The sequence below is a fragment of the Acartia tonsa genome, chromosome 1 (assembly GCF_053477335.1).
Source record: "Acartia tonsa isolate MP-2025a chromosome 1, ASM5347733v1, whole genome shotgun sequence".
NCBI classification, from domain to species: Eukaryota; Metazoa; Arthropoda; class Copepoda; order Calanoida; family Acartiidae; genus Acartia; species Acartia tonsa.
In genome coordinates, this window is record NC_137260.1 from 33,699,558 (window position 1) to 33,771,646 (window position 72,089).

A 72,089-nucleotide genomic window follows, 5' to 3' on the forward strand; every position below is an offset into this window, starting at 1 on the left:
ATATTTATATAACAGGAAAGGAAAATCTTAAAGCTTAGATAGATAAAACAAAATAAACCCATTATTTGAACTAATCCTTTGTGCTTTTTGTTCAGTTTATGATCGATTTAATATACTACAGTAACAGTTTTTCCGCCCTTCCTTAAGGAATTCCTTGACCGTAATTCTAATTAATCTATTTAGAATATTGCATGATGATTCCTGTATCGATACTATATTATCATATCATTTGTTATTTTTAAATAAGGAATGAGATACAAAGTGTATAAAAAGTTATTCTATCTACTGTTCAGAGTATTGGTATTGGCTATTGGTTTCTCATAGTATTCGTCTGGAAACATTACATATGTATGTATTTTAATAACCTAATATGAAAGGTTTTCCGTATTATCTAACATATAAATCTGTTTGGTTTGAAGCTAAATATCGCTATTGTTTGATGCAGGGAAGCTTTATAAATGGCACCCCCTCCTCTAGAGCTTTGGAACAAAGCAGGTGTAACATATATTGCTTACAACTTGGTTAATAGGATTAGTCTAAAAAAGTGATCTGTCTGTCTATGTGTATCAAAAAATCTCGCTAACCACTGAACCGATATGGTTCTTCATTACAATGTAGCTTCCCATAGGTCCTGGAAAGGGTTATGACTGGAGAGGGGTACCATAACCCTCCCAAGATAAAGAAACCCTCAGAAACAAATTTACTTTAAAAATAAAAAAGGGGAGGGGGTCGACTTACCTCCTCTCACCTTAAGTGCCCCTAGAGGTCTTCAGAGGCGAAGCTGCTAGTTACTTCATATTATAGGTCAATAAAATATTGAATCCGGCCAAATAAAGCAGTTTTTTAGATATTTTACTTCATAAAACGAGAACATAATTAATTACAAAGTTTATGCATCCTCTATAGACAATTGTTTTCAACTGTGTTACTATTCAATGATGTTGTCATCCTTGTTCTGGACAATATGGCACAATCAACCATACTATATAATGATGCTTTGCTCAACCATTTATATTTATTCAATATTAGAGTTTATGCAACAGTAGACACATACATAACATTGAGAAGAGTTTCTATAGTTACTTTTCTAAGAAATAACTCTTAAGATACACAATGTTTTAGGTTCATTTTCTACTGTAATAGTTCAAAATTGTTTAGATAGCCACCACTTTTAGATTGATGTAGTAAAGTATACACACATCAATATGAAAGCTTTTGAAAAAACGCAAATTTATTGAGTTCAGAAAACAGCTACCTAGCAGATGAATAATTTTCTTTTATCTTAAAAATTTAAGGAAGAACTTAGTGTTTAGAAAATATGAAAAATAAAGGGGAGGGGGGTGTTTGGCTTTTCTTTCTTTTTGCCTTACCCCTGTGGGGCCTAAGCGTACCGGCTACCCTCTGTATAATATAAACTGACCAACAAATACACCAAAAAATCCTCACCTGCTCATTTTTTAATTTCTTCATATAAGATAGGAGGGCTGTTTTATGCTAATTTTTTTATATATGAGTTGCTTGTTCCAGGATTATTCAAATGTTTAGAATACCTACCCCATTTTAATTTTGTTATAAAAAGGCATTTTTTATCGTATTTTATAAGTAGTTGGTTACACTTTGGCAAAAATACTTCACATATATTTGCTTTTTGTACATAAATGTATTTACACCCTTCAATCTACTATATTATATCTTAAACAATTTCTATATACTAATGTATGTTTGTATTCCTTTGCTTATATGTAGTTGCGTCCTAAGTATACAGTAGTAGAGTATAAAGTTGTAGTATATTCTGTTCAGTCGGAGCTAAACATTCATATGTGTAGTAATAAAATATAGATCATTTCTGTTGGATAACATTTTACTTCTTACTTCAGAGGATATGTTTAAATATCTTTATCATGGCTTCAAAACCGATTACTATCAGTTGGGGTTTAAGTTGTTTTGAGCCATAATAAAAGAAAAATGCATCGTATCATATAACAGATAATTTTCTACGGATAATTAGAAAAATGTGATTAATAACTATTATACATTTTAGTTGTTCGTAATTTCTTATGGGTATACCTTTAGTCCTTTATTGAAATAAAAAATCATTTACTGTCAAACCACTTCTCTTAAAGTTAATTTCTAAAACACATTTATACCATTCCCTTTTTTCATATCATTGAAGATTGAATTGTATTATTAATAACTTTCATTAATAAATATAAATAATAATGTTTCAATTACTAAAAAGCTACTTTTTGTATTTTAATATCTGTAGGAAATGAAACAGTGACGCCCTTTTTATTTTTTTAATGTCCTTAAACGTATTAGATTTGTTATAAGAATCATAAGGGTTTTAGGAATTGGACAATATGATGATAGTTTATCTTTCCTTCGAAGTGCTATGTGTGAAAAGCTGCCTTTGATAGCTGGTACATTTTTGTGGTAAAGGAGGAATGTGGTTTTATTGAACTAGTACTGATCTTCTCCTCCCTGTATTTTATGAAACCATGATATGAATAAGAGAATATAAGAATAACCTCTAGAGCAAATAAATAGCTAAGTATTTTACGTACTTTTAGATTGTCAAACACATGAAAACAATTTTGTTTCACTATTATATATTACAACTCTTCATGTACTTTTTGTAAAGATAACGAAAGTTAAATTTTCAATTTAATAACTATTAATGAATTGAAAAGGATTAAAATCGTTTTGTCCTTTAAGTTAAGTTTGTATACTTTCTTCTGTTAATTATTTGGTTATATTTACATTAACGGTTTAACTGCCTTTTAACTGCATAAAAAGTATAAAAATAAGACTGACAACACACATAATTTATAATACTATGTATGTACTAGCCGCTACTGAGGGAAGTCGACCCCATTTTTAATTTTAGTTTTAAGAAGTTAAAGTAAAAATAAAATTAAATTTTTAATAATTCATTTTTCTAGGGAGGGTGGTGGTACCCTTCCCCAAAATAGTTATAATTCTTTCTTGTACCTACTAGAAGAAACTACATTGTTAAGGAGAACCATATTGGTTCAGCAGATAGCGAAATACCCTGGTATAGACAGACAAAAATGTTTTCAGCATAATATTTATATCGAAAAATAAAAAATTTAAAGTTCTACAAATGATATTATCAAACATTAATGATTTTTTTTTTGACATCTTGTATATTTTCAGTGTTGCAAAAAGAATTGACCAAGTTAAATAAACAAATGTTAAACATAAGAGTATATGATAGATATTTTTTTTCTGGTGATTTTATTAAGTGTATAGTCGTAATTCTAGATTTATTTCAAAAGCATGTATTTATTTTTAAAAACCAACTGATTCTGTTAATTAAGCATATTATTAATAGCACCTAAAAATATCTATAATGTGTATGATAATTTCCAGAGCATCAGTATTCAGTATTGTTTATCCTTTTTACAATTGTTTTTTTTTCAGAATAAAAATAAAAATGTTCTGGTATAGGTTGGGAGATTTACCCTCCAGAGGGATTGTCTGTTTGATTGGAGGATTTATTTTGCTACTCAGGTAAATAAAAAATGGTAATATTAAATTTTACTGGCCAAAAAAGACATAAATTGTTCTTTTACGTTTAATTGATTTTCTGTGCTTCTTACGAACATATTTAAAATCATATTTCGGATAGTATAATTATAAATTTAGGAATAACTCCAGTATTGTTGATCTCAAGGAGTCAATTGCCAACGAAACAGAGAATAATATATATTTTTTTCATGGAAAATTATTTATAATTAGATTCGATACATGATTTTTCGGTATGGATCACAAAAGGTTTTCATGCAGCGGAAATATATTGATTCTTAGGCATGCTAGAATAATACTAATTACATACAGAATCTTTAGAAATATGTACTTTTCACTAAAGAAAGTTTTTTTATTTATTTAAAATTTTGAAAACAATTGTAATGCTTGTTGCCGAAAACGATGGCCTTATTTTTGTACAACTTGTAAAGAGAATTTTTCATGGACTTACAGGTTACATTTACAAATGAAATAGCCAGCTCTTTAAAGTTTATTTCGTTTACTTTAATTTTATTTACACAACTATTCCTATTCTTTTTTATTAGTGTGGTTTCCTTCAAACTTCTTAGCGACCCCCTCCTCCCTATTTTTGAAATATATTAATAGTAATGGTTCTATGCTCGCCAGGCACTTTGTTAGTAAAGCCACCTTAATTATGAATAGTATTTATAAGGTTCTTACGCTTTTGTTATACAATTCTTTGCCTTTAAAAGTTTAACATAATGTTGGCACGTTTGTTACATTTTGTAAAAAATATTTGTTTTTATCTATAACAAAACTATTGCCTATTACTTTATTTCTTGTTTTGTTTTAGTAATTCAGCTACTCCTTAACTAGGTTCTGTCCGTAATTGCTAACCCCAGCTACGCCAAAAACAAATACATCCCGTTTGTTTACTTAATAATTGAAAGTTATAAATCAATCATATAATACTCGAACCTGTTATTATTTTTATTTTGATCTTACACCAGGTTATCATGTATTCTAATAAAGTGAAACCATGTAGCTGGCTAAAATAACGATCCCTCCATCGACCTCCTTTAACCCCCCCCCCTCCCCCCCAACTAGATGAACTAACTGACCAATTAGAACCTATATTGACTACAATTTTTCCCTGTTATAATATCAAAGATAATTTTAATTTTGATCTGAAATATTGTCAGCTTGAAATTGCTGCTTTACTCATGGATATTATTGTTCTTGTTTGCTTTAGTAAATAATAATTTGTTATTGTACCCTTTAGCTTTACACTTAAGTCTGGAAAATTTATGTTAATGACTTCAAATTTAGAGTGTTAATATGGAAAGGAAAATAGTTTTTAGCAATTTTATTGTCTTAACCCCTATCTGAGATATTATTGAACAATGCTGGTTCCCAAAGACCTGTCAAGCACTGTAAAACCTTTCACCCCTCCCTTATTGTTTATTAGGGGTCTAAACCTGAAGGGTCTATACCTGGCGTGCCTTAATCCTGTGAGACTAATCAATACCCAATAAAAACATAATCTGACCTAATAACAACAACAAACAAACGAAAAACTAATCTTTATCCATCTTAGATTTATGTCAATAAATTGGAAGTCTTTGCTCAATAAGGCACTCCAAGGGAAAGAGCCTGTCGATGAACATGACAAAAATACAAACACTAAATGTTCTCTCACATATTGCTACAAATTTAGCAAGCAGTTATAGCAGCAGTACGACGCTGCAATATTGGTCTAAAGTCTAAAGTCGTTTATGCACTTAATTGCTAATTTAATTTTTAATTTTAGCAACATTTGAAAAACATATCCTGTATTGTTTACAAAATGGATATTATGTAAAGTTAAGACATTTATAAGAAAAAAACTTTCTCTCAAAAGTGAACTTTTAAAAAATTGCTTGAGGATGGATAATAATGAATGATACGTCTATACATCATAAATGATACAAACTTAACCCTTAACAGTCGGGCCCCTTGCCGCACCTTAATCAGTCGGGGGGGGGGGGGGGGCGTTCAACGCCCCCCCATATTATCTCAGTTCCTATTAGAGCTAGAGGGCTAAATTTTTTTTGTACAAGTCCCCTGTGTTATGATGAATTTCCGACCTTAAGGAAGTCAAAGTCAATTTTCGCTTCCTTCACCCTTTTATTTAACAACCTTTGTTTTTAGGTCCTTTTTTACTTAAAAATTTCAAACGGCTGTAATTTTCTTATTTTTGAAGCTAGAAGAACAATTTTTTTGCAGAAAATGTTTATCTTTATGTAAATTTTATATTTGAAATGTCAAAATATAAATTTCAGCGGCCGCAGCTGTACTTGGCAGCTGCCAGCCGCTGCAGTCGGCGGTCGGCGGGAAAACGGCAGTGGATCTTTATGAAATTTTAATACGTTATGTAGACATGTAAGAAAAGCTTAAGTTTAAAATTTGAAGTCTTTAAGTCAAAAATTGAGGCCACAGAAGCCTTTTAAAGATTTCTGGAGACCTGGAGGATCAGGACCTGCAGGATCATACCTGGAACCTGAAATTGACTTAAACACCTGTATTTCATATAAGGATGTACTACTAGAGGATATTTTAGTATTTTGGCAAGATAAAATACTTTGTTTAAGTCAAAAAAAAATATTTTTGCTCTTTACCTGGATGACCCTGCCAGGTTTGCTGGCATCCTGTGCCCGCCAGGATGGAGATATTCAAAAAATTCCAACTCTCAGTTATGTGTCATACCCAAACTTAATAAGTCACGCAGTTTGGGCTCTTTATCTTTCACACACAGAAAATGAGATAGAAGAAACCGGATGGGGGGGCGTTCAACGCCCCCCCCCCCGACCGTTAAGGGTTAAGAAAGGTTTGCAGAAAAATTATTGTGTTGAATTAGATCTTTGTTGCTTACTAAGTGTTTGTTTCCCTCCTTGACTCCGTAACTCACGTTTTGTTTGTTTGTTTAGCCCGTTTCTACTCATCCGTTATCGTCGTTGTCACGTGTGGCAAGGGTAAGAAATCTGGCAGCTTCCATTGGTCGGTTCCATAGATCATAGACAGTGAGGTCAGTCCTGTTATTTGGGCAATCAAACAGGTGTGTCGTTGAGTGTGAAGGGTTTAAACAGAGTGGGCATTTGTCCTGTATAGTTGGATTGATCCGGGCCTTGTAACTGTACAGGTAGTTGCTGTATCCAGAGCGCAGCTGGGCTAATGTGGCTCTGGTGCATCTGGAGAGCTCCTTTTCAGATGCATGGATGGGTGGGTATGCTGTTTAGGACTTTATTAGGCAGCATTTCATTAATTGATTGTTGGACAGACTTGGTGTGAATTAGTTTGAGCTTCCCTTTATACTCTTCCGCAGGGATATCAGGTCGGGACATCTGCCTGATTTCAGGTCCAAATCTGGAGGACAGAGTCTGCTTCATCTGACGGGGAGGAGGGGGGGGGGGGAGCAGAGAGGTCGACTTCCGTACAATCTCCCATCTATCGTAACTCACGTCATCTGTATCACTGGAAATATTGTATGCAACCCAAGCATATACGGTTGTTTGCATTATTATGGATGGTGGTATACCCCCTCCCCCCTCCACAATAAATGGACTTCTTTTTTTACTGTTTCTATATATATTCTTAAAATTCATATCTGAATCAAAGTCTTAGAATCAAATTAGATTTCCCCTCGAATTGTTTTGTTAGAATTATTGCAGTAAATAACAAAACAACATTATAAACGCATTTTTATTTCAGTTTTGCCTCAGATTTCAGCTATGGAAATATCAACACATATATGATTTCTTATATGAAAACAACGGGGTAACAATTTTATTATCTTATTTTTGTACAAAAGTAACAGGATGTCTATGTATCTCTCTGTCAGAAGCGAAATATGTCGCTAGTTAATGAACAGATATTTGCCTTTTTTGCCATGAATTTTCTTATAGGCCTAGGGAAGGTTTATATCAGTTTTCTATTCGACTTTGGAAGAAAATTACTAATAACTTTTGTTTGATAAAATTAAGATTGAAACCATCCATCGACCGTAGTATATAGTTCTTAGTTTCGTTGTTATTCAATAATTAAGATATTCCGTTCGAATGCATCTTAATTTACATAGTATAAAAATGGTCCGGAATGTCCCAATCGTTGAATAAGTTATATATTTTATATCTTGCTGAGTTTATGTTTGCATTTAAAGATAAGATAGCATATTATTTTTAAGTAGCAAAGAGTGTTCTACACAGCTCATCTTGCCTCACTGTGTCAGTATGTCTGTAACACATAATCTATATTATAAACATCTATGTTGCTATTAATAGACAAAATAAGATTTTGGAAATGTAATTATCAAACTTCATTTATAAGCAGTATATTGTAGATTTGAATCTTACAAAAGTATTTTTTCAACTTTAGTAGCTTTTCTTCAATTTGGCCGTAATGCTATAGGAAGTTATATTTCTATAATGTATAATATTAATTTATTGGTTTTTAGTTTTGGTTTTAACTAATCATTCATTTTGAATGTTGTGGCCGTACGTTGTATTGGTTCTATAATATAATGCATATACATTATACATAAATTCATTGATTGAGAATAAAATAAATGAAAAATACTTTAATTGTAAAATGTTTTACTAATAAAAGATTAGGTAGACAATTCTGAAATATTTTTTTGAAAAGATATAAAACATTTAATGCTTTTAAAAAATGGCCATAGTTTGTGCGCAAAGCACGCATAAAATGTGAATTGATGGTTAAAACTATATAATTGTAGTAGGGGCTAGAGTACACACTCCTTAAATTCAATTTGGTACCTTATTCTTGAACGCCCCTAATTTGAATGTTATTGATAAAAAAAAAGTATTCAAGGTTTAAATTTTTTAAAATTATGAATTTCTTTGTCTTTGGATAGATAAAATTGAAATTTGATATAATTGCGTTGCATTAGAAATTTAATAATATAAAAGAATTTTATCAATTTATCTACATTAAATAATAAAACAAACAAAATTCATTACAACTGCGCATTAATTATTATTTAACAGTAAGCAATCATTTCAATTATCAGGAGCCTTATTACCGTCAAATTCAGTCATACAAAACTAAAAGGGGTGGTTGCACGAAATGCATTTGAACCACATATTTTTCATGTTTAATGGTTTAAACTGTCTTTATATGGCATATATTTGAAAGAATCTCAATTTTCTACCACGTAGTTTTAAAAACATCAAGACTTTTACTGGCGCATATTAGACATTATTGGTCGTAACCCAAAAAAAACTGCCAAGTAAAAGTAAATTTGGGTATAGTCCCATTCGTAACATCGCACCTTATGGGGCGATTCTTCGTATTTTTCACAATAGCTTTTCTCCTATTTCTAGCCCCTGTGGGGGGCTCTAACCCTGCGGGGCCAATTACCTAACCCTGTGGGTATCACCTAACCCAATATAATCTAACCTAACCTAAAATAACCTATAAAAAGCCATTTTAATAATACGACGAATCGCCACTTATGGGGCGATGTTACGAAATGGACTATTCCCGTAAATTTTTATTTCAAATATCCTTATTATATATATCTCATTCTATAAAAACATTTCAAGTTTAAAGACTATCTAAGGTACCCACAACTCATTAAATGCACTTCGTGCAACTATCCATTCAACATAATTGTTATATAAAAGTAACAAGATATCTGTATGCAGTAAAAGATTTCTCCTGTGCTTTGAAGCTACCTATGGGTCAAGAGAAAGTTTACAAACATTTTTTTGAAGATGCCTTCAACTCGCCCGAAAAATCTCCTCTAAAAAATACTCCTCCTCCCAACAAAAAATTTATTTTTCTTTTTAAAGCTAAAAGGTTTTCTCCTGACTCCATCCTCTTAAATGCTTCTAGAGACTTCTAAATTTAATTTGTAAATATTTTTGAATGGTGACCTTTTCCCATTTTTGCAATCAATTGCTACTTTGAGTGCTGATCTTTGGCAGATATGATGGCATGATTTTTAGGACAATCTACATTAAAAAATACGAAGCCTATCTTTCAAATTAGCTTATAAAATATATCTTACATAAAGAAGGAATTGTAAAATTGTTAAACTTTTTGATTGAGAATGAATTATATACTTAAATACTTACATCAAATCGCACATTTTAACCTTCAGCTTTCCAACTTATTAGTTACTGACGTTTGCTTAGACAATCATGATCTAACTATACAAATCTTTGATTGAAACTTGCATAAGTCAATTACAATTGTATTTTGTTTATTACGCATTCTATTAACTAAAATATTGTGTAAGTAGTGTAAAAAAAGTTTTAGGTAATGCTTGCATTATTTGATACATTCTAGAATTAGAAGACGAAGAAAGTCCCCCCAAAAAATCTGACGACATAAAAATGATGGATGAAGAGAGGTGGAGTGGGAAAGAAAACCCCTAAAAAAGAGATGATTAATCCCTCGTATTTATGACGTAACATGCTGATTTTTTGAGGGACCTTCTTCGTCTTCTAGAATTACCTCACCATTACAGAAACTAACCAACCACATTCTTTTCGTGAACATCATTGCATAGACGTCCAGGGGGGGGGGGGGGAAGGATTTTTTTTGCAAATGTCTGTGAATGCAATTTTATCATTGCATCCTTGAATTGACAAAAATGAGAAATTCAGACAAAAAATCTTCAAATTATGTAGGTACTTTTCTGACAAAGATAAAAACAAATCATCTAGGTTAAAGATTTTGATAAGGCACAGATATTTCATCTAAAGATTAACTTTTTCGCCTTAAACTTTTCTGCATGCGGATATTTATGCTACAGAAAATACAAAGTTACATTTTTTCAGATATGAAGAAGATGGGGAATTCATATTGTACAATCCCCACCTCAGTTATGCGGATTTTCTGTTTGTTTCTGTCTCAAAGGTAAAATCTTTTTTTTGTACAATATAAAGCAAAGTTCGTCTGTTTGAAGATGAGAGTACATAAGACAAAAATGCAGGGGCATTGTTTTGATGTTTTGAAAATTTGATAATTATGGCTGGTTGCTGTTGAAAGCTAGCTTCAAGATCTACATTCTACATAGCCTACATTGTATAGTACAATATACATATCCTCTTGATTTTGCAACTAATAACTTAAACTGTTTTTAAACTATTTTTAAAAGGTATATTAAAAATATACTTTGACATCTGTAGAATCATACTGCAAAGCCAAAAATGAGAACAATTGCCCACATCAATTTTTATTAGGATTTTAAAGTTTATTTTTTACTATGGATTAAATAATTTTTACTGAATCGTGATGTTTCTTCCCTTTGTAGGTAAAATACTCAACTTTTAGAGTGTCTTGCTTCGTAAATATTGTATGCTAGTATACAGTAAAGTTAGGTCTTTTGATTTTATCTATCAATACTAATTAAAAATTAATTCTTTACAATATATCAATGAATTAACATAAAAATGTTTCATGACTATTATACATTAAAACACATAAAAATTTGCTGTAAAGGGTTAAATAAATTAAGATGACAACAAATGTTTATGCAATACAACAAATTTATTTTTGTCACATATACAAATATGATATAAAATAAGATTATTCAAACATATTTTTAAAAATATTTTTTAAAAGTATGTATCTTTTATGAGTAGGGTTTTCATTCTTTTCATTTTTATTAAATAAAATTATTTAACTACGTTTGAAATAAGTCACTTTGTGAAAACACTCTTTCGGAAATTCTAATTTCTAATTGGTTTAAATTCAGCATTATGTTTTTTATTGTATTATGTCAGATTTTTCAATGAAATTAATTGTTTTAGAAAAAAAAATATTTCCATTGAACAGAGTAATGTTTTTTTTATTGTATCAGTATAAAGTGAATTATATAAAATTGTTCACTAAGTTACAATATTACACGAAGTAAAAAAAGACCTTTTGATCTGGTAAAAATGACCAGAGCAACAGTAAAAATTAATTTTTAAATCCCCCCAAAAAAGTTTATTGGGGACTTAATTCAAATTTGGGCTCTGCAGTCTGATTCTATAGGTGTCCTAGTATATTTTTGACCCCCCATTCAAAAATAGTTTAAAAACAGTTTAAGAAATTGAAAGTGTTATTCTTAATTTAAGAGATAAATATAACCTTTAAGTTATTGCTATAATAAAGTTAGCTTATAAATAAAAATTTTATTATATTTTATTCTCGCTCATAGGGATAAGTAAATAGCATATTTTTTTAATGATATTTTTTTCTTTGACTTGCTCATAGTATTTTATTGTACGTGTTCGTAGTATTTTATTGGGCTATAATGCTATTTTTGTAGGATTTGTGTTTTAGATTTGCACTTTTTATTAAAAGTTTGTTTTCTATAACGAGCTATTCGCCTCTACTATTATGTAAGATTTTAATGCTTTTACGGTAAGCTAGATTCATATCTTTGTTTTAACTATGGTAAATTTACCATTCATTTCCGTAACCCTGCAACCCTGAGGTGGATTCTTAAAAAAAACTTTTTAACTCACTGCCTGACTAAAATCAGTGAGGCTCACTAAAAAAAATTGTGAAAAATCCTCCAATAGCATTAAAAATCTACAAAAATTAAACAAAACCTCAGTTTAATAACTCATTTATGATTTTATTAAATTTTTGTAAATTTTTATGCGATTATGGAGGATTTTTCAAAAAAAATATTTTCTGAGCCTTACTAATATTAGTGAGGCAGTGAGCCAAAAATTTTTTTTTTAAGAATCCACCTCTGGTTTTGTTGCAGTTAAAATTTTGTTTGTTTTCATTTTCAAAATTTATCAAGGTTAATTGCTAAAATTATTATATAAAAATTATGAATTTTATAGATTTAGTCGTTCTTGTTCAAATAGACGATGTAAACTTTTCTTTATTTTTGGTAGTAATTAGAGTCAATATAAATAAGTAAAAGATTCGCCTAAATTTGCAAGAAATTGACAGATTGACACATATTTTGTGTTCAAGTTCATTTTAATTTTCTATTTGTTTTCTGAGTAGAACGAAAAATCTTAAAATTTAAAAAAAAGCTCATTACAAACGTAATGTTAGTTTGCTAAATTCACAAATGAGCAAATTGTCAATTAATTTTTTTTACACGGAATTTGGCAAAAATTTAGTGCGAATAAGGATAGTGCAGTCCACAATTAGCGCAGCAACAACAAGATTATTTAATGCTTGTTTTGAAACCGTAAAGTGTTATGAAAAGCATAACATGATAGTGGAATACATATTTTGGTATTTGGCAATTAGGTATTGTCGAAAAATTAAAATCTCTAACTTAAACAGTTCAATCAATATTTGAATTTTTTAAATAATAGTCAATACAATATATCTGTAAGACCTAGTATGGGTGTATAGAGTGGACAAACGTACAGACAGACTAATAATAAAGTTACTACTAGTGCTACTATAAATATTTGCATTCTTTGGCTAATGGAAAAGAAACATTATTGTCACAAAGAGAAGTTTTTTTGAGGTGCTACTGAAATTTATTTTGTTTTGTCTCTGTACTTTTAATAGTACATTTGCTTAATCAAGGGCGTCTAGTGTACAGTATATGCATAGTGGGTTAGGGGGTAACCCCCCTTAGGTATTATGAATATAGGAAATTGCGACGCATAGTTTCAAACTTACGGATCATTTGTGGTTTAGTAGGTTGTTGGGTCGAATATAGGCTCATACAGATTTATTAATGAATAAAACACATAAAGTTTTTTACTATCAAGACATTGCAAAACTAGTACAATCAGGGAATGCACATTAGTTTTAGTCTACATATATTTCAAAGATTTGGCTCTTATTTAAAAATGTTTTTACGTGTCAAATCTCTGTGTACGCCCCAGCTTGTAGCGGTTGTATCTAATACAATTTCAAGTTAAATTCTTAATAGATCTTTAGAGATACTCCTTAAGTCACAACGTCCGTCAAAGCCAAACAATTTTACCAATAGCTAAAAGTGTATCGCAACCGTTAGTTGTCATGAGATGTCTTTCTGTCTAACAACTAGAAATATTAGTAATTCAAAAACTTTAGACTGTGACAAGTAAGGTATGTAGACTTAAAAACAGAATTAATAATAAGGATATTTACGTTCTTGTTCTCAAATATTTGAATTCAGCACTGTACTGTGATAAATCTTTATAGACGGGACAAAACTAGATAAAACGTTTAAATGACTACAAATAAACGTGAAATTAAATGGCCAAACTTTTAGATAAAGGGACATGTCAATACTTCATAGACATTATGCCAAAAAAACACACTCCGATATAAATAATTTTCACAAAAACAAAAATAATTATGTAATTTTAAAACGGACGTTCAATCAGACAATTTACTAGCTTTACAGAATTATAAAAGAATTTGTGAACAATATTATGCAATTTGAATTTAACAAAACATTTGATTTATTCATCATACTTTAAGTGTAGTAGCTTCGTACCAACTTTGGGATTAGGTAACTCCCATTAATTCTTATTTAAATAAAATGAAATAAGCACAAAATTGTTTTGCAGCCATTAATTTTTTTGAAGGGGGTGTGGATTGTCTTTTTGTCGGGGCAATATCTCTTATTTGGACCATTTGCTAAAATTTTCATACATATACAACATACACACCCGTAGGTACACACATAGATATACATACAAATACTACTTTATAGTATAGAATAAAAATTATGTAAAGAAGTAATTTTCTTTTTCACATGTACTTCCATTATTTACTCACTTATTATGGATTACCATTGAACATTCTTTTTATTGATGGGTTTATTGGCTAAGAGAAAATGTTAGGATATTACATCAATATTATGCTTTTATCTTCTTAAAGCACAACTACTATACAACCAGGGTCTATTTTGTTAAAACATTAGAGTAAAAGACTAGACAGAGAAAGAGTTAAATAACTGTATTTCCCTATCTCAATGACCTTGTGCCGACTCTCAATTTGATCTTTGAAAATCAACCAAATGTAACGGGAATATTAAAACAGCCAAGTAACAGAAAACAATATGCTAGTAGACGAAAAAGTTAATTATTTTTACAGCATAATATAGTTTTTCATTAAGATAATGTAATACGTTTTTACACAAGACTTTTTTTAGACCCTGATACAAGGAGCATCAATGCCTTTTCTTGGAGCACTTGCAAGACAGATGGGAACTAGAATATCAATATTTATAGGTAAAGATATTTACTAGTTATTCATATTTGAACCTATCTGCGTGTGATAAGATCCATAAGCCAGCTGAAAAGACATAGCCAGTATATAAACAAGTTCATCAATATTCATAGAAAATCATATGTACTAGGTGACCTGGAGGATATATATATATATATTGCTTCTTGTTTTTACATTTTCCTATAAAACTTTGATTTTCAATATTTGGACGGAAAAAAAATCTTGTACAGACATCAAACAATGTTTGTGTATTTTATGTATTTGTTCTGGTAAGCCAAGACAATTATATGTCAAATTCTTATCATTTAATATTGCTTTTAAAGATTGAATTGTCAAAATAAACAGATTATTTACTTTTAAGTATACATTTAATTATAATGATAACAGAAAATGTACTATTTTACTTACAAAATTTAATATTACAAAAGTTAAAATTGTTATCTTGTTTTAAACATTTTTTAAACAAATAAACAGATGTTAATACCTAACAGTAGCGCAGCAATCTACACTTTATCTATAATACAAAGTAGAACGATGTCTGTCTGTCCGTCTGTCCGTCTGACCGTCTGTCCGTCTGTCTGTCTGTCCCTTAAGATCTCGGTAACCACTGAACCGATCGGATTCTACTCTTCAGGGTATCTACCTATTGGTCCTGTGGTGGTTTTAAGCTATTTTCTTGGGGGGTGGGACACCCCCAACCCCCCCAAAAACCATAAAATCCCCCCCCATTTTTTTTTTTTTTTTTTTTTTTTGAAGGAGATTTCCATGGTCCTTTACGATTTTCGCAATAATTTTTTTTTATTACCTCTTGGGGCAAAGCCCCTAGAGGCTAGGGGCGAAGCCGCTAGTTAGATTATATAGAAACATAACATGAAAATCTATAATCAGTTATTCAGGTTGAGCTTGTGAAGGGTGTTATGTATGAATTAACTCCCCCTGAAAACTCAAATCGGAGAAAAAAGGCTGCTTTTTGGCAAATTTCTATAGCCCGCCATTGAACAATTCCTGATTCCTAAAGAGAGTTTATATGTCTGCATGTAGAGTATTTCCGCTACTTTATAGGAAAAAGGTTAAATGAGGCCTGCAGAAAAATATCCAATTTTTCCTAATAAATAGTCCTTTATGTAAGCATTTAAATCATACTGCCCCAAATTATTTAGTTAAACATTATCATGCTATGTGTTAAATCTTTGTTCTTAACTTTCCAACTTTATAGCATGGTCTGCTAGTGAAAAATGGTGATTAACTGCAGGCTTCCATCTACAAAAATTTTCTCAATAAAAGAAAATTATTTATATTTTTCTAGGTTCTATGATCTACAGTGCTGGATTTTTATTAACTGGTTACACCTCACAATATTATTTTCCTTGGGGTACGTATATTGTTTTTATTTTAATTGACAGTAGTGATTTGTCTGACTATTATAAAAATATAGTTTTGGTATTATCCTCTTAGAATTTTTTTTCAATTTTGAAAATTTGAGTACCCTGCGGCCTAGAAAATAAAACAAAAAGCAAGAGCTTGCGCACTTTTTCTTTATTCAAAGTTAGCCAAACAGGCTATGTTAATAATTCTGCGTTTTTATTTTTATTTAAGTACACTCCTCCCCCCCTGCTGTGAATTTTTAAATGGTCAAGATAATCAGCCTTAAGAGGTGGAGGTTATTATGTCAGGTGGAGGTTTATAAAATTTGCTGTCTACACATGTATCTAGATTTTCGACAGTTGAAAATTAAGTAAAAATTTGTATTTTAGCTGTTGTAACACTCTCCATGCATGGAGTTGGATTCTCACTTGTGTACGCCACATCCATTGGTGCAGCTCAGAACTGGTTTCCATCACATATGAAGGTATTTGTAGTAGCAAAGGTACTTTATAATTAACTTTGTCTGTCCGTCCGTCAGTCAGCCCGTAACGCTACACAGTCAGTCCTTAACATTATGCTTCAAAAGACATCAATTTTTGTAAAGGTTGTCATTCTTTTTATAACACTAGCGGCTACGACCCTAGAGGCCTCTTGGGACACGTAAAATTGTTTCAGCTTATTACCAAAGCTATTTTTTCACCCGAAGGGCGAGTTTTTTCATTTATGGCGATTTCTCTGGGGTGGGTGGTGGTACCCTCTCACAAAATAGTTATACACCTTCCCGCGACCCATGAGAAGCTTCCCTGTAAACCATAACGGTTCAGCGGTTAATGGTTAGCGAAACAAACAGACATCCTGTTACTTTACTATAAGGATTGATCTGAAATATAATAATTTTATAAATAAAGTTTTTTGTAAAATAAATATAAAGTCTGATTTTAAAGAATTTCTAAATGTGAAATCAATCATATAATTCAATAATTATTTACTTAGAGAACACATTATTTTGTACAGTACAATTTTAACCGAGTCAATTTCAAATGATACTAAAAAGCACAGAAGGCGAAATTTATCTCAATTCTCAATTCCCTTTTTTAGTTTTCTTTATAGAAAGGGCAAAAAACAATGTTTCGTAAAAAATGTATAAGCTAGGTGGGGGCTATTTATGTTCTGGACAACTGACATTATAAGTAAATACACAATACAAGGAGTAATTCTGTGTAAATAAACATTTTTAAAACAAACAAACTTGTACAGGGGATTTATTCTCCTAATCTCATCAAATTTTGTTTTATCGTGTAAACTTAAAAGATGATATACATTGAACCTTGACACATACATTTTATATTGTTTTTGACTGAAGGATATTTTGGTCAATCTAAATACTTTGGTAACCCTAAACTGTCTATCTCACTTCTGTGTGAAAAAGGGCTATGATTAAGTGACTGTTTTAATATGGGTATGACACTATCCATCCTCACAGGATGCCAGCAAACATGAATGGGCAAAAGTATTTTTATTGACTTAAGCAAAGCAATTTGTTAAATAGATTAAAAGATTAATAATAAGTTTATCCTAATATAAAATATAGGTATTAATTTCAGGTTCCAGTTATTATCTCTTTATAAAAAAGGAGCTTTGAACGCCCCAACCGACTGATTACGGTGCGAGAAAAGGCCCGACATATAAGGGTTAAATTTATAAAGTTTTGTTGTTTACCAGGCTCTTTACTTCTAAGCATATTGAAAATAATTTCTGTTATACTAAAGATTTTTAAAGATTATAAGCATTTCAAGAACATCCTGTACATATTTGAAATAACAATTCAATTCAATTGTTATCATTTATCTGAAGGTTTGTGTAATTACTTTTGTTTCAAGAAGATATGCAAATCAGGCATTTTACTTTCAATTTTAATTGTTGAACAAATGTAGTAGTAGTAAAAACATAAACAAGAATGACAACATCCATAAAAGCGAAGCACTGAAACGGTAGAACAAACGGACATTAATACTTGTACAGTGTCAGAACTGAATAATCATAATATAAATGTCATAAATGTAATAAGAGTCAAAGCAAAATTGTAAGTAAATTTGTTGAAAAACTGCTTGATTCAGGATAATGTTTATGGACATACTAACATTTTTAGGACTTGATTATAGAGTTGCTTCGCTGATTACATTATACTTTGTTGTCTCAGGTATCAATAAAATGTTTAAAATGGACGTACGGACATTTTGGTGGTGATTATAGAGTTGCTACGCTTTCTAAATCGTACCTAACTGCTAAAGGAATCACCATGTAAAATTTGAAATCGATAGGACAATTCTAACATGCCTAAATTAACGAAAAAAAACTATCCGTTAAGGACGTACGGACGGACGTACTAACATTTTTAGGACTTGATTATAGAGTTGCTTCGCTGATTACATTATACTTTGTTGTCTCAGGAATCAATATACCAAAAATCAGATCAATCGGATGATTAGATCACTTAAAAATTTGTTGTTAAAAAAGTAAAAAAATCAACATGTTTAAAATGGACGTACGGACATTTTGGTGATGATTATAGAGTTGCTACGCTAAGCATTTCAAGAACACCCTGTACATATTTGAAATAAAAACAATTCAATTCAATTGTTATCATTTATCTGAAGGTTTGTGTAATTACTTTTGTTTCAAGAAGATATGCAAATCAGGCATTTTACTTTCAATTTTAATTGTTGAACAAATGTAGTAGTAGTAAAAACATAAACAAGAATGACAACATCCATAAAAGCGAAGCACTGAAACGGTAGAACAAACGGACATTAACACTTGTATAGTATCTGAAACGAATAATCAGAATTTAAAAGTATAAGAGTCGAAGCAAAATTGTAAGTAAATATGTTGAAAAACTGCTTGAAGCAGGATAATGTTTATGGACATACTTACATTTTTGGACTTGATTATAGAGTTGCTTCGCTTATAATATTGTTCTTTGTTGTCCCAGGAATCAATATACCAAAAATCAGATCAAACGGATAATTAGAACACATGAAAATTTGTTGTTAAAAAAGTAAAAAAATCAACATGTTTAAAATGGACGTACGGACATTCTGGTAATGATTATACAGTTGCTACGCTTTCTAAATCGTACCCAACTACTACAGGAATCATCATGCAAAGTTTGAAATCGATAGGACAATTCTAACATGCCTAAATTAACGAAAAAAGCTATCCGTTACGGACGTACGGACGGACCGACCCTAATTATAGAAAAGCTTCGCTTTTAAGAAAACAATTACAGAAAACTTAATTTTATAACAGAAAAAATATCAATATGTCTTTAAATAGCAAAAGCCAAATATAGCTTAATAATTTACTGAATAAAAGTCCTTAGGAAAATAATAGTTATTTCTCGCATCGTATTATAAACGGTTTTCCGCGGATATAGAATGTACAATTATGAGATTAAAACTAGTTTTTTAGCCCCGAGGTGCCGAAGGCTAGACATAGTTTTTTTCGTGTGGATGAGAACCGGTTCCTATCCACCGGATTCGAATGAATATGAGAATAGTTATTTCTCGCATCGTATTATAAACGGCTTTCCGCGGATATAGAATGTACAATTATAAGATTAAAACCAGTTTTTTAGCCCTGAGGTGCCGTAGTCACGGGCTAAAAAAACTGGTTTTAATCTTATTATTGTACATTCTATATCCGCGGAAAGCCGTTTATAATACGATGCTAGATATAGTTTTTTTTGTATGAATGAGAACCGGTTCCTATCCACCAGATTCGAATGAATACGAGAAAGAAAATTATTTGATTTTGTTATTGCTCTATTAAAAGTATATCTGATATTTAGGTTAGGTTGGGTAAAAAGGTAAAACTTGTCCATTAGGTATAGTACCCAATACTGAAAAAGCTCCACAGGTCATTGCTATTTATCTCTTCTTTCCAGAGCATAGGCCACGCACAATGGTTCTCCATTTATCTTTGAATTGGGCCTCAGTAGAGGCTTCACTGAAAGATGAAAAATTCTTCTTTCTCAGTTCCTCAAGGAATTCCCTCCTCCAGGTTGTTTTAGGTCTGCCTGGTTTCCTTTTTCCTGTGAAGGGGTCCCAAGTCAAGGCTTGATTGGTTAAATCATCATGCCCTTTCCTTAGAGTGTGCCCCAACCATCTCCATTTTCTCTGTTTTATTGTCAGTTTGATGTCTGACATATCACTGCGCTCTAAAAGCTCAGCATTTGTGATCTTGTTTGGCCAAAAGATCTTGTGGATTCTCCTAAGACATTTGTTGACATATGTCTGTAGCTTGGAGACCACTGCTGTGTTTAGGAACCAAGTTTCGGCCCATACAGCAAAACAGAGAGAACATTTGACTTGAAAAGTCTTAACTTTGTCTTTATGGAGATGTTGTTAGAATTACAAATTTTGTTCAAGCTGGCAAAGGCTGTTCTAGATTTGTTAATTCTAGCTTTGACGTCTGTCTAAGTGTCTCCAGCTTCATCAATTTTACTTCCAAGATACTCAAAGCAGTTAACATCCTCAAGAATTTGGTTTCCAATAGTTATTGGTTCTTGGGAGTTTGCATTTAATATGAGTATTTTAGTTTTTGGAACATTTATTTCAAGTCCAACTTTCTTGGAAGTTTCAGCTATCATGTTAGTCCTTTTTTGCATTTGACTTCTATTGCTTGTTAACATAGCAATATCATCAGCAAAGTCCAGATCTCCCAAATATTTGGGATTGCCAAGTAACTGCCAGCGAATGCCATCATTGCTTTCACAGTTCTTCATGATCCAGTCAATGGCAAGGAGGAAAAGGAAGGGAGAGAGAAGGCATCCTTGTCTGACACCTGTTACAATCTCAAAAAGGTTGATAGTTTACCTTTATACATAACATTTCCACCTCCTTTATGATAGATAGCTTTAATGATATTGATTATCTTTTCTGGAATGCCATAGTGTCGGCAGATTTTCCAGAGAGATTTCCTGTCTAAAGAATCAAATGCTTTTTTGTAGTCAATAAAGTTTACAAAAAGCTCAGAGTTCCATTCCTTGGATTGCTCTATGATGATTCTTAGAGAGGTTATCTGATCAATAGTGGAACGGTTTGGTCTAAATCCAGCCTGATTAGGTCTTAGCTTTTCATTAACCTTCTTCTTTATTCTATTAAGAAGAATCTTACTAAGGATACGGCCAGGTACTGAAAGAAGCATTATCCCTAGTAGTTTCCACATTGGGTCAAGTCTCCTTTTTTGGCCAGTATTGAGATATGTCCATTTTTCCAGTCCTCTTGGCATAACTCATAATTCCATATCTTAGTGATCAAAGGTAGGAATGCCTTAGCAGATGTGTCTAGGTCTGCTTTCATGACCTCAGCTGGGAAGTTATCAGGTCCAGCGGCCTTGTTATTTTTCAAACTTTTAATGGCCTCTTTGATTTCCAATAGATTTGGCGCTCGACAGTCAAGTGCATCTGAGGGTGGAATATCAGTTTCTTCCTCTGGAACTGGAAGATTCAGCAGTTCAGTGAAATGCTCTGCCCATCTATTTAGAATATCCTCATCAGTTTTAAGGAGTGAACCATCCTTGTCCCTGATGTGTGATCCTGATTTGTGTACTTTACCTGCAATGCTCTTAGTAATCTCATAGACATCTTTCATTCTATTTTGATTAGCAGCATTTTCTGCTTGCAAGGCAAGGTTTTCCAAGTGTTCTTTTTTGTCTATTCTATTTTGTTCTTTTTTGGATTTCCCTGCTTAGCCTCTTATACAGGTCTTTATCTTCTGGAGAGTTTCTAGAGAGTTCCGCAGGTGCAAGAAATAAAAGTCTAAAATAAAAATAAGGATAGAAAGGGGTTTCAAAGATCAGAAAATTTGTTTGAATGAAAGCACTTATCTTGTGTGAATATGGACAGATAGTAACTTCACAACACAATAGTATTTTATATTTTGTATATATTATCCTTAAGTAATCAATGATTTGGATTTTGACATGCATTTTTTTATGTGTTTAGGGTCTGGTTGGTTCGTTGGTACTGTGTGGCTATGGGTTTGGTTCTCTCATTTGGATTCCGGTACAGACAAGCTTTGTTAATCCTGAAAATAAAAATGCAACTATGGATCCCAGTTGTGATGAAACTAAGGTATAATTATTAATAAAATCTGCCAGGAGTTAGGAAAAGTTAATTTGCCACTGAAACAAAATTTATTGAAGGGCAAATAGATACAGAAATATCCCTGAAAAATATAATAAATGCATCCTAAATACACCCTCCTCATAATAGAATTATAAAAAAAATATTATCTACAAAGTTTTTTTTATCTTTAACTTGTTTTGCAAGTTTAAAGTTTAGAATTACACGTAATGTTAAGCAAAAATGTATAAAAATAACTTTCAATATAAGAAAATGTTCTTCCTTATATACCCACTCCCAACTGACAGATTTTCTCTTGTGGGGAGCGGTTCATCTTCCCCAAAATGGTATAACTCCCCAATGTAAATGCCTATAATTCTACCTTCTTTGTTGAGCACAGTTTAATTACTTTATAAATTTTAGAACCTTATTTATTAAGATTTTATTTATAGACTTCTTGTGACTTCTACTTCACTGATGAATCTGTCATTGATCAGGTTCCTAACATGTTCTATCTTCTTGGTGGCATATTTGCAGGTGTGTTCCACTAATGTTGTTAACTATACCTACAATGTGTATAAAATAATTGAAATTGTTATGAAAAAAGCAAGCCTATGTGAAAATCTAAAGAGAGTTGAGCTTTCTGCCAGTCAATTTTCATTATTAAGACAAAATATACTTTTTTGAATCTCATTTAACAATACACATGGGGTAAAGACACGACAAAAAATATTGTGCCGCTTATAAATGCCTCGCCTATAAGGTCAATTTTAATTTTTAGGTTCAGCCAACAATTAACACAATAAAATTTTGTCAGGTATGGGTCTTGTGTCAACCCTACTTATATCTGATGCTAAGGAGAGGGCTGAAGATAACCTAGAGATGGTTCCTGGAAATATGGATATGGTTAGTAATACAAATATGTCTTGTACTCTTTTTAAAAGCGAAGATTTTCTATAATTAGGGTCTGTCCGTCCATACGTCCGTCCGTCCGTCACAGAGAGTTAGCTCTTTTCGTTAATTTAAACAGGTTAGAATTGTCCTATCGATTCCAAACTTTGCATGATGATTCCTATAGTAGTTAGGTACAATTAAGAAAGCGTAGCAACTCTATAAACAATACCAAAATGTCCGTACGTCCATTTTAAACATGTCGATTTTTAACTTTTTTGACAACAAACTTTTGTATGTTAAAATTATCCGATTCTTCCGATTTTTTGAAAACTGATTCCTATTACAACAAGGTACAATGTTATAAGCGAAGCATCTCTGTAAACAAGTCCCAAAATGTAAGTATGTCCTTAAACAGTATCATCTATTTATGCAGTTTTGCAACAAATTTTCTTAAATATTGTTTGTACTGATGCATTAATATTCTGCTAATTCAGTTCTGACAATCTACAAGTGTTAATGTTCGTTTGTCCTTCCATTTTAGAGCTTCGCTTTTATGGATGTTGTCATCCTTGTTCAAGTAAAAATAAGATAATAAATAGCATGTATATCTTAAAATATCAGATACTCTAGAGAAAAGTATAAAAGAAACAAAACTCAATAACTAAGTTGGGTCAATATATTAATGTGAAGCCTACAACCACACAAGCTAAAACAACATCAATAAAACACATTTATTAAACTGCAAGTGCTATTTTTTTTACAAATATAAATAATATTCTTTGTCATTCAGACTGAAGTTAATTTATCTTGCCATTGTTTAGTTTTGATTTTATCACAGAACAACTTTTTTATATAAACTGTAATTTTGATACTAAAAATTAAAATTTAGGAGAAGAAAGATAAATGTCTGGATAAAAGGGAAAGTCTGACACCTATTCAAGTTATCAAAACATGGGAATTTTATAAGGTAAGGTAACATGAAATTGATAGATTAATATTATAGCTAGTATCTAGGGTCTTTATAATCAAAGGGAACTGGAAAGACTAAAAAATAACTTAAAACCATACCTAGACTTAATTATTGAATAAAAACTATCCAAAGACCTAAGAAGTTTCATTGTAAAAGAGAACCATATCGGTTAAACAGTTAGCGAGATCCATTGGTACAGAGTAAAAGCTTATTACTTTATATTGTAAGATTAATTTTATAAAAACTTTTTAAAAAATCTAGACATGAATGCTACTTATGTACGGCTTTTTTGTTTAATTCAATGTAAGGAAATTTATTTATAATTGCAACATAAAAGTACAGATATGATAGGTGTGAAATAAATGTATAAAACAAGGAAAATATTAAGTTTATATCTATGCAAATGTTTATCAATCATCAATATTAAATATGCAACATCTATATAGATGCTTCATTTTGTCAAAGTACGAAAGGAAAAAATTAAATATTGATTTAAGAGTTATCATAATATCAAACGTATTTTAGAGTCTGTCATTAGAACCAATGAAAAGTTGAATTTACATGAATGAAAAATGTACTTTATTCTTAAAATATTAGAGTTGCTTTCAACACCATAAAAGAGCTTAATAGTTATTTCTCGTATCGTATTATAAACGGCTTTCCGCGGATATAGAATGTACAATTTTAAGATTAAAACCAGTTTTTTAGCCCCGCGGTGCCGAAGGCACCGGCTAAAAACTGGATATAATACGATGCTAGACATAGTTTTTTCGTATGGATGAGAACCGGTTCCTATCCACCGGATTCGAATGAATACGAGAAAATATTTTACCAAATATATAATTAAAATAATGATAAATTAAGAACCTAGTAAAAGTGTCTGACTCTGATTATAGTAAAAAAAAATAGCCAATGAGAGGCCAGTATACACTGTAATTGACCAATGGTAAAATTTACAGTGGCCTCTCATTGGCTAATTTTTTTACGTCATAATCAGAGTCAGACACTTTTACTAGGTTCATATATTAATCTTCCCTCATAAAAAAGTTATAGAAATTTTCTTGTACTCAAAGTTGTATTTTAGAATAAGTTTGTTCTGACTAACCTTAAATTAATTTTCTGATTATTTTAACATAATTTAACACGTTTCAATACATGTTTTTATAATGCTCACTTATTTAAAAGTTTTAAAAAATGCACCGACACGCTAAAAACGAGGAACGCATTTTCGATTACATAAAAATACATTTAGGTAATGCGTGTTTTTACATGTGTCATACCAATAGCAAAGTTTTTCTATCATTAGGGTATCACTTTCCGTACATCCGTAACGGGTAGCTCTTATCGTTAATTAAGATATGTTAGAATTGTCCTATAGACTTCAAACTTTGCTTGACGTTTCCTTTAAGAGTTAGGTAAGGTTCAGAAAACAACTCTATAATCGTTACCAGGAAGACCGAAGATCCTTTTAAAGCAAGTTGATTTTTTCACCTTTTTTATTAAACATGATTTCAACAAAAGTTACATACATTTTGTTTAGACTTATAAATTCATATTCTGCTTTTTAAGTTCTGACAATCTACAAGTTTTAATGTTCATTTGTCCTATCGTCTGATTTTAGATCTTTGCATTTGTAGATGTTCTCATCTTAGTTAAACTGTTTTTAAACTATTTTTGAATGGGGGGTCAAAATTATACTAGGACACCTATAGAATCAGACTGCAGAGCCCAAATTTGAATTAAGTCCCCAATAAGCTAGAAATAGGCCTAGGCTTGAAATAGGCCTGAAATAATATTTTCCTACGTTTCCCATCCCTTATCCCTGAATAAATGTAATGCAAAAAAGGAGAAAAAATAATTTTACAAAATATCATTTATAACTAGATTTGGATGGGTTTCTTCAGTGTCTCCTTGACCTGGGGTATCCTGCAGAACTTCTCTAAGACCTATGGCCTCACCATCATCAATGATGACCACTTCTATGCCAAGATTGGTATTGTCAGCAATGTATTCAATGGTCTCTGTCGTGTCTGTTGGGGAGCTCTTTATGACAAGTAAGATTGATTAATTCTAATGCAGAAAATACTTGAATTCAACTAATAATTGAATTTGGTTTTACAGGATTTAGAAACAATTTATCTGTTAAAAAGCTGAAATTAATATAATTGCAATTCATAGTTTAATGAAAAATTGTTGAGATTTTTACTCGAGATACTTTTGTTTTACTTAATAAATGGTGTGTATGTCAACATATGATTTAAAAAAAAACTTAGGAAAAGGTATTACATTTCTAAAATATAAATTTTGTGGTTATATTTTAGTTCTATTTTCTATTAAAGTAATTATATGCTTACTTTTATTATATTACCTTTCTATATTGTTGGGCCAAATTCTTTAAAAATTTCCTAGGCTAGCCTAGTATTAAGGGTTTTACACATATTTAAATGATACATTTTGTAGGATTTCGCTTAAATTCCCCAAAACCGTTCATTAATTTGTTTTAGATTAAGTTTCCGTGGTTGCTTCTTTATTCTTGGTATTATATCCACAGCTATCATTGCTGGCCTTCCCCTTCTACAATTACTTGGTAAATACAAAGGACACTCTACAATTTTATATTCTGAAACCGGGTTGTAGAGTGCCCTTTACATTCTTTTTTGCATGTTCTAATAAATTTAAATTCAGATTAAATTTCCGTGGCTGCTATTTTATACTTGGAACAGTGGTGACAGCCATTATTGCAATTCTACCACTTTTACAGTACATAGGTAGGTAAATGAGGATTGGAAACTTTTGGATGGGTTTTTACTCAATATCATTCTTAATTCATGGTATGTATTGTCTTTAGTATGGCTTTTTGGAAAGTAATTGTTAAAATTCAATGAACTAAAATTGATCGAAACAAAACCCTTTTCATTACGTTGTTAGATTTTATTTTATGACAGATATATTTTCACCTTATAAATTCGGTAAATAAAATTACATAACCTTATATATATGAAATTATTAGTGAAAATAATAATCTTATTGTGCTTTTAAACATATATCTCAAAAAAAAGATTTTTCTTCAAATTTAAATATTTTATTGTTTTAGAGAAAGAAAGTCTGACAGCTAAGGTGTGTTATGGTCTGCTGATGTCCGTGCTGTACATTACCTTCCCTGGTATTTACGCCATCATTGCTGCCACTATTAATGATGCTTTTGGTCCTGACCATTATCAGGTAATAAGAATATTTAAGGAATTGTGTGTGTGTTTAACAATGGATCTCGCTGAACTGCTGAAACACCTTCACAAGAGAAATCGAACCTAGGGAAAAAAATGTTCAATCTGCAAGCAATTTATGTTACGCTGCTTCGCTCCTAGTCTCTAGGGGGAGAGTGTGACATTTGTATATCTTCATGGAAGAATAGCTTATGAATATAGGGCTAGATTGAGGCAATATAATTCAATGTTAGGGAAAAATTTTTCTTTATTTGTCCGGAACAGGGGTTAACATATTTTAGGGAGATGCTATGAAACCGACTTTTCGATGTGTCTGAAAGAAAACAATCTCTACATGCCCCCCCTCCCCACCCTCATAAAGAATATTGGAGGGTACCCTCGTCTTTTAAAGAAAGAATTCCTGGTTTGAATCTAAAAGTTATTTGAAATAATATGATCACTATAAAATTGTTTTTTTTTTAAGGCTAACTTTGGATTGTTGTTTACCCAGAGTATTGCTTATGCTGGTGCAATTTTCATTATTACAAAAGTAAGTTTTTTTTCTTTAGTTGTTGGCAAACAAAGCTTGTTTTGTGGAGCTTAAATTGATATGCTATTTCTGTATTTTTAATTTTTCTTCTCAGTGCTAATGTAAACGAGAAATTGAAAAAATTGAGAAATGAATGAATGTATACCATGAAATAAATAATTCATAGCTTTTGATATTTGTCTACTGATCTGTTTAAATAAAAAATACAATATATAGCGACTTTAACCAAAGAAATAATTGTATTTTTATGCGGAAATCACATCAGAAATATTCTAATTTTCAGATTCTCCTTTCGAGAGGACGACATTTAAAACACTTACAAATATTTGTTTCCTATTATATAGTCCAGAATATTTTTCAATGAGGATAATCCATGATCTATTCGTATGGACAAAAGATAGAGACAGGCAAATGTAATATCAGGCATATTTATATTTAAGAATGTAAAATAGACCTATTTACTATTGGAATTAAAGAGTATAGTATTTATATGAAATGTAAAATTAATTCTACTTTAAAGTGACATTTTTTTAGATACCTCAAGTGTACGCATTCCTTGGTTACACTGGCATGTTTGAAGTAGCCGCAGCCGTAGGTGTCTTCGGGGTTATCACTGTGGCTTTTCTACCAAAGAAACTTAACTCTAATGAAATAAAGAAGAAAAATAATTTATAAAATTACATTCTTAATATTACTTTACATGATAGAAGTACAATAATAGTTATTTCTCGTATAGTATTATAGACAGCTTTCCACGGATATATACATTTTTATATTCGTAGAAAGCTGGATATAAAACGATGCTAGACATAGTTTTTTCGTATGAATAAGAACCGGTTCCTATCAACCAGATTCGAATGAATACGAGAAATAATATATATTAAAAGTTTGCTTTTCAAGACAAGGGTGTTCGTTTTACAACTGACTCTTAAAAGTAAACCACAAAAATACATACAAACCATTTTGTTATCTGGATAAACGAATTAGGCATTTTAATTATATTACTCTTTACTTTATATATTTTCAAATATTATTTTAGATATTTTAAATAATTAAGTATTCTAATAGAGTATATCTCAAAGGTGATTGTAAACAAAAATATGTGTTTTTTTTTAATATGAAACTTATTAGTGTTCTAGAATTTATCTATGAAAATTATAGGATTAATTTCTTGTTTGTTAGCTCCGAATGTAAGGGCTAACAAAATAGTGTAATTCTTTGATTTTTATTGACATTTCCATGGGCAATTGTAGAATCGGTATTATTTCAGCTGAAATGAATCTGATTTTAAGCCGTGATGATTTTTATTTTGATTAAATGTAAAACCTCATATCAAATCTATTAGGATTAAAAAGACTGAAAAAGATGCAATTTTATTTTCAATTCAGTAACTTATTAGTTGTTAAGATATCTTATAATTTATATATTACAATTACCAATAACATGTATAAAGTTAATGAAAATAGTCATGTTTTATTGTATTGATTTTCAAAAGCTGTTTTATTAACTATTATCTAATATAATATATAACTTTTTGTATCACATAATCCTATGCTGTGCATAGAATTTCTATAGAAAAGCTTTGTACAATTAGTGTCGGTCCGTCCGTCCATAACGGCTAGCTCTAAATATGACCGTCAACTAAGAATTTTCTTTTTGATTTTAAACTTTGCATAATGGTTCCAAAAACATTCAGGTACAATTAAAAAAGCGTAACTATTAAATCTTTACCGTAAAGCCCGTGTGTTCATTATAAAACATGATTTTTATTATTACTTAATTTTTGCTTGATATAGTAGTCCTATTACTATAATTCTTGAAATTGTGATTCCTTGAGAGATTAGGCTCACGAAAAAAGCAAAACATCGTCAACGTAGTATATGTCATTAAAATATTGTTTTCTCCCACTCATGTTCGTTAACGTTCGTTTGTCCGTCTCATATGTTAAGCTGTTATGGATGTTATAATCCTTGTTATTAATATTATATAAATTTCTTTATCTTAAGAATCTAGCTATGAAAAAAGTATCTCTGAAAAATATGTATATATTATATATTAAATATTTTAAAAATAAAGATTTTTATAGAACTTTATTGTAAAATGTGTTGGCAAATCAATGTTATAAGAATAACTAAACTTGTAAAGGTTCAACAACACTTCTTGCATCATATTTTGAAAAGTTATTCTTTATTAGATTCCAGCTCTGATTATCCTAGGCTTAAGTTGATATAATAACATCCCCTTAGTTTACTATGTTTGTCAGTTATTTTATAACTAAAATATATACTAAGACTTTATCTACTTACCAATTAAAAAATGCTGCTGTTTTACAACAAAATTACAATTAATAAAATTAGGATTAGTAAGCTGGGTCGATTATGTGTTTAAAAATTTCCCAATTTAGCTAAAATAATTACGTATTCTCTGCTAAAGTAAAATAAAATACACAAATAATACCTTCTATTTCTATATCAACATATAAATCAACCTATATTTAAGTAATGGTTTGAAAATCGTAATGTAGAATAATATCTTTTATTTTTATAACAGCGTTTTTGCCTGTCTTATTTAATAAATTAATTAAAAGGAGAGAGTCGTGCAGACGGGAAAAATAAAAACCTTGTGCACGCCACTCTTGGCACTTTTTATGTGTAATATTTCTTGATTAGACCACAAAATGATTTTCATTGGTTTAAGATCCAAACAAGAGATGAAGTTATTAAAGTTAATATCTTAACTATAGCAGTGTGTAATAAGGGGAGGGGGAGGAGGCTGTCAACAACCCTCTAGATAAAGATATTAGAAAGAAATGCCTTACTCTTTTTTCATCCCTACAAGGTATTCATGAAAATGTATTTAGGTAGAACACCTGCCACGCTAGGTAATATAATGAAAAAGCTTTGAATGTTATTTGCAAATTTTCTTAAGACCAAGATAAATATCATTTGGATAAATTCCTAGCTTCTAATGTTTTGCTTTCAATTGAGAACGATGCTGCCCAGAAAAGTTAATGTACAGAAAGCAATGAATATATTATTTGAGAATTATGCATACCCACGGACAAATCAAGGTTTACGCAGAAGAAATTGAGTTTGCATAGACATAAAAATACGGTACTTTTTGTTGAACGACAAGAAATTGTAATTTTTTTAAAGTGAAAAAATAAATTGGCTTATATTCGAGGGCCCAGAGGCGTGCAGAAGGGGAAAGTTTATCCAACCCTTCCCCTGGCAAAATCTTCTGCACGATATTGTTTGGGCCTATATATCAATGGTTACTTCATTCATAAATAAGTTCTTTTTTATGTAAAATTTAACTTTGAGCTAAGTTTAGCCTACATGGTCTCTAGTATATATGTAGAATCTTGTCACAGTAACTTTAATCGACAAATGGGAAACACTAAATCTTAACCATTTAATTTTAATTTTTACTACCCAAGTAGAGTGTAGTAGGTGTGGTATTCGCCAACTCTGGGCCATGCAGAAACCAAGACATTATAGTGATGCTATGCACCCAGCTAAATCCTGTTATTCTACAATTGTAAAGCCACCTGCAAATATGTCAGATAACGGTATTGATTTCATCTCTCAGTTGTCCTGCAAGTGGAGGGAGGGGTGTTACCCCTCCCTCTCCCTTCTTAAGCACCGGAACCTTCCCCTTCAACCACCAAGTTATCAGCACCACCTCAGCCCTGAGGATAAAGGATCTAAGCCTTCCTTCACCCGATAGAATCACCACCCACACAGACTGTTGTTGTCACAGTAATCATCAAACCTTCCCTTTTAGTACCCAGACCTACCACACAACCCCTCTATGCTTATCTACCTATTGTGCTGTTCCATGGGCTATCCTGCCTCCCCCGGACAGGGATAGCCATCTACCTAACCATTGCAACTATCTATGTTTTACTTGTATGATTTACCTTTAACTATCTTTATTCCTAATCCATATGTAATTATATTATGTTGTACAACTTTAGTAAACCTTAGACCCTGAATAAAGAAACAACTGAATAGACTCTGTTTATTATTTAGTGATTGCTAGAGAAGCGTAGCTTCTCTATAATATATGTGTCCACGTCTGTTCGCACTGCCGTAGTCATTTGAACTCTGGTGTCTGTCATTTAACCTAGGCGGATACCACAACTTTTGGTGACAGCTGTGTGAGATTACGGCAAACCACAAGTGTAGAGCAGACGCGCAGCTGAGGCTAAGGTACTCCCAGCAGTGAAACTGGCAAAACTGACACAAGCAACCTGAATTACCCACCCTGGATAGCAAGGTCTAACTCTGTATCCGGCAGTTGTGGAAGCGAAACCTAGCGAAAGACCACTAAGTGTGGCGGAACCCGAGCTGCGGAGAGTAGCGAAATCGGACGAGAGACTGCGGAGAGCAGCGAAACTTGACGGAGAACTGCGAGAAGCGCCGACATCTAACGGAGGATTGAGCGCTCAAGGGCTGAAACAGGCCTGCGGACGGGCTGAAACAGGCCAAATAAGTGCAAACGGCTGAAAATAGGCCAACAATTACTGCAAGAGATAGCAGGATCCGAACCAGCAGGGCTGCAGGAAGGGACATTCCCTGCCGCCACCAGCCGGATTCGGATACACGGCGCTGCAGGATGGGACATTCCCTGCCGCCGACAGGCTGAAACAAGCCAAATAGCTGCGAGCTGTGAGCGAAAATACGAGTGTAGTGTACCAAGCAGAAGAAAAACTACGTTAACTCCAAGTATCCTGAGAGGCTACAGCGCAGCCACCCATCTAGAAAAACAGATATTATATCAAATTTTAGGGATTACCACCCTAGTGTGAAAGCTGAACAATAGATTTATGGGCAAGGTGTGGTAAACAAATTTGTTGTGTATTGTGATAAAGCCAAAAATAGAACAGGCTTGGTAAACAAATTTGTTGTGTATTGTGATAAAGCCAAAAATAGAACCTAGATGTAATATAACAATGCATTGATAAACAATCTGACCCCCAAGCCTTCAGCACGACAAATGCACCCCATATCCCAACGGAAGGGGAGGGGCCCACCATAAATTGAAGCAAATACAATTGAGGTGACATAACAATAGGCTCAGGATTAAGGAAAAGGCACAATTACCTCACCACCCAGTTACTTCAAACCTACAGCACCCCCCTCCCCATAGGGGGGAACGGACGGTTTTACCCCGTCCCCTCACGTGCTCCCCCTTCTACCCACACTTGAATAAGTCCGTCCACAGTGTGGAGATAGCGACCGGGAGAACAGAGCGCCATTTACGGGTCGCGCAGCAGAGCTTGGGACGCAACAAAAAATTCAACGGAAAAAGAGATAAAGCGGACAAATGAGAGAGCAGATTGAGGGATAGATGTGCGTTTTACCTGTGTGCACACTCTGACGGCGCGTAGGCGCGTTGCAAGAAAAGGGGATTTCACACACACACACACACACAGGAGAGGGGCCACTCTATAGCATACAACAGAGATATTTTTTTAGAAGAAAAAAAACTTGCAAGCTCCTCCCTCCCTATCTACAGTGTGATAAGGAAAACTAAACCAGTTCCTTAGACCAGCTCAGACCCTCAACATCTTCCTAGCTCTGCCAACCCTACTTCAAAGCTGAGTGGCTAGTGAACAAAATATATGTATATATAAATACCTAAGTGTTAACAACTCAATACTAAGTTGTGCAGCAACCAAGTGATAAATAGTGTTGTTTTTTTTTGTATCATGGTTGCAAGTAAGTGAATATTAACCTCACCATACAACACTGGAGACTGATATGGTAACTTAATGAAAGTACGCCCACCCTGTGGAAATAGCCTGACTTGATGCCCCACACTGGGCAGTGGTGGTGTGTACCTTGACCATAGACCCTCATAGTTGTGAACTATATACAGAGGAAGCGTGATTTTTTGGAGCAAGGAGGAAAGCTAGCTAGCTCTGAGGATATTCCTATACACGTATATATATATGGGAGTGTAGCCATATATAGATAGCCTACATATCCATATATCTACTAGCGGATACGCTCCTAGAGACATCTATGGACACCTAACATATTCCCTTTTATCTCTAAGCTAAGATCCGCTGGTTATCACAGAAATTAAGAGCTATACTGGAAAGGAGAGCAACTCAGGCTCAACAGTTAAACAAGACGATGGCACCAACAGACCAACCCCCTGCTACTTATCATGGGGACACTCCAGCCACCGAAACTCTTGAGCCAGGAGGACAGAGCCTACGGCTACGTGGACTACCACCCTAATTACACAGCTATAGTATCTATAATAGGGGTGAGCCGGCTCAAGCCTCTTTGCGGCGCGGCTACTCTACTCTGCTCTTATATCTACAAGATGAGAAATTGTCAGCCCCTAGCCCGACGTGCGGCAATAGAAGACATTCCTGATTGGGCATTAACTGTGTGCCTAGGCATACTGCTGGCACTGTGGTGGACAGAAGCCTTCATTTGGATCATAACCACCAACATCTGTACACCACCACTCTCTGCTTCTTCATACAAGGTGCTGCTTCTGTTATTACTTGGGCCTACTGTGTTGAGTACAGTGAATATAAAACACATGCCAGGTCACAGACCCCTGGTCCCTGAGATGCCCTTGTCTGGAAGGGTGACTGAATGTCCGCTGCACAGCTCCTGTACAGTTGGTGCTCAACGCACGAGAAATGGAGATACTGGACTGGGGATTGTTGAACCTGTATGTGTCCTCCCGGGAGTGTTGAACGATGCGACTGAGCCCAATGAGAAGGTGACAAGCTTCAGAGACTTAGTGGCCAGCCCCAAGATGGGCACTACCACCAGAGCTGAGACTCCCAAGGGGCCCAGCCCTAGGGCCAGTACCACCTGTGTCTGGGGTGGAAAGGTCCTCCCTGGCGCTGGCCTCACCAACCTGGAGGATGGGGAGCTGTCCCAGGGGAATAGGCTCTTCACCCAGATGCCCGACGCGTACCTGGGGGTGGGGGAGCCGCCACCCAAGCCTCCCTGGGAGCCCCCAGGCATGGAACGACTGGGGACCGGCCTAAGGATGGAGAATGGTGACCTGCTGCAGTGGAAGGCCTTACCCAGCATGGAGGGAGCAGGGTTGACCAGCAGCAGTGAGGCTGTTCCCCCACACTCCAAGACCAGATGCCTCTACTCTGTTGAACCACTGCACATGACCCAGCCAAGTCCCCCCATGCTGCTGAAGATGGAGGTCCACCAGGATGCAGAGCTCCAGCTAGGGAAGTCAATAAGAAGGCCACCCCCTGCCAAAACCAGAATCACCGCAGGGGCTCCCCACCAGCAGCTGACAGAGCCTGGCAGGGATGCAATACCAGCTGGCCTAACTCAGGTGGCTACCAACAGCCCGCTGGCAGTCCAGAACCCAGTTCAGGCTACCCTCAGTATGGCATCTTCTGGGCCTTGCCGGTTCAACTGTGGGTACCTGTCCACACACTGGCCACAGATACCCCCCAGAGATCATAGCCCACCTTCCGACTGGCACCATCAACGGCCTTTGCTACCAACTACCTGGAGTACCTGGAGGCAGGATCCCTCATGTGGAGAAGCACCTGCAGAAGCTAAGGCCGAGGCTGGCCTCGCCACCCAGGAGAGGAGAGCCGCTGTTGTATGGAAGGGACCTGTGTGTATGGGGAGGAGGCTGAATGTAACCAAGGAGCCACCACAAGCAGCCCAGCACTGCCTGATCCCTAGTAGGGGAGACCCTGTTTGTCAGCTGGTGCCCCAACTGGAGGATGAGAGACCTGGCAGGTTGATACACCCTGTGGAAGCCGGACTGATGGGACCCAGCTGGACGAAGGAGCGCTGCTGCTTCAACAGCCACACAGCCGCCAAGTGTAGAACCGGTTGGGACCAGGCAATGAAGAAACACCAGGCAGCCCAACAACCTGCATACAACCAGTCTGACACCCAGGTCTACCTGGAGGGAGATGCCCAGCCGTCACCCCAACCAGCTGCCGCCGCTGGGGCCGCGGCTACCCAGGAGTCTGTGTCTCAGATTGGGACCATAGTGGCCAGGATCAACGTGCTGGGAGGAGCGGCTGAACCCAACCGGGTTGGCCTGGACTTCAGCCTCAACCACATGGGACCGGAGTTCGTGCAGCCAACCAACATTGCGGAGCCAGAAGTCCTGCGGCCTCTGCCGGTCGGCCTCAACATGATGGTACCCGTCAGACCGCGTCCCCCGAAGGAGGAGGTAACCCCTGTCACCCCCAGCGAGAGCCGAGGGGCGCTACCCAGCGCCACCGGGACGGTGTACGGGGAGGCCCTGGCGGCCGCCGAGCGGGAGAGGCAAGAGGCGCTAGCCAGCGAGTCTGAGTCGATGTATGGGATGCCAACTGGCGTCGCCACCTGGGAAGAACGAGAGGTGCTTCCCTGCACCACCAAGCTGATGTCTGGGGCGACAACCGTCGCCGCCACCTGTGAAGACTGGGGGGTGCTATCCAGCGCCCCACGCTGGTGCCTGGGGCGACAACCGTCGCCGCCACCGAGAGACCTGGACCCCTGTGAAGACTGGGGGGTGCTATCCAGCGCCCCCATGCTGGTGCCTGGGGCGACAACCGTCGCGTTCCTCCGAGAGACCTGGACCCCGGAACGAGCCCGCAGCCCCAGAGGAAGGGGTGACACCCGTCACCCCCAGTCAGCCAGAGCCCCCAGCCAGCAGGGAGAGTCCAGCTGTCCCTCACCCTCAACTGCGTCCAGCTGTCTACCTCCCTCAACCAAGCCAGGGTAATTGTACTGCATTGGTGTACCAGGAAGTTTGTGCTGGGTCAAACTTGCCTGCGCCCCCTGCATCTGCCCCAGGGACCAGGATATCAGCCATTACCAGCCAAACTGAAGAAGCGTTGGCCGCTGCCTGGGGAGTAACTCAACTAGATGCACCAAGTGCCGAGCCTAACCATAGAAGTAGAGGATCCCCAACAATTATGTCTACCCAAGATGGAGACGATGTGCCTGGACACCTTCAGGCTAGGGGAGGAAATCCGGAGCCTTGTGCCTCCAGTCCACCAGCAGCAGTGGCCGTGGATTGGCCTGTCCCCCAGCCAATTAGAGCGGAGCCAATCTTGCAGATCCAAGACAGCCTCCGGCACAGGGGATGGACTGTTACCTTCCCCTACCCTGCAGGTCTGACTGCCATGCACCACCCTGCCAATGTCCAGGATGAGCCTGAGGGAGGCAACGTTCCTACAGTATGGCAACCACCACCTGCCCGCGTTGACAGAGACCCTGGAAGCCGAATGAACCTGACCAGCCCCGAGGGCGAAGAAGCTGCGCCTGCATCCAGTAACCAGCCTGCCAACGGCAAGGTGACCAACAAGATGGAGACCACCAGACCAGTAGAGAAACCTGAAGAGGTGTATACCAGGCGGCTGTTGGTCCAAGCCCCCTCATGTGCTGTGCCACCCCTGGAGGTTGCCAGGGTGGCCTCAGAAGTACACATCCAACGGCCAGAACATCCAACAGGACCAGCTACTCCAGCAGATATAGCAGATTCCGTTCGACCTGGGGAGGGCTGGAGTCTACCACCGTTCAGCAGCTGGTGTCCTGGCGGACCCATTCCACAAGGACAACAAACTGAAGGCCTCAACCACTGTCGGAAGTCTGGCGGTGCAGACAACCCCTCCCAGCCTTCCGAGGGGAGAGTTGTGGTATTCGGCAACTCTGGGCCATGCAGAAACCAAGACATTATAGTGATGCTACGCACCCAGCTAAATCCTGTTATTCTACAATTGTAAAGCCACCTGCAAATATGTCAGATAACGGTATTGATTTCATCTCTCAGTTGTCCTGCAAGTGGAGGGAGGGGTGTTACCCCTCCCTCTCCCTTCTTAAGCACCGGAACCTTCCCCTTCAACCACCAAGTTATCAGCACCACCTCAGCCCTGAGGATAAAGGATCTAAGCCTTCCTTCACCCGATAGAATCACCACCCACACAGACTGTTGTTGTCACAGTAATCATCAAACCTTCCCTTTTAGTACCCAGACCTACCACACAACCCCTCTATGCTTATCTACCTATTGTGCTGTTCCATGGGCTATCCTGCCTCCCCCGGACAGGGATAGCCATCTACCTAACCATTGCAACTATCTATGTTTTACTTGTATGATTTACCTTTAACTATCTTTATTCCTAATCCATATGTAATTATATTATGTTGTACAACTTTAGTAAACCTTAGACCCTGAATAAAGAAACAACTGAATAGACTCTGTTTATTATTTAGTGATTGCTAGAGAAGCGTAGCTTCTCTATAATATATGTGTCCACGTCTGTTCGCACTGCCGTAGTCATTTGAACTCTGGTGTCTGTCATTTAACCTAGGCGGATACCACATAGGTACCTTATAAAGTATAAGTGCTGTTATGATTTTTATATAACGCTACAGTAAAAATGTCATTATTAGAACATTTTATATGCTATATTGCATACAAAAAGGTGTCAAATTGTATGCTGATTCAGTGCTTCCAGCACTTTTGACCTCGCTTTTTAAAATAAAAATCACAAAAAATTAAAAGGTGAGGTGGATGGGTTATGGAACTTCCATTGGCATTTAAAAAGATATAATAGAATTTGTTCCTATATGTAAAAGACGTAATTTATGTGTATTTGAGAATTTAATTTCACATAAATTTTGTACATAAAAATGCAGAAAAGGATATTTAGGTTTTACAAGGTTATAGAGCTGATATTTTACACAAAAAAAATTTTTACCCAAAATCAGGGGGGTGGCAAAGAATTATTAGACAAATAATATAATTGTCGCTTAAAGATTTTTGTTGATAGTTTTCCTCTCTTACCAGAGTATTCACTCAGATAAATGTAACGCCCTGCCAATTTATAGAAAAGAAAATTTATTGGTCCTAGTTCAGAACAAGAACGTTTCACGGTTACATTCATAAGTAGCAAAAAAATCATTAAAAAATAAGTTAAATCTCTGAAAAAATTAAGGAATGTGTAATATGAATCTGTAGGAAGTTTGTAAATGGATTACTAGTGTCACGAAATTTAGCAAATTATTAAGTAAAATTTTTAAGTAGCAATTTTGGTACGGTAATTATAAATTTCATGCTTTTATAGACAATTACTCAGTTGGCTTGACAGAATTACAAAATTTACCAGTTCTAGAGTTACTACGCTTCCATGATAAAATATCTGAATATACACGATACAAATCAGCGGAATGCTCTAGAAATAATGTAAGTTATATAGATGCTTTGGTTGAAAAATAAAGACCAAGTAACGCTGCAAAACACTCAAATGCTAAGATAATTTTATAAATAGTTTTCTACTATACCCAAAACTACAAACATCAACTGATCTTTCAACAATAAGAATGATAGAGATACTACGCTACTACACTTGAAATATGACGGTCCATTAACGCTGCAAATACCCCGCTAATGCTAGAAATAAATCTGTTATCAACTGGGAACAGAGAAATCATAGAAAAATTTCCTTCTTCACACGGATACAGAAGAGTATTATGAAGAAAAAAATCAACAAAGATTTCTACAGGAATACAAAAAATATTGGCCAATGTGTCATGGTCATGCACACTTTTCCTCAACAGTTTAGCGGATTTATGACCAACACGCAACAAGCGGTCAATGGATCCTATAAATAGACATATTTGCAAAATCAAAACTGGTTTTAGCTAAATTGTATCTGCTCCTTCTTCCGGATTATAGAATTTTTAAGAATTTGACTAAAAATGTGTGATGATTTGACTTTAAAATAGCCTTTGATGTAAAATGTATATTACCTCTAACACATGAAAGCAGTAGTTGTTTTAAAAACTTTTTTTTGTAGATTAATTATAACTCATGAAATTGTCGACGGCAGTACCTTCTGGTTTTAATTAATGCTTTTTTTCTTCAAATTACCTTGAAATCTTAAACTTAGAAAGTAAAAACAGTAATGAAAAATCAACATATCATTTAACTAAACAATTATGACAACATCCATAAAAGCGAAGCACTGAAACTGTAGGACAAACGGACATTAACACTTATATAGTATCAGAACTGAATAATCAGAATATAAATGTATAAGAGTCGAAGCAAAATTGTAAGTAAATTTGTTGAAAACTGCTTTACTTTCTAAATCGTACCTAATTACTAAAGGAATCACCATGCAAAGTTTGAAATCGATATGACATCTCTAACATGCCTAAATTAACGAAAAAAGCTATCCGTTTGTGAAGGACGTACGGACGGACCGACCCTAATTATAGAAAAGCTTCGCTTTTAAAAATACTGACAGAATTGATTTACAACATATTTACTGTTATTAAAAGCGAAGCTTTTCTATAATTTCTTTTCCGTCCGTACGTCCGTCTGTCCGTCAGTAAAAGTTAGATTTGAAGGTGGAAATGTTAGCTTTTTTAGTGGAACGGTTAGCTTTTTCCGTTAATTTAGAATTTTCCTATCGATTTCAAACTTTGCAAGGTTATTCCTGTAGTATTTAGGTACAACTTAGAGAAAGTGTAGCTACTCTAAAATCGTTACCAGAATTTCCGAACGCCCAATTTAAACTGTTGATTTAAAAAAAATTAAAACAACATATTTTTATGTGATAAAATTATCCGATTGAACTGAATTTTGGGATACTTATTCCTAGGACAACAAAGTACAATGTTATAGGCGATGCATCTCTTTATCAAGTCCTAAAAATGTAATTATGTCCTTAAACTTAACTTGTATTTAAACCGTTTATAAAAAAAGTTTACTCATAATTTTGTTTAAACTTTAATAAATTTATATTCTGATTATTCAGTTCTGAAACTTTACAATTAATAATATTCGTTTGTCCTACGGTTTCATAGCTTGGTTTTATGGATGTTTTCATCCTTGTTTATATAGAAACAATAAACAATTAAACACTCGAATTTTGTATGAAAGACACAATAGTATAAGTTATCAAACACATAAACAATAGATTGTTGAAGAAATTAGGCATTTAATTGATTATATTAAAGGAAAGTTATTAATAAGTATAGTCTAATTAGTTAAAAACTGAATAGTTCTTATACATTAAATAGTTTTACTATTAAGTAAATTTGTTGCAAAATACAACATACTGTTTAAGGACATTCCTACATTTTTAGGACTTTATTATAGATGTGCCTCGTTTATAACGTTGTACCTTGTTGTAGTATTTATTACAAAAAGGTTTAAAACTTATTGTAGAATTGATATGCTTTCTAAATCGTACCTTACTATTAAAGGAATAACCATGCCAAGTATGAAATCAATAGGACAATTTTAAAAGGCCTAAATTAATGATAAGAGCTATCCGTTATAGACAGACAGACCAATCCTTAATAAAGAAAATCTTTACTATTAAAATCAAGCATCAGAAAAAGTCTTGTTTTTTTTTTAAATTATAATTATAGATCCACAACGACCAAAATCTTTGACCTATGTAGATTATGATCACATTTGAAAAAGGTTTTGCCATGTCTTAAATAAGATTCAAAATTAAATAAAAATTGTTTCAATTGCTAAATAATCTTTAATACACCAGACATTAATTTGAAGTTAAATTAAAATATACTATATATATCTCTATATAAAAAAAGCGATTGTGCCCCTAGCATCTAGTTGGTCTGTTTTCTAAGGGGTAAGGCATAAAAATCATCCAGAGACTTGAATCTAAAAATCAAATAGCCTGAACCCATCCTGGGTCCTATGTACGTGAAGCTTTCCTAGAGTGTAGAACTAAATCAGCTATCGAAATCTTAAGCTACAGATAAAATACATACTGTTTACATACAAAACATCAGATGATCATTATCAAATTTTTGTCAACTTTAATGCAATTAAAATTAAAAAGCATATACTTTACCTAGTAACTATTAAGTAATAAAATAGTAAATGAAGTGTATTCAAGTATATCTTTTAAAGTAATGTTTTTAAATGAACCTTTCGTGTCATATATTAACCTACTTACTGTTTTATTATATCAAAAGTTTATCCATATAAAATTCAAAATGGTTTAGAACAGAAAAGATAGACTTTTGTGTAATAAACGGCTAAGTATCTAATCAATTAGGATTAGTACTTTTTATATCACTAATAATGCATAAAATAACCACTGTTATACATCCTAAATATGCAGTGTTGAAGTGTTAAAAATATTGTTTTAAAGCCTCAACAAATATGACAAAATTATATTTACAAGCTTTAAACTATAAGATGATTTTTGATTAAAGGTTATTTTAAAGTCAAATAATCACATATTTTTATTAAAAATCTTTGAAATACTATAGACACGAAGAAGGAGCAGATACAATTTAGGTAAAACCAGTTTTGATTCAGCAAATGTGTATATTTATAAGATCCATTGACCGCTTGATGCGTGTTGGTTTTAAATCCGCTAAACTGTTGAGGAAAAGCGTGCATGCTTATCTATTATGGATTGAAACTATTTGAATATAGTTAGCTTAAACAGTTGGGGAGTTGAATCCATTTTTATAGAAGCAGAAATATAATCTATGATTACGGTTTTGACCCTCTAAAAAAGTAAACTACCATTCCACTTTCCCCTCTTTTGGTGATAATATCATCAACGCCGACACAATTTTCGAAATATACCATTCCACTTTCAATAGAGGCGAAACTGGAATGGTACATTTATGTTTACATATCAGCGTATTCATAAAAATTGATTTCCTTATTTAAATCGACATAATAGTAATGGTATATTTTGGTTATTATTTTTATTTTACATAAATTTTTTTAATTATAAATATTATTTTATACATTCCTACGATTAACATAATTTAAAAATAATATGTATGATTTCAATTATGTCAATGTTAAAAGTGTAAACCACCATTCCAGTTTCGCCTCTCTTGAAAGTGGAATGGTACATTTCAAAAATCGTATCGGCATTGATGATATCATCACCAAGACTACAAAGAATCTCTAATTTTACTGTTCTATTCTGTACTGTATTATTTATTAAAACTGTTGTTGCGCTAATGAAGAACATAATTATCATTATTTCTTGATAAAGCGATTACATTTTACAATTTTCTTAAAGGGTGATTTACAGCAGTATTAAGTTCAAGGGCAATATACATATTACTTAATTCTATAATTTTGAAGCATTGACGAGTTCTGACATTTCTTTTTAACAATCTGCAGCCAAGCTGTTACTTTTCTAGTATCTACAGTTTTATCTACCTAGAATGATGTTCAGGTTTTTTGGTGTTTATTTAAGAGATAATTAGTATTTTTTTCATTTTTATTCCTTCCAGTACAAAATACTTTATTTTGGTATTACATGATTTTCATTCCACCACTTGGACATCTATGCTGCTAAGATAAACAAGGATGACAACATCCATAAAATCGAAGCACTGAAACGGTAGGACATACGGACATTAACACTTGTATAGTGTCAGAACTGAATAATCAGAATATAAAAGTATAAGAGTCGAAGCAAAATTGTAAATAAATTTGTTGAAAAACTGCTTGATACAGGATAATGTTTATGGACATACTTCGCTTATAATATTGTACTTTGTTGTCCCAGGAATCTATATACTAAAAATCAGATCAAACAGATAATTAGATCACATAAAAAATTTGTTGTTAAAAAAGTAGAAAAATTAACATGTATAAAATGGACGTACGGACATTCTGGTAATGACAATAGAGTTGCTACGCTTTCTAAATCGTACCAAACTACTACAGGAATGGCCATGCGAAGTTTGAAATCGATTGGACAATTCTAACTTGCCTAAATTAACGAAAAAAAGCTATCTATCTCGGATGGACGGACGTACGGACGGATGGACCGACCCTAATATAGAAAAGCTTCGCTTTTAAAAAGAACCTTTTAAAAAGAGTAGTGGCAATGAGCAAAGTAATAAGTCGTTTTCATCTTCAACAAGTTGTAGAAAAACTGAAAATTAAAAATTTTATTTATATTCTAGACAAAACACAAGTGTAATAAATTGATATAAATATGATACTATACATAAATACAAGTTTATATAGACTAAATAATACAATAATATTACATATTCATAAAAGGGACACTCTAAAATATATAATTTTGATAAAAAGGTTAATGTGGACTATAGGCAGAAGTAATGTTATACTTTACGAAAAATATAAAACATGCAAGCCACGATTATTTTTGTCCTAAGTTAAATGCTGAAATTTAAATACCTCACCACCATTCCCTTTTTTATTATGCAAAATCACCCCCCCCCCCTCACTTATTCCTTACCTCCACTGGAGAAAAAAAATCATCTTTTGTTTTTAATAAACAGTATAAAACTTATGCTCATTGAAGCATCATGTCTTTTTATTTATAACCAACTGAAGATTGTTTTTAACATGAAACACTGTGTATTGGACTTATCAAATAAAAATAACATGTTTAATTAAACTGTGTTGATCACTCTATGTAAATAATAGTATGTCAGCTGTTACCTCTTTTACTTAATAATAATTAGTTAATTACCCATTAAATTTATATTTCGAAAAAAAATGCTTTCAACAAGGCTATCTTGAAAAATTGCTAATGATGATAATTTGCTTTAGAAGATTGTAGAAACATTAAAACCAGAGGCGTGCAGATGGGAGGTTTAATGGAGTAAATTCACCTTCCTAAACCTCACACCCCCAATGCGTGGCAAAACATGCGGGTGCGCTTCGTGCACCTTTCTCACTAAACTTTATTATGGTTATCAAAGCCCAAGTCCTTTAAAGTATCCCTTGAAAACATAGATAAATATATCTATCTGATATTGTAATGATTTATAGATGCTATAAATTGTTTTCCTATTCAGGCATAGAGGAAATGGAATATATAAGTTAAATAATGTAAAAAAACAAGGATGACAACATCCATAAAAGCGAAGCACTGAAACGGTAGGACAAACGGACATTAATACTTGTATAGTGTCTGAAGTGAATAATCAGAATATAAAAGTATCGAAAGAGTCAAAGCAAAATTGTAAGTAAATTTGTTCAAAAACTGCTTGATACTGGACAATGCTTCTGGACATATTTACATTTTTAGGACTTGATTATAGAGTTGCTTTGCTTATACTATTGTTCTTCGTTGTCCCATGAATCAAAATACAAAAAATCAGATCAAACGGATAATTAGATCACATAAAAATTTGTTGTTAAAAAAGTAGAAAAATCAACATGTTTAAAATGGACGTAGGGACATTCTGGTAATGATAATAGAGTTGCTACGCTTTCTAAATCGTAGTTAACTACTACAGGAATCATCATGCAAAATTTGAATTCGATATGACAATTCTAACCTGCCTAAATTAACGAATAAATCGAAAGAGTCGAAGCAAAATTGTAAGTAAATTTGTTCAAAAACTGCTTGATACAGGATAATGTTTCTGGACATACTTACATTTTTAGGACTTGATTATAGAGTTGCATTGCTTATACTATTGTTCTTCGTTGTCCCAAGAATCAATATACAAAAAATCAGATCAAACGGATAACTTGATCACATAAAAATTTGTAGTTAAAAAAGTAGAAAAATCAACATGTTTAAAATGGACGTACGGACATTCTGGTAATGACTATAGAGTTGCTACGCTTTCTAAATCGTACCTAACTACTACAGGAATCATCATGCAAAATTTGAAATCGATAGGACAATTCTAACCTGCCTAAATTAACGAATAAAAGCTATCTATCTCGGACGGACGTACGGACGGACGTACGGACGGACCGACCCTAATTATAGAAAAGCTTCGCTTTTAAAAACATTATTGCAATAAACAAAGAAGTAGGTGATTAAATTCTTATCATTGTATTTATGTTTTGTCTACTGTAGCTTCGACCTGAGTATTGGAAGAGGTGTACCAAAAAATATTTTTTCTTTTTTTTATCAAATCAAAACGCAAAAAAAGAAATAGCATATACAAAACAAATGTTTACACGTCCCTCTTGTCAAAATGAATATGGAAGATTTCTTTTCCATTTACCTATCTTTTTTCCTAATATCCAATACTCTTATGAATTATCTTGATGTAAGTAGGACTTTAAGTGGGTTTACAATTACATATTATTCTTACTCTTTTTTCAAGTTGGAGCTGAGCATCTAGATATTGGGAATTAATAATGATAAGATCGATAAGCTAATTTATTTCAAATTACTTTTCCTCGCAATAAATACTTTATAACAGAATTTCATAGGTTTTAATATATAATAAAAATACATATATAGATATATGATGAAAATAATATATTGCTCTCAAAGTAAAAGTGCACTGTAGAACAATATCAATATATGAAACTTCCTATATTGTTCAATAAATATAATATTTAACGATATTTCAGGATAATTTTTAAATGCTCATAGTAAGATTTATTAAATTTTTTTTAAATTCTTGTAAATATTATTATATTTTTTACCGTGTAGTGACATCTATTTATCTTTGTAATTTTGATTCGTCACGTCTGCAAATGTTTCTCGCTTGGTAATTTGGTGTTACAACGAAAAAGACCATTGCAAAATTGAAAAGTAATGGGTAATGTTTATTAAACATTAGTTGCTGCGCCCCTAGCCTCTAGGGTAAGGCTGGGGAGGTTTATAAATTAGCCTAAAACCACCCAAGGCTTCTCTTAAAAGTACAACATCATTGTATGAGATTTTTAGCTTCCGACATAAAAAAAATTATATAATTGGATAACAATTTAAAAAGTTAACGTTGATTCCACAATTAATGTCGAATATGTAGAAAAGACTTTTTTCTTGCACCACCTATTTAAATTGTTCCCCATTACAAATTTGATATTGATCTTTGTAGTCTAACTAAGATTATTTAGAAAAAATAGTGATCAACATTAGGGTGGGTTCATATCGGAATTAGACAAAGCGGGGATATGCAACAGATAAAATTAACCTTAAAAACATTTCTGACCGAAAAAGAATTTTAAAAAATTGAGTTTTAGAACACGACCACTTAAAAATATAATTCATTACTTATTAGTATGCAAAGACGACATTCAAAAAATTTTTTGAATCAGAACTATGGCTTCATGGTGCTTCCTGGAAAGGCCTTGAGGAGCTGAATCAGGAACTTTTGTCCGTTTCAAAATATCTCGTTCCTATCCTTAGAAATCACTAAAAAACCAAAAAAAATTAAGGTTTATTGAGAATTGTCTAATTTGTAGAGGTTTTTTTAGATTTTCTCAGGCTAGGAACGAGATTTTTTGAAACGGACAAAAGTTCCTGACTCAGCTCCTCAAGGCATTTCCAGGGAGCACCATGAAGCCATAATTCTGATTCAATAAATTTTTGACTCCCATTTACAAATAGCTATACAATTGAATGTCTGGTCGTCAGCGGTTTTAAGACTTAGGATAAATTTTAAATCATCCAGAGGTGTATTATATCTATATAAATTGAGTGCAGATCCCCGCTTTGGCCTCAGAAAAAAAAGTCCAAAATCAACCCACCCTAATCAACATATTAACAAAAATTAAAGCTTAATAAAACAAAGTAACATAATTATTTATCCTTTTATAAAAGTAACAGGATGTGTGTCTGTTTATGTGTACCGAAGGGTCTGGATAACCGCTAAACCAAATCAGATACACAAATAAAGCCGTTAAAAGCTTAAGCAAATAACAGCCATTTCATGCTTTTGTAAACAATTGACATATCCTCAAGTGTCATTTTCCAACTCCCTGACCCCTGAACAGATGCGGAATCTTACAAATTATAAGAATATTCTACTCTATTTAGAAAAAAGAACATAGCACATGACACGAACTTCTTATTTTAGAAAGATGTATGTATTGTCCAAGGATTGGACAATAGAACATAAATCAAATTTTTCCCTACTTTAAAGAGGCAAATCTGTCGTAATTGATATTGGGTGATAGGTTAATGTATTGTACCTTTTTGTATTTTCCTAACATGTATGTCATTAAATTGTTTACTAAACTCTTCTAAAAATGGGTATCTTCAGCCGTATATGAAAAAGGTTATTTCATTAGTTTCGCCTTTTTTAGGTTAAATTATATCCCACCTAAAAATTATTTACTGTCTGTAGTGAAATGACTACGAAACGAGATCTCTACTGAATAATTAGACTCTACTGGATGTATATAACAACTTCCAACAGAAAAAAAAAACACGAAACCTTTCTCAACATCTTAAGTAAAAGAAGAGGTTTGTTTAAGTAAAAAACTTTAAAAAGCATATAAAAACCGAAGAAGGAGCAGCTTTTATTTCAGTAAACCCTGTTTGACGCGGCACATATGCATATTGTTAGGATCCATTGACTGTTTTTTGCATATTTTTTTACTAATCTAAACTGCTAAGGGATACTGTGTAGGGTCACAACGCCACAACGTCAACACATCAGTATAACAGGGACAATATTCTCTTCATTTTATGTCCTTAACCAATTGTTTTGGCATGATTTTTATTCGTAGGATTTAAAGTCACAATATTTGCAAAGGGGCGAATTTCTTGAATTCCTGCTAATCTTAACAATTCTTATTTTAAGCTGTAAAAAAAATGGTTTCAATTTGTATATTCAAAATTTAGGTACATGTATAGTTTTTTATACATTCTAAATGTTATCTGAAAGTTTTTCATCAATTATTTTGTGATGACGTCACCTTTTTTTTGAAGTATAACAATCATTAATGTTAACAATTTACGTTGAAAGACTAAAAAAACAAAGAATTAAAGAATACTATGTAAAATGAATTGAGTACAATTTTTGGCAGAAAAGGTAATATAAATGCAACAAACCTAGAAAATATAGTTTAAAGGGCTGGAATCATATTCCAACATTTTTATGTGGTTAGCCACTCATAAATCATAGGATATGTATGCTAGGGCGGTCAGCATTTTTCCTATCTGCAATTTTAAAGAAAAATAAGGATGACAATATTCATAAAAATGGAATAATACGTTGTACAAATCTATCGAATGTTAACTTAAATAAAGATTCCTAATATGGACTTAAGACCTAATCATAGATATTTATATATGTACAAAATTAATTGAATAAAATAATCAAGTCATATATTAATTTTTCTTTATAAATTATACTTTAACTAAATTGTTACAGGAATTATCTTGCAAACTTTTTAGCATAGCATATATTTAGATAATATATAAATATATTGTCTAAAACCCAGCCCAGCCTAAATCGACCACTGAAAATGCATCTCAAAATTTATGCATCATTTTCTCTTCGTGTTGGAACAAGATATCCAAGAAATATTACATTCATTTTCAGGGTGCAAGGATAAATAATCAGAAAAAATCAAAGTAGTTTTACTTTATTAACAGAGATGTAGGAATATGCTAATAAGAACAAAAAAATCAATTTCACAGAGTAAAAAGCACAAAAAAAGATTTTAAAACTTGTTGTTAAAACTTTCTCTAGTTAGACTATTCTAGAAATGACCAAGGACGCTTTTAAAACTTTTGTTGATTATATAGTGGACATGACAAAGATTTTCTCTTTTTTAAAAGTTAAAAAAAATATTTGTCTTGTTTCATTTTCGATTATCCTGCCCCTCCTGGACTCTTGCTAAACTGTGTCTTTCATATAAAGGCTGCAGAATTATTCTTTTTGCATATAATTTTTCTAATTCTTTACATGACTTCTGTTTTATGAGAATATTTTCATCATTAGCAGAGTACGCATAAGATACAGTATCTTACAAGCATGAGGTTTCAAATTTGAACTCGTGATGATTAATATAATGTAATGTCTTTTATGGTAGTAGTAAAGATGAAACATATTGGTTCAAATGTTTGGATACTAACCCAAAGTTTTTGATCAAACGAATAATATACAGTGGTTATAAAACTTTGAATAACAGTGTAATTTCCCGTCCAATGTCCCCTTTCTCCAATTATTTGGTTTTGACATTATACTCTTTTTAAAAATTAGTATAGAAGGTATCAAACACTTGAGTAAAGTCAAACTGTTCATAAATACCCTTTTTTTTGTAAACAAGATAAAACCTTAAATGATTCTTTGCTGAGTAAATTTTATTTTAGTCAAAGATAAAATAGCCTAGAATATCCCAGGACCTATGTAAACCTTCCTTAAAACTCAAGTGGTTTAGTAGTTATCAATATCTAAAAAAATATCACTTTGTATAATAGGATAGTATTCCTGTTATAGAAACTAATAAATTAATTTAATTAATAATCAATATGATTTTAAACCAATAAAATGAAGTAAAAATGTGTTAGAACCCACAATTTCTTCTTTTATTCCTGACATCATATAAATTAGTTTATAATACAAGGAAAAATTTGAAAACAGCACGACCTTTGAAAGGCATAAAAATACATTCTACATGTACAATACAACTAAAAATATTTTTCTAAGTATATCTTTACGAACATTGTACATTGTAATAGTATCATTGATATTATGTGTTTGATAAATGGACATATCTCTCTTATTATGCAGTAAATACAATCATATATACAAAAACTATTGTCTATAGATTGTTATAAGCAATGCTTTTATTATATTAAGAACAGTCTGTCCGTCCGTAAAGAGTAGCTCTTTCGATAAATTAGATAGTTTAAATAAGTTAGAACTGAACTACCAATTTCAAACTTAACAAGATGGATTCTGTAACAGTATGGTATAAGTAAAAAGTGATGCAACTTTTTAACTATTACTATCTAGTCAATATATTTCCAATTAAAACTTTCCTTATGATTAATATTGAATAATTTGTCAATGTTCGCTTGTCTGTCTGCGTTAATTTACTTGTTTGAGGTCGCCCTTTTTTTGTTTTACGATTACTAACATCATCAATTCACCCCAACCCCCCCAAAAATGAAAAATACCCCCCCCCCCCCAAAAAAAAAAATTCCTTTTAAAACTAAAATTAAAATGGTGGGGTCGACTAACCCCCCTCTTCCCCTCCAAAAGAAAAATAAATTTTTCTTTTAAATACAAAATACGAAAATACATCTTGGGGCAAAGCCCCTAGAGGCTAGGGACAAAGCCACTAGTAAAGTATATAATATATTTGTTATAGTAAAAGCTATACGTGGAACTATTTCTAATGTAAATTGGTTAATGGTTTTTGTGATATGCTTTTGTGAAAAGGTCAAGTCTTGGGAGAGAGATAAGTTTGATATAGAAACTAGAAAGTAAAATAAAAAATCTTCATCTTGAAAAATAATATAGTCGTTATGAAATTTAAAAAAAATATAGGCATAATCAAAATTATAATCAATTAACTTTGTTAACCCTCTTATTTTAAAAGAAATTGCATATAAGGGGGTAGGTAGATTGTCTCTTGTGCAAGGCTACCCAGTTCCCAATATAACCTAACCTAATCTGATAACGTAGTAAGCAAGCAAACCACTGTGGGCTAGAATTGAATCAAGACAAAAGTAAGTGCCGAGCCCTGGGAGCTATGTATGGTGAAAATAGACATAAAACCATGATGATTCCAGGTAAAACCAAAATATTTCAGCGGGGGCTTTTTGAGAAAATTAGATTTAAAAATTTCAAGTTCAATTTTCACCCCCTAGGAGTTGCCGCATAATAATGACAAGAAAAGCAAATATTATCTATTTTAAATAATGAACAACTTTGCTTTTTTGAAGTCCTTCTTAAAACCTCTATATATATGATTTATTTTAGGCTGAATTTTCGTGACCTTTGCAAAGCAAGTGATAATAAAGGCCATTTATTAACTCCCGTCAGAAGTGGTTTTATGAAGAACTTTATAAAAGCAAAGTTGTTCAAAATTTAAAATAAATAATATTTGCTTTTCTTGTCATGATTATGCGGCAACTCCTAGGTGGTGAAAATTGAACTTGAAATTTTCAAATCTAATTTTCTCAAAAAGACCCCGCTGAAATATTTTGTTTTTACCTGGAATCATCATGGTTTTATGTCTATTTTCACCATACATAGGTCCCCGGGCTCGGCACTTACTTTTGTCTTGATTCAATTCTAGCCCACAGTGAAACAAGAACTACCTTATTTTTAACTCATTTTAAAACAAGGATGACAACATCCATAAGTAGCAAAGCACAAAATTTCGTGGATGGGACTGACGGTCATTGTTGTTTTCTATAAACGACGGGAAATTTAATTTTGATATCTTTAACTGAAAAAATTTTGAAAATCGATTAATAAACACCAAAGATATGGGGGAAAATGTAAAAAATATAAAAATAGCCAAAAACCTGCAAAAAGGCAGTCTGACCGTCATTGTTGATTTCTTCAATTGAGCGGAAATTTAATTTTGATATCTTTAACTGAAAAAATTTTGAAAATCGGTCCTTAAACACCAAAGATATGAGGGAAAATGTAAAAAAATATAAAAATAGCCAAAAACCTGCAAAAAGGCAGTCTGACCGTCATTGTTGTTTTCTTCAAACGAAGGGAAATTTAATTTTGATATCTTTAACTGAAAAAAGTTTGAAAATCGGACCATAAACACCAAAGATATGGGGGAAAATGTAAAAAATATAAAAATAGCCAAAAACCTGCAAAAAGGCAGTCTGACCGTCATTGTTGTTTTCTTCAAACGACGGAAAATTTAATTTTGATATATCTAACTGAAAAAATTTTGAAAATCGGACCATAAACACCAAAGATATGAGGAAAAATGTGGAAAATAAAAAAATAGCCTAAAACCTGCTAAAAAGCCGTCCGACCGCCATTGATGTTTTATAGTTAATTGTGCTCCTTAATGATGGGAACGTTGTCAAAAAATTTCAGCTTTCTATCTTTTATAGGAGCTGAGTAAATCCCATTTCCCCCATAGCGTTACGGACTGACGGACGGACTGACGGACTGACGGACGAAGTAGGGTGAATGGGGGGGGGGGGATATAAGTGCACATAAGGGTGTATTGTGTAATTATACCAAAAAATGTAATTCCTTTCTTTTTGATCTACAAAAGGCGATTATTAAAATTCGTTTAAGAAACTTTGGATTTTTTGTATACCTGTCTCCTTTCAGGACTTAGAAGATACTGCAGTAAAATAATCTCTATCTAAACTATTATAGTTTGTAGTAACGCATTATCTAAGCTGTCTGAAAAAAATACCTTTTAGATCTTACATAATACATAAGTCTTAAAAAAATAAATACCAATAACAAACCTTTTTACAAGTTAAAAATTCCCTATAATTTTTTCTAAAAATTCCTTAGTTTTTTTCCTTGTTTTATAGACTGGTCTTGTAAGTTTAAATTCAGCGCTCCTCTACAAGTTTTAATTGTGTTTATTTGTGTAAATAAGAAGGGAAAAATGCACTTCATTTCCTTACAGAGAAGTTGATTATAGTTTAAAATACATAGAAATAAACAGCGATGACAAGCCATTTATTGTCTTATTCGACAAGAGGTCTAAAAGATTTCTTACTGTGTGATTAAAGTCAAATTATAGAATCACTAAACAAGGCAGATTCACGGGGTGCTTTCACTTGGGTAAAGTAAAGAATGACACATGTCATTTCACAATTAGGTATGTACTAATTCTAAATTTTCATAATGATACCTCTTACCAAAAAGCATCCAGAATACAGTTTGTTAAGCTGTCAGTCATGCTACAAAATATATAAAACATGTTAAACATGTTAAAACATAGTTAATGAATTTGAGATTTCCTATATTTATTTGTGTTTGATTTATGACCCCTGAACATTATAATCACTTTGTCCGTATTCTCATGCATTATTTTTGTGTGTGTTTATGTTCAATACATATGGAGGTTGTCATCCTTGTTTATCTATGATTATATTGTTATTGTTGTTGTCTTCATTTCTATAATATTAATTACTATGTTTTTTTCGGACTATAAGATATTTTGACATAAAAACAATAATCACTAATTAATTAATTATCAGGAAGGGAGAGCAACACTGTAAACGGTCATAATCCTTAACATATTCAAAGTACATTGTATATAATCTCAATAATTAATCCGTTAGCAAATGTGTAAATTAGGTCAAATTGAAGGCTAAATTATAATAATTGTAATAACGTAACAATAGCTTAAAAAGAAGGTTGAAGGTTGCAAGACAATGATTTATTTAAAGACTGTAAAAATATAGTTAAAGACAAAAAAAATATATTCTTTTATACAGTTAGGAAACAAAGTCATTTATAACATCTTATGTAGCAAAATGAAAATAATTTTAAGTTTCGCGAATACAAATATTGTCAGACTTGGTATATTAGCTTTTTTGCAAGTTTTTCTTCAGCAAATGCCTTTTAATTAATTGAATTTCTAACGGTCACTGCACATACCATTGGGGGTTACATTGATCTTATCATGGGAATAAACAAATATATGGATAAGTTATTTCATAACAGTCACAAAAATAAACCAGTCTATTAAACAAATATAAAAATTACTCTTATTTATTAATGAGATTAACATAATTTGTCCTGCTATCCGCTCAGTACAAGAACATTTCTTTTATAGAGCGTCTACCTAATCACTGATTTTGTCATGTAATTAAAAAAAAACATACTCCATCTTTTTTATATCCAATAATTGTTGATCCTAGCTCAATCAGTCCTCTATACTTGATTACTAAATTAGATTCAATCAGGGAGGGGATACACGGAGAGGTAAATGAAATATAAATGAATTCGCAACATTTGATGGGGAAATTTGATTTAATCAGAAATACAGAGATACAATGAAACAAAAATCAATCCCCTTCGCTTTTTAGATGAATTAGATTTAGGAGTGGATCGAGGAATAGGTTAATGAAATCTGTCCTCTACATTTTATTAATAAAACAGATTTAAAAGTGATAGGCAACTTTTTTCTACCTGATATTAGAATATTATAACGTACTAAAATGTATATGATATTACTAAATACATCTTCCTCTTTCGATGGCAAAAAAAAGAAAAATACACAACTACATTATTTTGGAGGGAAAAACTACTATTACACATAAAATATGGCAATAAAATCTTATTGTATATTTTCTACAAATCTAATCAAAATTATCCATAGTTTGTAAGAAAGTCTGAGTTTAGCAAAAAAGGAAGTTTTGACCATGGCAAATTTTCTTAATTTTCTTTCGTTTATCTTTCTTATTTACTTCATCAAGCTTCGCCACCTAATTGACTGTCTCATTTAGAATCAGAGAAACACAATTGTATTTTGGGAACATGACAGAAAGGACGTTCAAGCTTTGTTTTGGGTGGGGTGGATGTTCAAAATCTCAACATGGTGATTGTTTAAGTTTAGGAAGGTTGGTAAAAAGGCACGCGAAGTTAGCCAATTTTTTTTCATACTAAAAGTAAAAAAAATTTCATAGGGTTTGTGGATATAATTTGTAAGGAGGCAAATCACCTCTTTACCACCAACCCCTATGGACGTTCCGTTAAGATAGACATTATAACCATTATCCAAGTAAATGTTGCAATTGGGGATATCTTCTAAGGAGTAACATTAGGAAATATGTTTGCGATGTTAAAATAAAACATAACATAATCGCAAGATATAAAATTAATTATTTTATGCCATGCAGTTATTTAAATACAGACACAAATTACTTAAATGCCAGCTTTGCTACCAAACATTTTAAAAGAAACTTTCCTTAAAAATACAGCTAAACTTTGAATATGCCATAGGGCAACATATGTAGCTATGCAAAAAGTATTGTAAGCCATCTTGTTCAGTTTTAACCCGAATACAGGGATAGGAATTGGGCGATAGGTTAACCATCCACTTAATGTAATTTAAGTAAGTTTTCCAAGAAAAATTAACAAATGCCTTAACCCTTTACAGTCGGGCCCCTTGCAGCACCTTAATCAGTCGGGGGGGGGGGGGGCGTTCCTATTAGAGATAGAGGGCTAAATTTTTTTGTGTAAGTCCCCTGTTTGATAATGAATTTCCGACCTTAAGTGAGTCAAAGTCAATTTTCGCTTCTTTCATCCCTTTATTTAACAACCTTTGTTTTTAGGTCCTTTTTTACTGAAAAATTTCAAACGGCTGTAATTTTCTTATTTTTGAAGCTAGAAGAACAATGTTTTAACAGAAAATGTTTATCTTTATGTAAATTTTATATTAGAAATATTAAAACATAAATTTCAGCGGCCGCAGCTGTACTTTGAAGCTGCCAGCCGCCGCAGTTGGCGGTCGGCGGGAAAACGGCGGCGGAACTTTATGAAATTTTAATACGTTATGTAGACATGTAAGGAAATCTTAAGTTTGAAATTTGAAGTCTCTAAGTCAAAAATTGCGGTCACAGGAGCCTTTAAAAGATTTCTGGAGACCTGGAGGATCAGGACCTGCAGGATCATACCTGGAACCTGAAATTGACTTTAACACCTGTATTTTATATGAGAAAGTACTACTAGAGGATATTTTAGTATTTTAGTAAGATAAAACGCTTTGTTTAAGTCAAAAAAAATAATTTTGCTCTTTACCTGGATCACCCTGCCAGGTTTGCTGGCATCCTGTGCCCGACAGGATGGAGATATTCGAAAAATTCCAACTCTCAGTTATGTGTCATACCCATACTTAAAAAGTCACGCAGTTTGGGCTCTTTATCTTTCACACACAGAAAATGAGAAAGAAAAAACCGGATGGGGGGGGGGGGCGTTCAACGCTCCCCCCCCCCCGACCGTTAAGGGTTAAGAGTTAAAAAACATTAATAAGCCACTCATCTTTTTTGACAAATATCCCTTTATCCCTAACCTTAACTTTCTTTATATTATTCAATAGAAAATAAATTTGCATTTCACTTTTAGTTTGAGCTTGCAGAGGGTTCCATTTGAATTTCATCCATACTGCAATACACCCACTAACTCCACCTAGCACTCTTAGGGCTTAACACTTACAGGAAACCAAACCACATATATAATTGTTCAGAAAATTATATTTTATTACAAACAATTCTATGCATTATGATTATTTCTTTTTTAAAACTACATATATTATACTAAAAAATAAATGCATTAAATATGAAACAAATATTTCAGGTAAAATGACTGATGGACAATAATTACCTGATTAATTACTTTAATGCTATATTTCCATCAAATATGTTTTTATTGTTGTCCTTGTAAACATAAAGAGATGACACGTATCCTAAACTGCAAAATGAACATATTTTGTAATAAGATTGAGGTCGCACTGAGTAAATTTTTAAAATAATTTTGCATATCTATCGGTATAAAAATCAACAAATATCTTGCTACGATACTATATTGGTTAATTATCAATTAAAAGTATACAACAAAGAATCTTGGCTAAGCTTTATTTTAAAAAAAATAAAAAAAATAAATGTAATCAATATACCTTTAGAGGCTAAAATCTCCTACCCATAAGATACCTTATTTTGCTAGACCGCCGCTCATAATTTTTCGGACGCACGATATTTTAAACAATTCAAATCAAGAATTAATTTGTACACTTATATAATCATAGGCCCCTAAAATAACTTTTTAAATTCTTAATTTTGAAAAGTACTAATATTAACACATTTAATACATACATATATTATTTTTTGTCGCTTTTTGATAGATCCCTATGACAAGAGAATGAAAAATATGTTTTTTACACAATATTACCATATCATTAATGTATATTCTTTTTCTTCTTTCGTAAACAATGTTATTTTTCTTGACCTATTTTTATTTAATAATGATATTTGCAGCAAAGCTTTTCTTATGATTAGGGATGTACATACATCACCAGATCGTATCTATTATTGAGTTTAGATAAGTACCAAATGTATTTTAAAATTGCAGGACAACACGATTTTTAATAATGTCTTATTTATAATACAAAATGGAACTATGTCTGTCTGTCCGTCTGTCTGAGGCTTAAGATCTCAGTAACCAATAAACCAATTGGGCTATACTCTTTAGTGAATATAATTACTGGTCCTGTGATGGTTTTAAGCTATTTCGAGGGATGGAACACTCCCAACCCCTCTAAAAAAGGAAAATACCTACCCACCTATTTTTTTAAAACTAAAATTAGAAATAGGGAAAGGTCCTAGAGGCCTCTAGGGGCATAGCCGCTAGTTTAATTTAAAGCAATAGCATGCTTTTAAAGTTTAAAATCAAACCTTAATGGTAATTTAAAGTCATGGATAAAAACCCTTTTATGAAATTAAATTGAAGTTTTCCCTCTTTCAGTCCTACCCATAGAATATGAATGCCTAACCTAAATAGTTATAAAATTTTCTAAAATTCTACCTAAAATGTATAATATTATAGAATATGTATTAAATATCAAGGAAGCTTTATCTAACATACAGAAAATAGATTTTAGCTGGATGTGGAAAGCAAGTAATATTTCTAATTTATCGTATGTATGGAATGAACTAGTATAAATACAAATTAAATGTTTATAATATTATATTAAGTCTGTTCATCCTTCATATCCCAACAACCGCTGAACAAACAAGGGAATTGCAAAGGTTGTACATTAAAAAAAAAATTAGGCATGGATGTTGACTGCTGATGTAGATATTTTTTGTAAAATTAAAAAAATTTCATTTATAGTGTATGGTTTTACCCCCAACCCCTCTTTGGACGAAGCCACCTGTTTACAAAAATATATTAAAGCTACAGAGCCTTCTAAATTTCAAATTTTTGTGAAAATATCCCTGAAATTCCATAATAGTTGTCTATGTGGAAGTGTGATGAAATTTTAACCTTATTTACATAAATCCAATATAAGATGCCACAAACTTTAGATCAAAATATGCATATAAAATAATAGATAAAAACTAGAGGAATCATAATAATAATATGCTCAGCTAGGTAACACTTGGAGGAAAAAGTTGATTTTATGCATATACTGATGGGAAAATCAAATATAGTCGAGTTATTCGCCAGTTAATTTGTCTATAAAATAATTTTGCTTCACATTTTTATATTTATCTTATTGAATTGTGGGGTTAAAGATTCCCTTCATGAACAAATCTATAACTCATTGGTCCATTATGTTGACACTCTAATGTATAGTGTATATTCTTTATAATATTGTTGATGTTTTCATAACATGTTAAGGCTCAACCGTTTATTTTTGATGCTTTATAGTTTATAAATATGAATTATATCAACGTCATTTAAATTTTAAAAGGGGCGGATTATAAATTTAAAATAACTTATTGTTTAAAAAGAGCATTACGAATCGAGAAATTCTTTAAAATATACAGAAAAAGTAATAGTATATGAAAAAAGAAATATCACCTAAATTAAATAATATGTAAATCAAACCCTTTGTTGAAGTCTTACTGTATGTAAATTCAGAAATAAATAAGTAAGCAAACAAGATATTTTTTGACATTTATAATTTGTACAGCTGCTCAATACATAGGGTCAGTTTATAGTGGAAAGATGCATCCTTGCTTTTTTAAAGATTATGCTGCTTCTTCGCTACTATTTCATGTAATAGTTCTAGTTAAAGTTGACCTTATTGTAAATTGTATAATATCTTTTTTTCATTATTGATAAAATAAAATAAATATTATTCAATGGATATTATTCATAAAAAAGGGATAATATTTTTAAAACTCTTTCTTAATTATATTTTAGAAAGTCATAATTAATTTTTAAAAATTTAATTATTACTATTTTTGTTATTATTTTTTTTAGTTGCAGGAACTTTCAGGCTTACTCATCAATTACCTTATACGGGCGAGGCTGCTCACCATGACACTCTAACGTCAAGTTTAACTACGGGGAGCCTAATCACATCTTTTCTTTCCAATCACCCAGGGTAGTAGGTCAAGTAACACCCAATAGACAACAAACTCTTTGAATGCACGACCCTTGTCTAGTAGGCCCTACTATGCATGGTTATGAGTTCCACCTGTTTTGGGCCAGGACATTCCCCCTACTCTGTCTAATAATGGCGCATTTTTAACGTCTTTAGTCATAATGCGGTGTTTAGACGTGTGACGAACTCATCAACTTACCTACGACGAGCGGATGCGCATCGTTTCAAGCCACGGTCGCAGGAACTTTCAATTGTTTTGCTACTTATCTATGCCTGCCTCTGGTTTTAATGTTATTCAATAAAGATATTTTCAATTTATCTGTTATAAAATTTTGTAAATGTCGATATATCAACTTGTTTACCTACTAAAGATGTTGACAAATTTAAATTTTCAACAATATCCTTTCAAATTTTATTTTACCTAGATAAACTACCAACTTTTAAAAAGCTTTTTTTTATAGCATATGTTGTTTAATTGTTGGGTGCCTGTCGTTTGCCGATTTTTTCAGGCTCGGCAGCCGCGGGTCAACCTTTTACAATTTTAAAAATCAGCTGGAAGAATAAACCTGACTAAAACATTAGTATAACAGCTTTAAATTTGAGGCTTCGGTGCAGCTTATGCGTGACTGGCGAGCTCTTGATTTTTCCAGTAGATTTATATTTTCTTCGTGGCATTCTAGTGTCATTACAATAAGATTATAACAAGACCATGACCATAAACAAGCTTCTCTTAACAAAATCTATATTGTTCTATCTTATTTTTAAGACAACTAGGCAGGCAGAGAATTATCTAATTTCAATTAATCTAAAGGCCAAACATATTGTAAAAGAAATTGTCAAATTTGGTTGTCAACTATTTTGTTTACTTAAAGTCTCTCTATCTATAGTTGCTAGAAAATAGAAGTATTGTTAGAGCAATAACATCAAGGATCCAAGAAAACAGGGTTCAAAAATTTACCTAACGGTAAATATGTAAATTATAAAATCTAATAAACGGTATCAAAACAAAGACGTCAAAGTATTACTTGTTAATCCGGCGGTTGATATTACAGTAAAAGTAGAAATAGAATATAAACAAAAGTAACCAAGTACAAAGCATGTAGATAGGTTTTATGCCATCAAAGAGTTGGTTGTCTAATGTTACTCAGCTTATTGCCCAGGGATATAGGGTAAGGGATTACTTTTTAAGATGTCCCATCTCTTGAACCCTGTAAACAAACAAAACCAACTTAAAACCAGAATTATGTACTGTAATTCAATGAGATTTTTAAATTATATACCTATTCTTTAATTGGCAAGATATAAATAAGATGGTATTCCTAATCTATTTTTGCATACGTAAATTGATATAAATGTCGTAGATATATCCTAGATAATCAATGTAGTGAAACAAAAATAACCACTCTAAGCAATATTGTATTTGATTGTCTGAAACAATGCAATTTCAAAGACAAAATTGTCAGAAATTGGCTGTTATTTTTATACAACTAGATGCTTTGTCCCTTCGCTTTGAAAGCTTGGAAACCATGAAAACAAGCCCAGGCCCATATTAAGTTTCCTTAAAACGGCACAACCCTAAGACTAGTTATTCAATTATAATCCCACCTTTAAATAGCCATTGGACTTATTTTAATCTTAAATAACAATGTTAGAACGAGATCGTAGCGAATACACACTCAGATAGACACCCAGTTACTTTAGGGTATGATAGTATTGATTAATTAATGTTTTTGATAGTTTTTTATTAGTCTTTGAAATTTTTTTTCTGTTGAAGATTCTTTTTAGAATGATTGACTCGATCTTGAATAATGTTTGAATCTCAATAATAATAATGATATTAAATCAATACCACTAAAGTTTTGTGACAGCAAAGTATTTATTAAGAAAGTGTACCCTCCGTTTTGCCTGGCTACAAACAGCATTATTAATTTTAAGCCAAAATTAGAACAGACGTTTATTAAATTGACAAAATGTATCACTAAAACCAGGTTTTTAAAGTTGATAAGATTATCCAAAAACATTTTTGGTTAAATGTTTTAACACCAATAATAATAAAGATGAGAATATTCTTTGCTAGAAAAATATTTGAGAATTTATGTTCAACCAGTCTTGTGAGGATAGGTAAACACTAAGTGATGGCAAACCGGTTGAAAAGAAACGACTAAATAAGATCCATAACGAAGCTAACGATGACTGTAGAATTAAGTATCCTGTAAATAAAGTTTTAAATACACGCCCTAAATATCCAGGAGGAGAAATTCCTAACCAAGAAAGAGAAGAAGCGCATTAGCTCAGCTTAGATTTGACGACAGCCCATTTCTACAGTCATATCTCGCAAGAATATTTTAATTGTCCGACTTAACCCACAAATTTGACCCTAGCTAACCCTTGGACAAGGACCAAAGCAGTGGTGGTGGAATTTCCTGTATTATAAGTTATTACTTCCACCTCCCAACGGCTACCAACGATATTAAGCAATACAATCTTTAATAGGATTTCTAGGATACCTGGCTGTCTGTATTGAAAAATTTTGCTAACAGAACAGATGTACTTAAAAGGATCCCAAAGGATACCCCTCTGGAGATTATAAAGTAGTAAAGATTTTGGACATTTTGCAAACAAAATAGAATTAAAATTTAAGGAAAATATGATACTTACTTTTCCCTGTATTTTTGATATAACATACTAAACCCACAATCTTATCCTATATTCACGAGAAACTGATATTTTATTTGATTTTATTCCACTTGTACAAGTATACAACATAAATATTTGTTATGTAAACAAGAGAGTTAAAATAAAATATCTGACTTTTTGAGATTTTAAAAATTTGATTTTTTTGTGTGCAAAATTAATATCTCTGAAACATTGCAATATAAATGGTCGCTTTTTTCTCACTACCCAATAAATTATTTTTGGTCAAATCTCTGTAAAAACACGAAACCTTTCTTTTATACGCTTCTAGTGACATAAAGACATAACCCAAATAGGGGTGAGGTGAAATACATCCACACATACTTTTAGTTTTAGTTTATGATGGGTAAGAAAATACCATTTCTCAAAGGCGTACGCGGTCATACGCAATATTCGAAGGGTGACGCAAATTTCAGATCTCAGTTTTCGCGGTTTGAGAATAGTTTTTTTCTCGCATCGTATTATAAACGGCTTTCCGCGGATATAGAATGTACAATTATAAGCGTTCGGCACCTCAGGGCTAAAAAAAACTAGTTTTAATCTTATGATTGTACATTTTTATATTCGTAGAAAGCTGGATATAATACGATGCTAGACATAGTTTTTTCGTATGGATGAGAACAGGTTCCTATCCGCCGGATTCGAATGAATACGAGAATAGTTATTTCTCGTATCGTATTATAAACGGCTTTCCGCGGATATAGAATGTACAATATTTGCTAAAAAAAAACTAGTTTTAATCTTATGATTGTACATTTTTATATTCGTAGAAAACTGGATATAATACGATGCTAGACATAGTTTTTTCGTATGGATGAGAACCGGTTTCTATCCACCGGATTCGAATGAATACGAGAAAAATTAATCTTTATATCCTAGTTATTTCATGCATTGCTTTTTCTTATAGAACAAATAAGTAAATTCGATAATATTTACCGCGAAAATTGATATATTATCGTCCATTGTATTTTCCCTTAAGATTCTAACGAAATATAGATCTATTCAAAATACAATAAAAAACTACCTTATTTTCTTAGAACCACTTTTAACAAAAGTTATCATACATTATAAAAAATAGGCGATGAAAATTTATTAAGGAAAAAAAAAACATTCTATGAGCCTGCTTATATAAGTAATTTTACTATATTTATATTATAATAATAATAAAATTTGCGCGGATATTAGAATAAAAAAAAAGTATTATAATAATTCCAGTTTTGTTGCCCTTTGTCTATAATACAATACGGTATGAATTTTTCAGTATGGCTAAAATCCGGTTATTATTTTCGAAACCACATTTGAAAAATTATCATATATCCCTTTTGTATAAAAACAGATTCAAAAGTCATATACCTTGTATTGCTTGCTTATGTGTAATATAAAAAGCCATTCAAAACATGCAACTTCTGTTGTAACTTATATCACAAGTTAAACGATGTCTAACCGCCTGATAACTGATTGGGCTTAACTTTTCAAGAAATACTGGTTACATTATGGTTTTAAACTATTTGGGTATAGTTTACCCCCTTTCCTCTTTATAAAAAAGGCAAAAATCGAGATATCTATTTATATTATCATGCTTAATTTAAAATAGGTTTGTGAATGAAATTTTAGGTGTTTTGTAGTCACATCTTTTCACGTAGAGTGACTTTTAAGATTTGATTTTGAAGGCTAGAAAAATATAAAAATGGCTATTTCATTCAAATCTCATCAGAGTGCAAAAAAAGACGTTCTTACCCTGTAACATTTAAAAAGGTAAGCAGTTTCTCCAATACTTTTATTTAATTTTAGCCTACCTATTTGTAAATATATGTGGTACTTTTGATCTCTAAAACAGCTGGCAGAAACTGTGTTATAAAACAATAAATTATTGTCCATAAGAAACGAAGATTTCATGATGTGTTACGTAAATGTTAAGTTAAAATAACAAGATTTTTAATTTTATTAAAATCATCCCTGTTAGGGGATTTTTGCACTTTATAAATGTCGGACAGAGATGCCATAATTATAAAGTCGTTATGCTATTAAAAAAATATTTTTGTTGTATAGTTAAAATATCTAAAATTTAACACGTCATGATAGCTCAATTTTTACTTCATTGATATTCTAAATCTGATTTATAAACATATTTTTGTTTGTTTGAGAGTTGTCGCTAGATCCCTGTGTGATGGGTCTTTATTATCGAGAAATATCTAGCTAGCTTCCTGTGTCATGAAGCCTAAATATTGAAAATTGCTTGGTAGTGCTTTGGTATCGATAAATATAGCGATAGCTCCCGGTAAGATGGGGCTGCAATAAAAGCTTTTGTAATATTTGTCTTTTAAGTGTAACTTATTTCATAAAATATTTTAAATTTATATAAAATTTATTAAAAACCCAGTCAGAGTCAACGTCTAATTTTGTAAGTTCTTTTCCGTCTGGTCATGCTGGAAGATGACCAACAGTGAAAAGTATCGGTTTGTCGAGTATACATTTTTCTCTATAATAGGGTAATATAGTTATTTAATTTTGAGCAAATTGTTTCCTTATTCAAATCAGCGTAAGTTGCTTAATTTTTGTCTCTGTAAATATCAAAATAATCTTTAATAACTTCTCAACATGTAATAAAAGTAATGATCGGTGAATAAATCTGAAAAATTTATCTTTGATAGCGTTAAATTTGGGATGGATAAGAAAAATAAAATACTTTTAAGTTACTTTAAATATGCTGATAATACAAGCATAAATGTTAAGGGGCAGGAATAGTTAAGGGGTAAAATAGTTTTTTATATGTATAGTATAAGAAAGATAACCCGAATTTGGTCATCTGTCCGTATAATCTTTATAAATTATGGTTTATCTAATAATCTATAAAAAAGTCCATGAATTTATAATATTATTGACCAACGTCTGCATACAAACTAGTTAAATACAAGTTAATCAGAAAGAGAGTACCTAAAACTATCATACAAGGCACGGAAAATTTATAGATAAAGTAAAGGGGAAAGCTTTGGCCACAAACAGATGTAATTAACTAACATACAAAGCTCACATTTGAATTAAAAAGGGTTGTCTGTAATTTTATCAATTGTCTGGTTAGATATCGAGAATCTTCATCATTTCACAAGTAGCTAGTTAATTTTTTTTCAGTTTTTTATAAACGTTCATAAAAAATGGTCAGCTAAATCTTAGCTTCCGATTTTGTACGTATCACCTTCATCCTATATCAATATTTACTAATAGCTAAAAAGCTTCAAACTTCCAAAAAAAAATTTAATTGGAAAAATTAAAATTTTGAATGTATAATGTATAAATCCTTTATACGTTATATCGCCTTTCCCTTTGACCAGAGTAGCTGAAAATAGCTTTTGGAATAGTTGGGTTATCTGTCGTACAACTTCGGAAATTAGGGAACAAATGGGTAATCAATTTTCAGTTGATCTAAAAATTGTATATAATGTTATCAATGTGACTGGCTAAATTTGAAAATTCAGAAGGCAAATCCACATAAAAAGTTATTTAAACTTGTGTATGAGTAAATTCAGAAAAACAAGGACGAGTCCTTACAAACAAGCAAACCTTAAACAAACTAGTTTGACTTTGCTTGTAACAAAACATCTTAAGTTATATTAGTTTTTGTAGTTTTTATTCCTGCGGGAGGCCCTAATCTTGCGAGGCCTTTACATGCGGTGCCCAACCCTATGGGCCTAACCTAACAGAAAATAACCTAACCTGACCTAAACTAGTGAAAATAACAAATAAACGAAAATTTTGTTCAATGTGTTACCATGATTATATATTTACTTTAGTCATCAAGATCATCTAACTAACAAATCTAAAGGGTATGTAATGTTTTATATGTGTGTTTGTGTTTATGTTGAATGTTTTTTTTTCCTGTGTGTCTATTTAAAACAAAAGAATATAATTATTTGAATTCAGAGTTAAGGGAATCGGAGCATCAAGGAGTGATTTTGCAAGGTGGGGATTTATGCAAGCAAATTTAAATATTCAAAATAAATTAAAATTAGAGTACTTTAGACACTCAAGGCCTTTATTTTACCCATTCGACTTATTTTTAATTTTTGAAAAAAAACCCACATATTTCACTTCTGGGTGATATGATTTTTAATGTTTTCAAACTTATGTCGTATCTAATTCTAGGGTATCTCGTTTTGAGGGTTTGACTGTCTAGCGTTTGTTGCATCAACTGTTTGACGTATTTAGGGTTTGGCATAGTACCCAAGATTGAAATGACTATCAAAGAAAAATATCTTTAATTGAAGTAACTACCATGTTAAATCTATTTGCTGAATAAATATCTACCGTATGTAAAAACACTTTGTACAGCATTTTACTAAATTGCATATATTATGCAAAATTGTAAATTTTATACAAAAATATCTTTTTATCCAACAGCCCCTCGTCTTCTCTTAATCCTCCCTTAGGTTTTTTTCTTGAATATAGAAATAGGTAGTGTAAGCAAACCATAGTTGTTATGATATTATATGCTATTAGGGGCAAAAATAACTTCTTATTATTGGAATGTCAAAATTGAATGCATTTCAGGTTGATTTGATTTTACAGTATCGAAACAACTTTTTAAGTCTTTCATTCTCTAATAATATGGTGGCCTGACTTGAATTAGAACGAAATTTTCCTTTGCCTTATCATCACTACAATCCTCTTAACTTTCTCTAGTCTATCATCTATTACCCTTCAATTCTCCTTTCCATCTCTTCCCCTTTTAATGTGTTTGTTTTTACCTCAGGTTGGGTTTGGTTACTTTGTGCACAGAGTATCCCCGCAAGGCTAGAGCCACCTGCAGCATTAGGGCATACATTAAAAAAAAACTAATCCACCCCCCCCCCCTTATTTTGAATTTACTTTAAAATTAAAAGGGTAAGGGGACTGAAGGCACTTTTGAGGGAATGCACCAACTAACCTGTAAAAAAAAAGGTAGTTTAAAAGAATGGCGCAATAACGATACGTAATATCTTGATGATATTTTAATGATGAGTGAAACCCATTTACCTCTCCTTTTGTTCCAGAGATCTTATTGACCTAGTTTATATTAAAGTTGTGTAAGTATCTTGGATAATGAATTCATTACGGTTCCAGGATTATCACGGAATTTTGTCCAACTAATAAATCGTTGTAATGTAGTGGTTTGTTGTCCAATAAGATCTCATAAACGGTTCTAATAATATTAAGTTGTTTCCAGGAACCAACCTTAAGAAAATTTTCTTAGGGTGGGTTTCTGGGACAATTAGTCATAACTATGAACGCATAGCGAATCCATAATCTTTAACAGAAAATCTTAATTCAAATTCAAACATATTTTGTTTTAACGCTTAATTTTTACATGTTTATAAAATTGGTACTAGCTTTGTACCCGGGTCTTAGGCCCCTATGGGCTAAAAATCTGGTTAAAATCTTATAATTTTTCATTTTGATATCTGCGCAAAGCATTAATTTCAATTAGAATATTTTATTTTACTACATTTGATTGATGCATGTAACTCGCTACTAAGGATATTGGCATATCTTTGTTTAGATTATTTGATAAGAATCCACGGTAACCCTAAAATTTTTATAATCTGAGATTAGTAAAAGTTTTAATCATTTTAATTCAAGAAGGGATATTGCATAGGAGAAAAACTAATTTGTCTGAAGAAATAATCACTTAATAAATTTAAGTTTTCTATAAATAAAATGATGATTTTATATGAAAACAGTAAAAGTGTCGAACTATGACGTCAGAAGAAATTAACTATTAACCAATAAGAAGCCAGTATTCACTGTGGTAAAATATATAGCGGCCTCTCATTGGTTAATTGTTAATTTTTTCTGACGTCATTGTTCGACACTTTTACTGTTTTCATTTGATATATTTTTTAACTCTACCTGATCTTATGTCGATTTAAATACAACACCTATATCTTCAACAAGGAGAAAGAGAACATAGGATCCAAGTAACACTGGTAAAATTTTTTCTATATTTTACATATACTCTTATCCCTGTATAAAAAATAACAAATAATGCAATTAAATTCTGAAAATCAATCAGATATCTAATTTATTTTTATTTGAAATCTGCCAAAGAAAATCTAGTAAAAGAATTAAAATAACGTCAAAGAAATCTAGCAATACCTACTTTCAAGTAGCAAATCTACTCTTCATATTTTTTGGTCGGTACACAGTGGCGTGCACATAGTTTTGTTTGGGGGTGTAAACATTGAGGAGTTGAAAAAAGGGAAGACAGATCATTCAATTTTATGGTTGGAGAAGATACTTCTTTCCACCCCCTTATGCCTATATTTTTTATATAGTTCATAATTTAATATGCATTGCAACAGAAGAAACCTATTTAACTTTGTACCGAGATTCGAACTCATTTACTTCAAGCGGATTCGCTTCAAGTTATGCAACATTTCTCACAGTGGGTTCTTTAATTATCCTTGAAAGATACTGATAACCAAAATCAATCATTATATTAGAAATATGAAAATTATGTATTTTTAAATTCCCACTTTCTTTAACCTAGATTGTGTTCTAGAAGTTTGTTAACTATTTAGAGTATGTTATATCTTTTTAGATGTATATTATTGTATATGCATAGAAAAAATTTAAATATTTCACAAACTTTCTTTTAAGTGGAGGGGTAAGTAAAAAATATCACAATAAATAAGAATAGATACGTATATTCAAATCATATAGCCCTATTTATATGAATGTCCAAGATTTTTATTTTGAGGGGGGTAAATGATGAGTTTCAAAGGTTTGCGAGGGTAATCTAGTGTATTTTTAGGGGATTAAAAGTAGTTTTTTTTTGTTTTTTGTTTGAGGGGGGTAAACAATCACACCTTTAACCCCACCCTTGGACGTCTATGTATGTCCCTTTCCTAGTCCCTCGTTGTTTTGTAGAATTGTATCTGTTTATCTATAATTTACAACGAAGGAAGTTGCAAATACAAACTTTTAACTTTGACTCAGGTTCTAAAGCCTTTTATCTTTTATTATCACAGTGCAGTAACGTTGAACACCAGTCTCATATCCTATTGTGATATCATACATCTTATAGTTGAAGGAACTGATATTAACAAGGTCCAGTTTCTAGGCATTGCATGTCAAATCAACTTTCTATACACAACCATAGATGAATAAAAGAGAGGAGAAACTTGGAAGAAAAATATAGAAGAGTAGTAACATTGTGCCATAGAGCATTATATAAGAGGTATAATTTGTTATATATTAAGCATCCATGTTTTATTATATGTCACAAATATAATATTACTATTACAGCTAGAAGATCAAATTCTCCTTAGCAGGTTATAAAATGTGTAAATTGAAAAAAAATTAGTAATCTGTTTTTAATTGATAAGTCTTTTTAATTGTTTTTACTCTTTGGCCCTGCTTCTATGTTTCTATATATGTGTTTTTTCCAATAGTTTGAACAATACAGAAAATTCTTAGAAAACAAGGAAAAATGCATTCGCAAGCTAATTACATTCTGTACTTTTTTCCTAGTATTTTTAGTGCAACTACTCTGCAAGTAGACTCTATCTGTCCGTCCGAGTAAATTGATAAACGGCCAATATGCTTATCTAATGGAAACCCTAAGTGAAGTATATTTTAAACCAGGATGGCACAACATCCACAAAAGCAAAGCTTAAGAATTAAAAAAATTTATACAAACAAACATTTATTTAGAAATTTAAATCTCAAAATTACTTAAATACAGGTTGCTTTATATTGACATACTTTCTTTTCAAGACTTGGTTATTGAGATGCCTGTCTACCCAATGGTCCTTGGAATCCATATTACCAAAATCAAGTGAAAATAAACACTCATAAAACAAGAAAGACTTTTTGGAGCACTTCTACATTTCTTATATTTACCTATCACTGTAAACTAATATAAATTTGCACCCTGTTTATGTTTTAGTAGTTTATACTTTTCTTTCTGCATTTCTATTTAGAAAGGGATAGTAACAAATTTTAAGAAATATAATAATCATGTATGTGTTCAGAGATAGGACAATATTTTCCTTTAATTTATATCAAAGTTTTATTAGTTCAGGTTAGCTATAAATGTGTAGTTAACCCTTAACAGTATAACAAACAGACATGAACAAGCACAAAACTTAAAATTTTTCAACTTGAATATAGAGATAGTTTGCCCTGTAGTACTAGGAATAAATTTTCCAAAAAATAAATGAATAAGATTATTATATTATACAAAGGTCGTTGTTAAATAAGTTAAAAAATTTGCATATTTTAAATGGACATATGCACTTTGTGGTAACGATTATAGAGTTGCTTTCATAAATCGTACCTAACTGTTACAGAAATAATCATGCCAAGTTTGAATTGATAGGACAATTCTAATATTAACAATAGTAACAAAAAATATATAATATTAATAATATTAACGAAAAAGCTAATCAAGATGTACGGACGGACGTGATGACAATATAATGCAGAAATTAGAATACAATATGTACTTTGTGTAAGAAGCATTCTTGATTAGTATATAAGTGGTAGAAAAGATGTCGGTAGGTACTAAATTTTTATTTCTATTTAACCTATTTCCTAAACTATAGAAAAATACTCATAAATAAAAGTTTAAGTTAAGCTCATAACTTTTTGTATTTTATGCCTTTATAACAAAGCTATCTCTCTGATTTATAGACTAACTTCATTTCATACAAAATTTCAGAAAATTTTAATTCATAGATATGTACACAAATTTGCTGGGGCAATCAATTGCAAATATTTAATAAGACTTTGGCTAGCCCTTGGTTAATTTTTTGGGGTTGGTGGCTGGTGGCCCGGGGACGGGGGAATGTAGAAAATTAACATGAAACTTCCAAATGACATTTTGCATAGAAAGTAGGTAATCATTGAATCCACTACTTTGACAAAGAAAATTTGTTTGTGCTAAAGAAAACTTGTAAATAAATATTGACGTTCTTTTGGAGTACCTCGTTGAAATGCCTCAAGTAACAAAAGCATAAATAAAGTAATAGATAGAGGATGGGAGGGTGAGAGAGTGAGATAGAAAGAGAGAGAAAAAGAGAAAAGAAAAAAAAGAAGGAGAGAGTGTAAATCAAATTTTATGTAGTAAAAACCAATAGATTACCTTTCAACAGAGATTCTCTTAGAAACAACAAGATAAAGAGATGGGTACTTGAAACATATATTGACCCCTCTAATTAAATGCGTAATAAAGGATACACATGGAAAATTTTAATCTTATGAATTGAGATTAGGATTGAAAATTATATCTTACATGGTCCTATTCATGTCTCTTTGCAAAAGAATGATAGGAAATCGGAAGAATGGTTAAATATTGTACTTTAACACATTATGCCCCAAATAATAATTAAAATATGAGTCGTGAGTCAGTTTGAGGGTCAAACCCTTATTCCTTACCACATTCATATTTTCTATCTTTTTTTGCTCAAATTTTTTTAGAAAAGTGGTTTTTTACAGGTATTAGACTATAAAGCTGAGCATAGACGTCCAAGGGGGGGGGGGTAAAGTGGCGATTACCCCCCCTTAAACGAATTTGGGAGTGCCGTAGGCACCCCCAAATTTTTTTCATTTTACCCCCCCCCCCCATTTAAAATTTACCCCTACCCTGGGGGTAAATTTTTTTGGGGGGTAAACAAAATTTACCCCTGCCAATAGATTTCAGGAGGGGTAATTACCTCCCCAAAGCAAACTTTACCCCCGGGGTAAAATTTTTTTTTTTTTTGGGGGGGGGGATAAAAAAATTTACGACGCGCTTCGCGCGCCATTTAACCCCGCCCCAAAAAAAAGCTTGGACGCCCCTGAAGCTGAGGGTTATATTAAACTCTAGTA

General features: G+C 32.6%; 1 protein-coding gene across 2 annotated transcripts; it reads left to right on the forward strand.

Moving 5' to 3' along the window:
* Nucleotides 1-3,447: 3,447 nt before the first annotated feature.
* On the forward strand, nucleotides 3,448-29,907 carry LOC145317481 (oxalate:formate antiporter-like). Of its 2 annotated transcripts, none has more exons than XM_080158588.1 (15): nucleotides 3,448-3,534; nucleotides 7,258-7,323; nucleotides 10,353-10,431; nucleotides 14,633-14,711; nucleotides 16,016-16,081; nucleotides 16,464-16,558; nucleotides 22,082-22,210; nucleotides 22,654-22,738; nucleotides 23,019-23,107; nucleotides 23,985-24,062; nucleotides 25,950-26,119; nucleotides 26,570-26,652; nucleotides 27,160-27,287; nucleotides 27,753-27,818; nucleotides 28,353-29,907. In XM_080158588.1, the coding sequence occupies exons 1-15, from the start codon at nucleotides 3,458-3,460 to the stop codon at nucleotides 28,491-28,493; spliced, it is 1,431 nt and encodes a 476-aa protein (XP_080014714.1). In that variant the 5' UTR covers nucleotides 3,448-3,457; the 3' UTR covers nucleotides 28,494-29,907. The 2 variants fall into 2 exon arrangements, with proteins under 2 accessions (XP_080014714.1, XP_080014705.1); XM_080158579.1 differs by lacking the exon at nucleotides 26,570-26,652 and adding an exon at nucleotides 26,751-26,833.
* The last annotated feature ends 42,182 nt before the right edge of the window (nucleotides 29,908-72,089 follow it).

Excerpts from the sequence above, each read along its gene's own strand:
- LOC145317481 (XM_080158588.1), top strand. The coding sequence starts at position 3,458 with ATGTTCTGGTATAGGTTGGGAGATTTACCCTCCAGAGGGATTGTCTGT. Across the intron at positions 22,739-23,018 it reads TCTTGGTGGCATATTTGCAG|GTATGGGTCTTGTGTCAACC; the intron begins GTGTGTTCCACT and ends AAATTTTGTCAG. Across the intron at positions 26,653-27,159 it reads TCCCCTTCTACAATTACTTG|AGAAAGAAAGTCTGACAGCT; the intron begins GTAAATACAAAG and ends TTATTGTTTTAG.